Source organism: Cryptomeria japonica, chromosome 7 (assembly GCF_030272615.1).
Source record: "Cryptomeria japonica chromosome 7, Sugi_1.0, whole genome shotgun sequence".
Taxonomy (NCBI): Eukaryota; Viridiplantae; Streptophyta; class Pinopsida; order Cupressales; family Cupressaceae; genus Cryptomeria; species Cryptomeria japonica.
In genome coordinates, this window is record NC_081411.1 from 437,695,693 (window position 1) to 437,767,781 (window position 72,089).

At 36.4% G+C, this 72,089-nt stretch overlaps 1 protein-coding gene across 1 annotated transcript; it reads left to right on the forward strand.

Moving 5' to 3' along the window:
* Positions 1–16,920: 16,920 nt before the first annotated feature.
* On the forward strand, positions 16,921–56,872 carry LOC131030397 (mitochondrial pyruvate carrier 4). Its single transcript, XM_057961207.1, has 5 exons — positions 16,921–17,250; positions 46,187–46,285; positions 46,442–46,494; positions 50,743–50,816; positions 56,255–56,872. Exons 1-5 carry the CDS (start codon positions 17,196–17,198, stop codon positions 56,298–56,300), a joined length of 327 nt encoding a protein of 108 aa, XP_057817190.1. The 5' UTR covers positions 16,921–17,195; the 3' UTR covers positions 56,301–56,872.
* Positions 56,873–72,089: the final 15,217 nt, after the last annotated feature.

Below are 72,089 nucleotides of genomic sequence, written 5' to 3' on the forward strand. Positions count from 1 at the left end.
CGTGTATAGTTGGGCCAGGGGATGCAAGAGATGCTCGACCTCTTCCACCGAAATAGGATTGTTCAAGTGTCGTAGGAAGGTCCTATCTTGTTGTAGCTGCTCCATCTGATTTAACACTTGCTTAATTCTTAACACAAAACCATCTGCAGGAAAAGGAGAAGGAAGAACCAAGGAAATGAACCTTTCTATGTGTTGCTTGATGTCTGGAACTGAAATCTGTAAAGGCTCAAGCGTTGTTGATACATGCATAAGTACCCTGTGCTGGTTGATGAAGACATTGGTCCTTCTAATTAATTGCTTGTGATCCACAATCCCTTTCTCTATCAACTCTTCATCTTGAGCCGCATACAACATCTGAATTAAGTCCTGGGCTATGGGGAGCTTGGGACCAATAACAAGCATAAAGATGTTAATGAGGGAACCCGCCTCAGCACAGAGAGATTGGGCTTCTCTAATAAATCTTAGCACAAGTTGTAGTAAAGGGCTATACTGCTTAATCTTTTCCCAATGGGAAACATACAACTCCATCAAAATTGGAGAAAAATATTGAGAGGCCTCCACGGGGGGAGGAATAATTGATAATCGAGGGACTTCCTTGTCCTTTGTTGTTATCTCATGTTGCAACTCCCTGCACTTGTCTTGTTCAAGGACCACTTGACTCTCCAAAGCGAGGATCCTAGTGCTTCCATCTTGCACAGTTTGTTGGAGTCGTGGCATGTGATCTCATTCTTGCTGCAACAAACTTTCCATATCCAGGAATTTCTTTTCGACTTGCTCCAAACTACCCCCTTTTTCATGCAACTTTGTTTCAAACTTTGCTTTCTCCTTCGAAAGCATGACCTGTGCATCACTCAGTTGCCAAGCGTACTCTTCCTTTAGGTGGATCTCCTCACCCAGTTGTGCATACATTTGGGTAGCATCTCTAGAAGCTGCCTTTAGCTGCTGAATTTCATGGTCCTTCTCCTGCAATTCTTTCAAGGCCACATTTATTGTTGCCTCTTGGCCTTTCAACTGAGAACTCACATTGTTCAAGGTGGATTGCAACTTTCCTTTCTCAGAGTTAGCCTATGTCAACAATCCCTACAAGCAGTTGATTTAAATATTTCTAGCTTTGTCTTCTTTTCTCTATTGGTCCAAAGATTCTCAGAGATTCGCATTCTCCACTTGCATTTTCTCTAGACGACGGCTCTTTTTGATGATATCTGAAGACACGGCCTTCAAATTTTCTTCCATCATTTCAACCTTGTCATATGTCATAGCATTCAAGAGGTTGACCCTGACAACGTGCAAAATGTAATCGTTGGGTCTCATTTGGGCCTTCGACTTGTCGACCTTAGGGAACATGGTCGCAAAGAAAAGACTATCCTTATCCTCGCTGAACTATGTCTGCACGTGCGGACGAGCTGGCCTGGTACCATCTTTCTCCTTTCTCTTACCGGTCTTGCCAATACGTACAGTCTTGGAATAGGTAACCTGTTGTTGATAAGCATCTAGGTTGGCAATAGCTTGGCCTACTAACATTGCACCATGAGGGATTGCAAAAGGGAATTGGAAAATAGGGCCACCGAAAGAGGTCTGAATGGGGCATGCAAGCGTGGCTAGAAAAAATAATGGGACAAAAGGAGAGGATCCTAAAGAAAATGGATTAGCGGATGTTGCTCCAACATTTGGGGGAGGAGTGGACTCTCCAAAACCAAGCCTACGCGAGACAGTGGCTACCTCAGGCATCTTGGAGGAAAATGCTACATGAATAAAATCAGGGGCAGGGAACAAAATGGAGACATGCGGAAACACTTATTGAGGGTCAATTGGTGCACCGATGGGCGCTAATGTGAGAGCGGTGGGATTTTGGGCAAGCATAGATGTGAGATGAGGAGCAACAGAAGAAACAGGTTGAGCAAAGAGAAAAGGCAAAGAAGGGCATACCTGAACCGTGGAAGTCATCGGTCATTGAGGAACTGGGGGAACCTCTGGGGCTCGATAAGATGAACCTTTCTTTGCATAACCCAGATATTGCTTCTTACTAGAAGGGGTTTCAGGTGCCTTCTTCTTAGCTTGTCTCTTAGCAGCTTGGGAACAGGGTCTTTGAACTGAACCGGTGATTTGAAGAAGAATATCAGGCTTGGACTCTTGCTCTTATATACTTATAACTTCTATCCCCTGCTGTTGGGCCACCTTAGGGGATGAGTCACAACATGGGGAGTCATCGTCTATCTCTTCATTAGACTTATTTTACTAATGCCATTCAATCTTCAAACTCTTGTCCAAAGGAGCGTTCCCGATGTTAGCCCTAGGTCGATTCACTTCTTGTCAGTAGATCCATAAATCCTCCCTCTTTTTTCTAGGCCACGAATCCAACGTCATTGCCTCTAGCATACTCTGGGGAATGGGTTTCACTGGATTGTACTTTTGCATGACAAAATAAAAGTTCAACCATGAGGGTCATTTTAAAATAGGAAAATCATTGAGACCCACATAGAGATTTGGGTCATCCACTTGGGGGTTAGTGCACCCTTCCCACGAGCTTCGTGGTTCATGCTTCACTGCATTATTCCTCCTAGAAAGGCACCCATCTAGGTCATAACTCCACACATCATCAATCACTACTAAGTCAAGTTACACCAACTTAGATGTCGGGACATTTTTTGCAATGCTTCTCTGAACGAGAGTGATGGAGCCAGTAGCTTTGTGGTCCTCTATGATGGAGGTATCATGCTTCCCTACCCCTATGGCTCTGTCAATTTTCACCAACTACCGTGAAATTTCAAGGGTGAGAGTCCTTTCTATGACATAGGTAGGTAGGCGGAAGGGCTCTTCTAAGAAGACATGCACTTGGATAAAGGAAAAATCACTACCTAAGAACCAGTCACAAGGAGGGCACTCATTGTAAATCCAATTCATTTGAATTTGAGAAAAACGGGCAAGAGGCTCCTCGGGGATTAAATCGAGGTCTCTAAGGATTGGAGTTAAGAAACAGTCAGAAAATTGATAGGCGTCATAAGAAGCCAACAAAATGGGTGTTTAGGCCAATACATCTTGTTCCCTGACTCATCATAGGTAGCCAATCTCATGAATTGGCTAAAGAAAACAACATTTTGATGTAGGAAAAGGTGAACAAGGATTGAGACGAACCTGAACTGCCGAAACTGTTGGAATTCAACTAGCTGCTTTGCTATTTCTTTGGCTATAAAAATAGAGAAGTCAAAGTGAAAAGGTCCCTTCTTCTTCCAACATTTGAATAGGAAGCCCATCATGGCAGCAGTGATCTCTCGGTCATTGTCACGACCGCATAACCATGCAAGAGTCAAGGAAATATCCTTGAGGTCATCGTGCCTCAAGTCACTGTAAGACAAAGGGAGTCTTGGGAGTCCAACTGATGGACTTTGATTCAGCACACCGTGATAGAAAGAGACAACATCTCTTCTGGTACTCCAATATTCCTCCATGGCAGTTTCGGCAAACACCTCTGTCCCATCAAAAATGGGACAACACATCATGTCCCTCACAACCTCTGGTGCTATCACCACTTTTGGGAAAGAGCCCTTAATTGAACAAGAGATGGGGTCAAAGTTGTTAGCGCATGCAGCCATGAACTCTGGACAGTGCTGGACCATGGGGACCACAAACTGAGGGGCGCCACTGCTCCAATAATTAACTGTTGTGGATTGCAGCTCTGTTCTGTGATGAATCATACTATTGCTGGCGACCTCTCTAAGGTTCTTGGGCTTCTTATGGAGCTCGGGCTCAATAACACTCTCCAGAGAATCTATCACCGTAGCTGGGTTGTGGGTGGTCATCTTAGATTTAGCTTTAGTTCTCAAATATTTTGGCTTTGGTGGAATGGCTTGAGAAGAATATGAAAGCTTGTCAAAAACATCCACCCATAATCTTCCCTGAACAGAACCCGAGGGAGTTGCTTCTGTCTCCATCCTTTGCAAGAGAACTTTTCTCTCTGACACTTCTAAAGTTTTTGGCACTTTAGGTTGCAAACGAGCAATAAGATGGACATATGGCGACCTTCTTTTTTTAATGTGTTGCATGCCTAGATCCTCGCGAAAGAAGGCGTTTAATGAGGAGCAGCCATTTGCAGTATGCCAGTTCATTTTCCAATGATAATCAATTCTAAGGAGGATGAGAACCACCATCTACGATTCCCAAGAGAATACTTATTCAGTCTGTTGTTAATTGGAGCCACTTGAGACGATTTGCTTGTCTGGATGAATCTCCCCATTATGGAGAATATTAGCAGCCAACGGGGCTCACACAAGTTAAAACAGACCTACGGGGATTATGGTTTAAATGTGATGTACCTACTCATATGCATGGCATCTGAGGACATCACCTCTCTTCTCGAGGTATAGGGAAGGATGTTAGCCACCTTCAAACTAGACTTCGTCTACTTGCACGAATTGATGAGGGAAGACAAATGCGTAAAAAATCGGGAGCACTAGCCTTTTAATAAAATCAACACCTAGAGCTAAGAATTCACTATAAATATGTCTTTTCAGACATTCTTTTGCACAATATCCAACTTCAATAATGAAGTTTCTTGAGGAAATGGATACCCCCATTAGGCTCATCAGTAGTAAGGCTCAGGTCGCTTTCCTAGGAAATATTTCTGATCGGAGGCTACAAAGGATGACACGACAGAAAAATCCCTTGATCGTCGATGCCATCAAATGGGTGCTCAATGAGGATTTTATCGATGACGTGGACAAATACCATGTAAACACGAATATTTGCTCACGTTTCGTAGCTTCGTTGCTAGATTCTGGGATGACTGGGTACCTGACCTCGGAGCTTACTAAAGGGCTCTTCTCCCGGGATTATTTGGGGGGCTTGGAAGATGCCGTGGTGTACCACGTTCCTTTCAAAGGCTTACCTCTGGCCTCAAATTTGTGGCATTTCATCACTTCTGGTGACGAAGTGACCTAGCACCCGCTTATCGACAGTTTGAAAACCATGTCGCTTTCATCTCATCACTTCCGGGCGGAGCTTGCTGCAAAGTTCCTCCTTCAGGTCCATCTGATAGTGCCTGTTCCGGCTGGCACTGAATGGTACACTGATTTTAGGGACTACATATTTCTACGGGTCTTGATGTCACATGTCCAACCCAACCTAGTTCTCATGTCAACTACTCAGGAGCCTGGCGATGATTCCGGTCATGAGTGGTCGGAGGGGGAAGATGTTGAAGATGGCGTTGATGACTCCGATTTCCAGATGGATGATGATGAAGATGAAGAAGATCCTTGAGCTATCACCATGTTGTCTTTAGAAATCTTTTTGTCTCCCTCTTTTTCTTAAAAATTAGGTCGTAGGCCTTCTGTGTATATTGTAACAAATACTCATAATATAATGATTTCTCTTTGCTTGGTCATCATGGTGTATCTTGTGATTTCATTTTACTTTGAGAATGCATGAGAAAATATAAATAAATAAATAAGGCACACGAAAAAACATTATTTACATTATGTACATATAGGAAAAACTATTAGTGGAAAGGTTTGAGGTGGAACCCATTGACCCAGATTCCTAGAGAAACTCCCTGCATATCTTCAAGATCAAAAGCATTGAAACCTTTGCAATTTATAATGCGGAAGGGCCCCTCCAAAAAACCATCAAATTTGGCATGCTGATCGGGCTTGGATACCCTCTCATTGTATTTCAAAACAAGGTCACCTTGTTTGAACCCTGGGTCAAAACTTTTCTTCTTATCAAACCACCTTTTGACGGTTTGTTGGCGGTTCTGAAGGGACAAAAATGTTGCTTCCCTTGCTTCCTCTAGTTCCATAATTTCCGCCAATCTCACTTCCATGGGACCATTTTTTGCCACCTCGATAGATTTGAGTAATTGTAAGGTGGGGATCTCCAAAGACATGGGGAATAATGTATCCTTGTCGTAGACTAGCTTATAAGGAGAATTATTTAGGACCTGTTTTGGTGTTATCCGGTCTGCCCATAATGCGCTCCTCAAGTGGTGATGCTACTCCCTTTTATGCTTAGATTCCATCCTTTTAATGAGCCTTAGGAGATTATTTTTAGTGGACTCAGCTAGGCCATTTCCCTGTTGATAATAGTTTGAGGAGGTCTTCAGGTAGATTCCTCTATTAAGAGAAAACTGGGTGACTCGTGAGTCTATGAATGCTCACACATTATCCAATATTATGGTCTTTGGCGGACCATATCGACACACTAAGTCTTCCAAAAATGTTAATATCTCGGCCTCTAATGAATTCCTTAAGGGAACAACCTCAGACCATCTGGTGAAGTAGTCAGTCACAGTCAAGATCCAATTGTGTCCAGTTGAGCTTGGGGGGTTGATCATCCCTATGAAATTGAGGCCCCACTGAGCGAAGGGCTCTTCCACCATTATGGGCATGAGTGGCATGACCGCCTTTCTAGTCCTACCACCATAGTACTGGCATTCTTTGCACTCACTTACTAGAGTGTGCACATTTTTAAACATGGAGGGCTAAAAATACCTAGCGCGAGTGATCTTAATGATGGTAGTTTGCGGTGATTAGTGGCCTCCCGATAGACCATGATGGAATTCATGTAGAATCTTACTGGCTTGGTCCTGGTCCACACCATGGAGGAAAACTCTGTCAAAATTTCTTTTAAATAACACTCCTTTGACCAGACGGAAACCACTATTCTGTGTCCTGTAGAATCTCCTCTTTTTAGGAGGGAGACCTTCCAGAAAAATCCTAATACTCATAAAATGTTTTCGAGCCTCCATCCAACATGCCTTTGTCGAATTGGAGGTAACCATTACAACTTCCCCTATATCAACCTCAGCTTCTTGGGCTTCAAGCTCTTGGGCTATGTACTCACACAAACCTTTGCCACAAATTACCTCTGTGTCTGACGTTAATGTCATATTCCAGGATTTTAGTAATCTAGTTCACCCTTTTCTCTGTAATGTCGCCTTCCATTATATATTCCTTGACTGAAGGGTGGGAAACATATATAGTAGTCTTATTACATGCGATAAAATGCTTGAACTTTTTAAGCCCCTTGACAATGGCTAAATATTGCTTTTCAACAAAATTGTACATAGCCTCATATTCCTTCAGAGTTTTGGAATGGGAAGCTATGGGGTTTTCACTTCTTTTATCTGCATCCTTTTGGGTATGAACCACAACAATGTTGTAATTACTAGAGAAAACATACATTATAAAGTCCTTAGACATGTCCAGGTTGGAGAGCACGAGAGCTGAAGAAATGGAATCTTTGATATTCTCGAAAGCCTCTTTAGCTTAAGGAGTCCATTTAAAATGTGTGTCTTTCTTAAGCATTAGAGTGATGGGCCTTACCATTCCAGCAAAGTCTGAGATAAAGTGGCTAACGAAGTTAACCTTTCCTAGGAAGGACTGAATGCCCTTTTTGTTGACATGAAGAGAAAGCTCCTTTATTGCCTTCACTAGATCAGGATCGATGGAGACTCCTTCCTTTGACACTATGTGCACTAGTAACTTTCCTTGCGGGACTCCAAAGATGCATTTCTTTGGGTTTAACGAGATGCCAAATTCTAAGCACTTCTAGAATACCAGTTAAACATGGTCGAAGTGATCTTCTTTGTGTTTTGAAAACACGATCAATTCATCCAAATATATGAGGATGATTTTGTTAATGAGCTCCCTGAAAGCCAGATCCATATCTCTCTGAAAAGTTGCACCAAAGTTTGACAACCCAAAAGGCATTTTCTGGTAAGAAAATGTTCCCCATTTGGTCATAAAGGTTGTCTTATGTTGATATTCTGGCTTTACCAACACTTGGTTATAATTTGAGAAACCATCCAACATCGAGAACATCTCTGACCCTACCACCGTACTCAACAACTGTTCCATTGGTGGCAATGGATAATGGTCCTTTAGAGATTCTTGATTCAGATCCTGGAAGTCTACACAAAGCCGGATATCTCCATTTTTCTTCCTAACTAGCACCAAATTAGATACCCATGTACTGTGCTTGATAGCATAGACGATTTTTTATTCTATCAACTTCTTCAATTCCTGAGCCATAAGGGACTCGATCTTGGGATTGATAGGTCTCTGCTTCTACCAGACCAGCTTGGCCCATCATCGAGCTCAATAGTTTGTTGAATGATGCTAGAATTATAACCTTTCAAGTCTTCATATGACCATGCTAGCATGCCCACATATTCATCACAATATTGGGCCAATCTCTCTTTGTCTTTTGAGGGAACCTCTTTCTCGACTTTGAGTATTCTCCCATTCCCTAATTACATTTCGGCGTAATCACCCTTATTAGTCACAAGTTTTCATTTGTCATTCTTAGCATCATCGTGGTCGAACAAATTTTCTAGGGTGATCAATCCATTTGGGAGCTTGTTGGATTTCAGCTGAATGATCTGATCTCCATAAGCTTCCTTTACTTTAGGCTGTAATTGGTCAGCAAACTCTCCTGAGTTTTGAATAAACAAAGCGATTTGCTCGTCACTCTCAAAAACTTGCCAGTGGGTATCATTGTCAAGAATAGTTGGTCGCACGATCACACCAATCACCTAGGAATTGACGAGCAAGTCAACAACAGGGTTGAATTTTGATCCAATAGTGGCCATTCGATCAATGGATGCATTTATCTTTCGAGGAATCCTCTGAATGTTGAAAGCATCAAAGCTTTTGATTAGATCCCATGTCCTATGGCGATAAGATCTCATACAGACATGTTTGACATTGGAGATTCCCTGGACCTGGTGTACTATCAGCTCGGAGTCGCCCAAAACTTTCAACTACTTTATACCCAACCTTTCTACCAAGCTTAGGCCTTGTATCAACCCTTCATATTCTGCTTCATTGTTGGAGCAAGCAAACTGCAAGCGAAAATACTTCAAAATCTGTTCACCCGAAGGTGAAGTAAGGCAGATCCCCACACCTGAACTTACTTTGCATCTTGCACCATCAAAGTGTAAGGTTCAGAGTGCAGAGCACAAATCTTCTTGAGTCAAGGGGTCTTTAACTAGTTTTGGGATAACCTGACCTTCATAAAAAAATGTAGTAAGTACCAAGACCTGTGTAATGATAGTTGGAGTATGGATCAAAATCTATGAATTCATTGAGAAAAACCTCCTCTTCTGGTGGGATATCTCCAGTTACCTCTTCATCTTCAAGAAACTCTACCATCTTTCTCTCTTTATTGGAGATGGAAGTATGAGTGGGCTCGAAGTTGAGCATGGCTTGATCTGCTACATGTTTGGTGTGAAGGGGTTCTGAAAGGATTTTGAGTTTGGCACCACACCAAGTACGAAGGATAAGGTGAGACCAGTCTAAGGATAGGTAACCTCCTATTTTGGCAGTGAAGTCTCAAGAAAGGCAGAGGCCAAAAATGGGGGGAATGTCAATAATTACTATCTCGTGAGTCACAGTGACACTAGGATACGCGAACAACATTAGCGAAAGGCTCTTGATAAGACCCATTTTCTAAACCTTATTCCCGTCTAGTTGCATAACACCTTGATTTAAAAGGTTCATATTTGATATTCCAAACCTTAGCAATTTGCTTAGGCATGACGGTAGTGTTGGCACCAGAATCTATCATAGAGTTGTGTAAAAGCTTATCCCCTACTATGAAAGTCAAATAGAAAGGATTGGGTTTAGGCTTACCATCTACTTGGGATTTAGGAGGTATGGCTTCATTCGTCAACACCATCGATGAGAACGATCTATCTGTGGGAGGTTGAAATCTTTCTTCGCTGACCTGCGAAGAAGTGGTAGCATTTCCATTGGAGGGTTTACCCACCTCCGACAAAGCTTCTTTCAAACGATTCTTCTACTCTGGGATACTAAGGAGATCCCATAAAGAGAGGTTGGTTAGGGCTTTCCTTAACTACTCCACCACGTCTAATACTGATGACACTGACGTCTTCGTCTCTCTTAGTTTATAGGGGATAAATTCCTTCCTTGGATATGTAATAGTGATTGCGGGTTGTCCAGGAACTTTATCCGTAGAGAATCTCCCTTGCAAGCCTACATTCTCTCCCATGAAGCGCCTCTTCGACCAGAGGTTCTAATTTGATTGCACCTGAGGAGCCCTCGAGCTTGATGAGGCTACACCATTGGTAAGCATGACATCTTCATCCTCCATCCAAGACAATAGTGAATGGTCCAGAGCGATCTCTGTTTCCTGCTCCATTGACATGCCTTGCATCTGTGCAATGAAAGACACATTGTCCATGCCAGGGGGTGTGTAAGCCGAATCATCTAAAGCCATGCCTTGGCTACGTTGATCTACAACCTTTTGTTGTAAATTGCCTCTTGGGCAATTCCTTGGGGCGTGGGCGTTGTTACATGGAAAACACCAAGAATTGGCATCATTCGCTAGATCATTTTGTCCCACTGTCAACTCTTTACCAATGTTAGGGTAGACAGCTGCAAAAGATTGGGTATCAGAACTATCTGGCCATTCGACTGACTTGAGGAAGTTCAGTTATTTGCATATTGGTTTTGCTGATAAGTAGGCCTATTCCCTTGGAAATTTTGTTGGAAAGGGGGTCTAACTGGTGGGATTTGGGCCCTTTTCAGATTGACAATCTCGTTCGAGAAAGATCTCAATAAATTTTTTATATCACTGACCTCTGCAGCCAAGGATGAGGGAGGAGGCATACTTGCTTGTTGGGGACTGAGATACGCGTACATGGATTGGGAAGCAGATGAGCTAGGCGCGACTGGTTCTGAGACTTGATTCAATAGCTCAGGAAAGACTAACATGAGCAGTCGCAGTGCGAGCTTCCTAGCATCAATCAGATTATTTTTTGCTTCAACTACCAAATCAAACGGTTGCAGGAGGGTATTGCCTCCTAGAGATTGAATCATCACTGATATGTCAGAGTTGAAGGCTTTTAGATAGAAAACAAATGCCATGTTAGTAGGGGGATGAGCGGACAACAGTATTCTTTACCAAGTCCTTTGAAACCTCAAATTGAATTCTGTCACTACTTCTTGAGGGGCTCTCTTTATAGTAATCAATTGATGCATCAAGGATGACCTATCAACCTTGTTGGAGAATCTCTGAAAAAAGCGGTCTCCCAGCTGATCCCAATCGGCTATAGAACTTGGACCAAGGGATTTGTACTAGTCTAGAGCTCTCCCTTTGAATGATGCCACGAGCAATCTCAAAGCTATATTTTGCTCAGTGATATTATGGACAATGCAGACATTGGCTAAATCTTGTAGGTGCTCCCTAGGGGTCTTGGGACATTCTCCGGTGAATTTGGGGACGACTTTGAGCATGACAGAGGGAATCGGTCTCCATACTACAGGCAAAGCTGGAGGAATGAGAGGGCTTCCGTTATTCCATGTCACAAATTTCTTGGAGGAATCTGAGCCATTATTATTATAGGAACAGCTGCAGGGAAGATAGGTGGGATATGGGAAGCAGAGGCTGCAAGCTGATGGATGTTTACCAGGGGTGAAATAATCAAATTGGGATTCAAAGCTGTCTGACTCCTGGTAACGGGTCTATGGCTCATAAACTAGCTTAAACTTATTCAAAATTTGGGTCCCACCGAGCATGCTAGAAAAAGAACTATTGACTCTTAATTTTACCTTAAACTTGAACAACCTTATGGGAAATTCAATGATGGGGGACCCTTTGCGCGAAACTCACTGAATGACCTCCAGGTTTGAGAAGCCGACTCTTCATATAATTAGGGGAGAAAAGGGGAAAGAGAAAACTTTAAAGCAAATGATCTACACTACTTAGGCGATACACCAGAGCATTTCAGAACAATATTAACAACATATAAAACCCAGAGACATGCGGTTTTAAAGCTCATTCAACAACTTACATACCCAGAACCATTTGAAAGAATAATTCAACAAAAACGCATTCAACATAAAATGATTTTTAACCATTCATCCAACAGATAACAAGTCTCAAAACATAGTTTAATCTGTAGAGTTTCACATTAAGTGTCATAGAAGTTATTAAACTTGAAAACAACACAAAAGTCAATATATTAAGCTTCAAATAAAACCATCACAAAGGCCATAGGCACAATCTGACATGTCTATCATTCACCAAAATTAACATAAAGGCCTCTTAATGAGACAAAGTCTAGAAAAATTCTCTAAAAGTCTAAACCCTCTTAACAAGGAAAACATAAGCATAAATAGAGCTCCCGACTCTTAACTAACAACTCGCAGCACAACAACATCCTAGCAACCACTTCTGACAAGAAAACCTGGCGTGGCACACTGCGAGATCATACCCAACAAAACCACCTTCAAAGTTGTTATCTCCATCGTATCCTGGCGATCCCCACACCTACCCAAAAAGAAAACCACGATGCGAACCACATCCTAGTTCACGAACTACCATGGAAGACACACGACAACTCGGGGGACATCCGAAGATGAGTGCAGAAAGATAACCAAATCGGGTAGTGCGGAGACACCAAGTGTCTTTTCCTTCGCATGATGGATGGTGGGGCCGAGAAGAGTACAATGCCATAAGGACCCGCGCCACGCGACAACTCCACGTTCTCTCAATTCCGAATGAGAAAAGCGAGTGCCTAGAGGCAACACCGAGATGACACCTGGCTCGCGCGCTTTCGCACAGGAAGCATAGCTAGAAAATCAAAAGGAACGGGTGCCACTTGATCAAAATGTCACCTACGGACGCTCCCAAAATAATGTTAACAATATCATTCAATTATTTAATTTCCTTCTAATCTAGAATTACATACACAATGAATATCGATTTACAACAATCTCATCCAATACATCTCTTTCTGAAATCAACCTACTACAAGTCCTAATACACATGTCCACAAGATACTAATTACATAGTCTTCTTTACTATTACATCTTTCTCGAGATACAAAACTCATGATATTAATTCCTATTACATAGATATGCTCCAAGATCCATCCACATGATGAGATAATATAAATCCATGTCCACGTACACAAGCATCCAATGAAGAACATCCCAATGGAAGAAGGCATCAAACCACCCCACCATGTGGAACCAATTAGGAACCACCCCCCTGTGCTAGGAGATGACATGAGGTTCCAACTCACACTCAAGACCTAGGATGACACCTATCTACCAAGGCACACAACATGACATCCATAAGACAACGATCAAGAACAATCCAATCACAAGCTTAATCATAAATCAATAGACTCCCAGAGGCATAATCAATAACAAAGGCATACAGATAATGGACACATGTAGGGAAGAGTGTCATCACATGCTATCCTCACAAAGAAGGGGCCATGCCACACCTTGATGGACATGTGAAACCATCTCCACCTTGGAACCAATCAAGGGAGATCAGTTTACCACTCCAATGGTCTTCCTAAGCTCACCCCGAGTCAAAACTCAAGGGCTATGAGGTGGGGCACAAAAACCAATTTCATTATCTTGTTTAAGTGAATTCCTATTTACCCAAATCAACTAATCAAATTATTATGGTTATCATTGGCAATTAAACATAAACTCTTCATGTGGTCCCATGAAAGGTCTAGACCCTAAGCATCCTCTCTAGGAACCTCTTAGAGCCTATTGCTCATGACCCTGGTCTTACACATGCAAGAGCCCACTCCCCTTAATCATGGACCAATACCTTAGGGTGAAACATAACATCACAACACCATCATGAAGGTTATCAAAAGACATAAATATAGTCACAACATCATTGAAACAAAATGATACATAATATGAATCATACACCCATAAGCAAGCAAGAGCCTTCACCAAAATAATATAACAATGAACCAAGACATAAATACGAGTTCAAAGGCTAATAAAAAATAAGTTCCAATCCTTAATAGTTAGGCAAACTCATCCCACTAGAGATTTCATAATCATTCCTCAATAGCAAGGCAATCTTCCTCTCGCTGGAGCAACTCAACATATGAACAATACCCTCAACGGTAAGGCACAAATCCTCTTATCGAAGCACAAAAATAACATGTAATGATCAAGATGACATCATAAACGCCTCTAAGGAACTCAATACAATCACAAAATGCCTCTATTAAATTCCCAAAATCAGTCAAAGCAATCACAGTGACCAAAACTGACAAAACTTACACCTCAGAGTAGTTCAACACAACAAAAACCTGGTTTAGCATCCTTGGGAGCCAGATTAGCATTCCCATGGCATCCTATAGCATTCTGGGTTCATACTTTAGTGTTCTAGAGCCAAACAATAGCGTTTTGGGGTCCAAAATGCAAAAATCAATGAAAATGGACAAAATAGGTAGCGAAACTTGTTTGGAATTGCATAAGGACTCTCAATTGACCAATATATGCTCCCAGAAGGTGTGAGAGGATGAAATAACATTAAGGAAACACAAAAGTGAAATATTATGGACATACAAAAAGAATCCAACATCAATACCTTGCCACAACCGTGCTCAAAAGTATACAAAACTTCACCAAACTTGCACAGGAACTTAGGGAGATGCAATAAGATTAAGTGAGGTACAAAACAACACTTCAAAGGTTCTCAAATGCCCAAACATAACTCAAGACATTCACAAGATATGTTATAACAGAAGAAGGCAACTTCCAAGACTTCTTGTATGCAACTCACAACCATACACAAACTCCATTCTTGCAAATAAACCCACCAACAATTTGCCCATTGAAAGCCCTCTTACTAGTCATAGAAGAAACCTAGCATTAAGAGACCTTAGTAGAGGTTGCATCGTGATATATATGTAATTAGCATTTAAATGTTTTGATATTATCCACTAGAGTGTATTATTTATTTCCATTATTATTAAAAATAAAATCGCTCTTAAAATAAAAGTTATAGTGAATAATTTTTTTATTTAAATTTTTGAAAAATGTTAAAAAAATTAATAACTTATTAAATATAAGATAAAGTAAATAATTTTTAAATAAAATAATTTTTAATTAAATATTATTTTATGTGTTCACATGTGTGCAATGAAAAAATAACTCATCAAGTATATAATAAAATAAATAATGTGTATGTATTTTCTTATTTATCCATGTATTTATTTACGAGTCTATGTGTATATGCATAGCCTAAATAATTATTAGAAATGATACTATATAGAAATAACTCTTGAAATAAAACTTAAAATAATAATTTTTTTTCATTTAAAATTTTAATATCTGTGCATGATTTTATGATTTTTTGCATTATTATTGAAAATTAAAATAATTATTTTAATAAAAGATAAAGTAATTTAGACACACATTAAAAATGAAACATGTATGTTTGCATGTGCATAATACATGATAGTATTTATAATTAGATTAGTACATATATCTTAAATATATCTATATAGAAGACACCAAGAAATATTAGTTTTGAGGTACCTATATGAAATTTGTTATACATAGTAGCAATAAATTTTACCCATGTTATCTCCTATTTAGTTTTATGTTTCATTCGAGGGAATAACTTAATATATTTACATATTGATAAATGACACAATCTTATACAAAGTTGAGCTCTTTTCTCATGTTATTACTCTTCCATTTACATGCATTCCCACAACATTTGCAAATGCCTCATCGACATTTTCCCTCTTCCCATGTACTCTCCATTTATTATGCCTATCTATGCACTTATCCCCAAACATTTCATTCTCGTCTTAATTTCACCACCTTTTTATATTGACGGTTGAGGAATAGTTTTTTCTAGTTCAACCATAATTTTTTGAATGTAACTTATAATTACAACTTCTTATTTGCATTGAAAGTAGATGAAATTTGAACTAGTTTATTTTTAAAATTTGATAGGTTGATCCCTCACACACAAAATTGACCTTAGAACCACATATTTTACCCTTGACATTCAAATTTCAAATTCAAAATTCAGACTACTTCTACCCATTCCTTTCCCACCTAGGGTCAACTCAACAATTATTTTACATGATTTATTGTTGTGTATCTGTACTTAAAAAGGCATTCAATTGCGTTCATTTGATCATCCAATCATTTCATTGAATATCATTTGATTTACAAGGAAAAACACATTAGTTTGATACACAGAGACAAACTTAGATCTGCACATTCATCTTATAAGTATTTGCACAAATGAGACCTATTGTCTTCAAGCCTTTTATATAGTTTTTGAAGAGATGACCCAAGAGAGCACGTTGTGTAGTAACATATCAACAACCAGCCTCAAAAGGTATTTCTAAATACAACCACTCTTTAGAGTAGGGTCAAAAGTAGAACAAATAGAGGCAAATTGAGCAAGCTAGAAAGCAAAAACACACATTGAAAATGAACAAAATTGCATGACAATGGACGAATCCGTGAACATCAAAATAACTTAGAGGTGTAGACTCAACCTAAATAGAGCATATGTCTTGTGTAGAATCTAAGGTGATACATTAAGAAAGCGATCTTGATCCCATGACATTATAAATTTTAGAATCTTCATAAGAATAATCCATTCTTTGATTATAAAATCAAACACCTCTCTCCTTTACTTAAATTCCCATAATTAACATTTAGTGTTTTAATTGTCTAACATCTATACCCACAACCCTCATTTATTAATTTAAATTTATTTATTCTTATATGTTGTTTATTTTCATTTCTACATATGATAAATAGATATCTTGAAAGTATCATTTTTATGAAAGATTCTATATCATGTCCTAATTTGTTTTGCTACTCAATACAAAAAATATGAAGCAAATGAAACTACTAAACTATACAACATTAACAAAGAAAAACAAAGTTTAAATATCCCACTCTACAAACATAAATAACAACTTATTTTGGATTTATTAATTAAATTAAAAATTAAAACACAATTATTTTGTATTTTATTTATGATTATTAATTAATAAATAAAACATAATTGTACTCTGTTTTTTTATTTAATTAATAAATGCACACAATTCCAAATAGAGAGGCCCACATTAATAAATATCTATATGGAAGAAATACACGCACCTGCCTATTCTCTACGAAGTAGAGAAAGAAACGTGGCACTTAACAAACATTGTGCACGCGATCTGCAAGTCGCGTGACAAAATATTCCACGGTTAGCTAACTGATCTAATATTCCACATTTCAGCCTTAATTTATTCAAATGCGCCGGTCAGCGTTTGCATTTATTTTCTAAAGTATCAAAGTGGAAGTCGCCGAATCAATCCCAATTAGGTGGAGGGGCGGGTTCAATCGAAGCAAATAAGTAACAGAGTGCAGAGGTCAAACTGCATAGCCATGGCAGCTACAAAATTGCAAGCCCTGTGGAATCACCCAGCTGGCCCCAAGACAAGTACTTTCTTATGTCTTATATCTCTTTCCATCATTATTTAATTTGTCAGTCATTATTGCTTTCATTTCCAGTGTCTCTGATCTTTGTGTTAAAGCAAACAAATTATTTTTGCCTTCTTATGACCCTGTAATGATTTAAGAACGCTGCAGCAAGGTTCTGCTTAAGGGTTAGATTCTGTAGATTTGTGCATAGAATTCTTAATTAAATAAGAGCTCTTTCACACAGTCTTATGAGTCGGAATCAAGGAGAAGTGCACAATCTGTTTCATTGTCTCGGATCTGTATACCCTAACTTCAAGACAAAGTTCACTTAGGTTAATTCTAAGAACAACTGACAACATTCAAAATGTAGATATTTTAATAGATAGGGTAATAATTCACAGATTCAATATTTTCCCAATGATTTACTGTTGTTGGGTAAAAGTGCTGGAAACTAAGTTGTTTCAGTTCTAGTTCAGTTTTGGGTACTTAGAATGGGTCACATTATCAGGATGTGTGGCTTTTTGGCTGTCTTTATCATGGGGCGATGGCCTAGCAGTTCCCATGTTGGATTTGAACGTGGGTCTTCATCATGGCATTTGCTCTGCCTTAGCGCTCTCAAGATTGGCTAATTGGCTGTCAAGCAAATAATGTTTTTAATGCTCACCGAGCAGTGCAAAATGCTTCCCTATTGAATTTTGCTGATCTTGCATAATTGCGTACAGACTCTGTATTCCCCAGAGAATTTGCATTAATGCTTTCATATATATCAAACTAAATGAAATGCATTGGATCGCAAGGTACTTTAAGAGAGCGTTCAAAAGTACAGATTTTAGTTACAATTACGCTTTATTATCATGGTAAAATTCCTTCGTCAGAATTGTATGTGAAACAGCTGGCTTCTGATTAGTCATATTTTAGTTGGAAGTGTGGACAGAATCTGATAAGAAGTTAAATCTTTTCAATCTTATTAGTGTTACTGATAAGTTTTGAGAGAAATGGGTTTAGGCATGGTAACCATATGCTTAGGTTGAGCCAATGCCAATGTTCTAGCCCTACAACATTTCAGTCGAACTTGGAAATACGAAGTCAAATAGTAGCGTGGGGAAAAACACAGTGAAGGTTTTTTTTTTATAGATGGTAACTTTGGGAGTTAGGAAGAGTGTTCGCAACTAGAAAGTTTAACGGTGAGAGCCATTCCAGATATCATGTAAATATTACTTAAAACCTATGTGATTTATAGGTTGTTTCTTATTAGTTTTTACCAGTCATTTATATTATATATACCAAACATTTCAAATTAGAAAAACACAAGTATTTTGCTTCATTTATTAAGGTAGCCAACAATCCACTGTTAATGGTTATCAACAGTCATGATTTATTTGAAGCACCAATAAATGATGTTCTTTGTTTCGACCTTGACAATTATTGAGATATAAATCCCAGAGTGGAATATCAGGAGAAAAATAAGACAAATGGGAGAATCATAATGACAAGAACAAATAAATCTAGGAACTAAAATTTTGTAGCTAGGAGCGTTGTTTCCTTCATTAGGCCTTTAGTCAGCATAAGAGTTAGCCCTTCTGGGGACCTGTCTGAACATATCATTCCAGTCAAAGCATTGATTCTGTCTTTTAAAAGCCGAAGTTGGACAGAGTGGAGACTTTGTAGGTTCTTCAAGGCTTGGATGGCAAGTTTGGAATCTCAATAGACAGTGAGTGATTTTAAATTTGCTTTGACTGCCATTCAAAGCCCAATTGCACATGCCATGAGCTAGGCAACGTTGTTGGTGGTCTTACCAGTATTTGCACAATAGTCAAGAAGCTTAACATATCGATTCACTATTATTACCCCAACAGCAGCAGCAGCAGATCTGGGGATAGATTTGGAAGCACCAATAAAGAAAAAAGTTACATGAAGAGCAAGTAGTTGTTAGGTGCCTTAGGGGGGTCTTTCTTTTGGGTTAAGTTGGTCAAGTGCCAAGTGTTGAGAAGATGGATTTCAGCAGCTGAAAGACAGCTCAAAAGATGAATTTATTTGAAGTGAACTTTGATGTTAAAAGAGATTTCTAATTTGACTTTGAGGAGAATTGAGTGGTTGCTAACAACTTTATCATCGAAAATTCTCTGATTTTCGTTCAACCAGATGAACTGAACACAAAAGAAGGGGATGACATTCCAAATGTATTTGATAAGAGGATTATGATGAATACCACCAATATAAAGTTTGTTCGAATTAACTAGACATTTTTGTTCATTGGTGTGCAGGGTGACTCCCATTTCTTGAACAAGAGAAATCCAAAGTTAAATGGCATTTGGGCATAAAAAAAAATAGGTGAGTCAAAGTTTTATCATTTTGAAAACATTTATGACACATGTGGGGATGAACAATTCCTCTTTTGAGCAAGTCATCACTAGTTAGAATTCTGTGCTGGCAGAGAAGCCAGCAAAACATGAAAACTTTGGGATTAAGGGGTTGATTCCAAATAAAGAGAAGGATTTTATTGCTTGGATGAGTGGATCTCTGGAAAGTAGTACTAGGACAAACCAAGCAGTGACCAACCAATTTTGAGCCCCACAGGATTAGTTTGTCTTCCTTGATGGTTCAAGAGGCCACAAGCCAGAGAAGAGCTGTCTGATTTGCTGCCAAGATTCTTGCTCAATTTGACTCAGACCATGATCATCAGCCCCTGAAATGTGGCCATTCTCCTGCTTTACCAGCTGAGCAAGCCTTGTGATCTGCATAGATTGCAAGGACTGGAGGAGACTTTCAGGCAAATAGTGATCAAGAGGTTAGTTGTCAAGGATGGAGTCCTCCCAACAATGGATCCATTGTCTGTTACTGAGAATCTATGTATCCTTTCACAAACGATGTTCAAAGACATGCTGATCAGGTTCCAGATTCTGGAAGCACCTGTGATAGGTGAGAGGTTCTTGAGAAGCTCAAGCCCATGAAGACTATTATCAGCAGCCGAAAGACAACTCAAAAAATGAATTTATTTGAATTTTGATGTTAAAAGAGATTTCTAATTTGACTTTGAGGAGAATTGAGTGGTTGCTAACAACTTTATCATTGAAAATTCTGTGATTTTAGTTCAAACAGATGAACCGAACACAAAAAAGGAGGATGACATTCCAAATGTATTTGATAAGAGGATTATGATGAATACCACCAATATAAAGTTTGTTCCAATTAACTAGACATTTTTGTTCATTGGTGTGCAGGGTGACTCTCATTTCTTGAACAAGAGAAATCCAAAGTTAAATGGCATTTGGGCATCAGAAAAATAGGTGAGTCAAAGTTTTATCATTTTGAAAACATCTATGACACGTGGAGATGAACAATTCCTCTTTTGAGCAAGTCGTCACTAGTTAGAATTCTGTGCTGGCAGAGAAGCCAGCAAAACATGAAGACTTTGGGATTAAGGGGTTGATTCCAAATAAAGAGAAGGATTTTATTGCTTGGATGAGTGGATCTCTGGAAAGTAGTACTAGGACAAACCGAGCAGTGACCAACCACTTTGAGCCCCACAGGATTAGTTTGTCTTCCTTGATGGTTCAAGAGGCCACAAGCCAGAGAAGAGCTGTCTGATTTGCTGCCAAGATTCTTGCTCAATTTGACTTAGATCATGATCATCAGCCCCCGAAATGTGGCTGTTCTCCTGCTTTACCAGCTGAGCAAGCTGTGTTATCTGCATAGATTGCAAGGACTGGAGGAGACTTTCAGGCAAATAGTGATCAAGAGGTTTGTTGTCAAGGATGGAGTCCTCCCAACAACGGATCTATTGTTTGTTACTCAGAATATATGTATCCTTTCACAAATGATGTTTGAAGACATGCTGATCAGGTTCCAGATTCTGGAAGCACCTGTGATAGGTGAGAGGTTCTTGAGAAGCTCAAGCCCATGAAGACTATTATCATGTTTGTGAACAATAATGCATTTTCAAAGAACAGATGGATGAGTGACAAGGGTCCAAACCAATGTGGGTCCAACAACTTTGCTCAAGTGAATGGCTGATCTGTTGCCCAGATCACCTTGACTTTTAGCCTTGATTACATTCTTCCAACTCATCAAGTAAAATTTCTTTTTGGAATATTATTTCCCACAATTTTGCACTTTTTTTAATCAATTTCTTGAAGAACATAAGAGGGAGCATGGCAAATGATGAGCTGATAGATTGTAGGGCTGGAGAAGACCAATTTAGTGAGGGCAACTTGGCTAGCCAAGGAAAGCTAGCTGTTGTTGTAGCTTTGAGTTCTCATCAAGCTTTTCCAAAAGATTATTCTAGCAGTACACACTGCACATTGTTGATGTGATTTTTGATACACCAACACACCCTCAGTCTGTGAAACATATGGGGTGGAACAGCAAAGGTTCCCTTGCTTGAAAGGTGGCCAACCTCAAGAGTCTTTGTGAAATGAATTAAAAAGTGGCCAAACTCAAGAGTCTTTGTTAAATGAATTAGAGGGTTCCCTAGAATCCCTTAGCTGGAGAGCACTTTGGCTGGTCTGTTCACAAGGGGTTCCGTGGAGTAATTAGGAATTGTTAATGAAAACAGGCATTTACTTAATGAATTCTATCATTAATTGGCCATGGAAACAATTTTGATTATTTCAACTAATATCCCAACGTTTGTTTGTTTTGGATTGATTAAAATTGTTTACGCATATTGAAATCAGAATTTAATTAGGTGAAATAGACAAGTTTCTTCACAAAAAAATGTTTTTTGTTAATATTTTTTAAATTCTGATTTGCAGAACAGCAATAAAATAATTTGAATATTGTTAAAATTTGCATTGAAATTCAGAAAAATACAAACAAATCTGCATAATTTTTGAGTTAATTCTGCATTAAATTTGTTTGTTCAATCCATTTTTTAAGTTTCAACCCAAACTTTACCTCCAAAGCTTTTCAAAAGCAATATCAACATCTTCAAAACAATTTGCAATGATAAATGTTTGAAATCAACATCTTTGAAACAGTTTATATTTTGTGTGGATTTGTTATTAAATTTGAATTTGTTTTATTCTATTTTAATTCTGATTTCTATAACAATGATAAGCATGTTTGAAATTGTGGGGAATATTGTTTCCAAAATGTTGAGAAATCAGCTTAATATTGTTGAACCCAAGGCAGGACTGGGAGTGGGGGTGAATTAGTCCAAAACAAAAATTAAATGCAGCACATAAACAATTAATCAACAACACTCAACCAACACATGAACATTAAGATTTATACGTGGAAAACCCAAACAGGGAAAAAACCACGGTGAGCACCTGCCCACAAAATATATCCACTATATATATATCAGATTACAAAGAAAAGAGTTAACTGCTCCGAACTTGCACACCAAGGCAAATTGCTCATGGCGCAAGATACAAAGAGGACTTGCAAAGCTTGAAGCTAATTGCACTCAGGGCAAGATACAAAAAAGGACATGAAAAGAAGGATCACTTGTTCATGAAGCTGTCCTTGAACTCTGGCATCAAGCAACCAACATCAACACACACAACTTTGATCTCAATTGACAACACTCTGTCTCAAATCTCTATCACAGTCTTAGCACAACTTGCATATCATTCAAACACAACTCTTCTTTTGCTCTTCACCAAACCTCATTGACTACCCTTGCATCTATATTCATCACACTTTTCTTCCCTTGCCTCTACACAACTCAAACATACATATCCTTATATGCAAGATAGATCATCAAAGCTTAAACCAAGTCGGCTTGAATCAAAATACATTTTCCGAACCAAAAATACACACACTGATCCACTCCAGGAGAAAGATGGGACCCAAACACAACTTCCAAAGATCAATTCACCAATCCACAATCACTGGAACATAACCAACAGTATATCCACACGCTACACATCCATATAAGCAATTAACGGTCAACAACATGCTCTCCAATGCAAATAACTCAAATCTGAATCTCCACACACTATGGTGAGACCCATAACATATCAAACATGCTACCACAATTCATATCCGGACCAAAGGATAGGTCTAAAATAGAATCTCACAACCAACAACGATCAAGGCCACAACACCCGGAGAACACAAAGATGTTTCCGGACCACAAAATCATCATATCCATAATACCGAAACTATATCCAATGGGGATAACAACAACACTCAACATTATAAACAAATTCCAGACCCAAACACTTCCGGAACAACCAATAGAACAACTGCACCATTAACACAACAAGATATCTCTGCACCATAGACATTCTAGACCAATTCGGAACAACAAGTTTGACGTCAATGACAACCACAACAACACATCAACGCATACTTCCAACAAATATCCTGCCATGCATAACTAAAATTAATCATTGAAACAAATATTAGATGTTGTGAAAAGAAATTTCAAAAGGATAAGGGGGAAGAGAAGGGATAGAGAATAAAAAATGAAAATTCAAACCTACATTCAGTCCTCTTGCACCCCATTCCATGAATGGACGAACTTGATGTAAATTGAACTCTGCTGGACTAGTTGCTCACAATCCTAATGTGAGAAGGTGCAATCTTCAGAGGATGGTAACTTGTGAGAAAGTTGGTGAATTAAAACTAGCACACATGTGTTTAGTCAACCACACAATGTGTTGTTTGGAACTAGGTAAGATGGGTTCGGATTGCCTTAAGGCAACATCCGAACCCATATAGGACTGGGTCCTATCCTAAACGGGTAACGTGCCCCCAAGTTAAGTTCGGCCCCATACCTCCACGCCACACTAAAAGCACCACGCCTCAATAAATAAATTGGCGCCAAAAAGGATGAAGGCCGACTTGGGATATATGGGTTAAAGACTCATATAAATAAAGTTAAATTGCAAATACAATTAATCACTTCATCTCTCATGCAATCAGCGAACTATCTCTGCAACTAAAGGTGCGAAATATAGAAGAGGATTGTGCGAACTTGTCCAAGAGGATATAAGGCATTTTGGTGCAGACTTGGTGTATTTAGAAGGGCAGATCTGATATACAAAAGGGGATCAGATCTGGAGAATCAAGCTAAGTATTGTATTTGTAATTTTGTACAATTAAGATTGAATACATAATCTGACCTGTGGGTCTTTAGTGCTGGGTTTTTCCCAGGGTAGTTTGTGTTTGTCTCTTGCTCTCTTGTTTCATTCTTGGATTTACTTGATTATGGTTTACTAAATGCTAACAAATAATTAAATCTTACAAATCTGATTGCTGAACTAGGGCACAAATTTAACACAATGCACCTTACCAGCTGCAAGGTGCAAGTGGTATGCATGCGTTGTTGAGATTTCATAAACATTCTTTGAACTAAGCAAGTAGGAAAAATGTAGATTTAGAGGCTGGGAAACCACATCGAATGGAACAAAATTGAAGGAGCAAATAGATAGTTTCCATTTATGTTCAACAGTTCCAAAGCCCAATGGGTTTTCTCATGAGTTTGTGATGCACAATTGCACAAGTATTTATAAGAAACTTGAATGAGAATACAAAAAGTTTTCCCTTTAAATCCATCACAAAATAACAAACTGTGGATTCATCAATTGTCTCTTCAAATTCTGTCCTTTCCCTCCAAAGCTTTTCGAAAGCAATATCAACATATTCAAAACTATTTGCAATTTTCAAATAGCTCTGCATTTTCACTTCTCCGTTTTGCACAAATTGCATTTTTAGGTTGCTGTACTTTGCAAGTTTCTTTTATTTCAATTTTCATTAGGATCATAATCCCTCCATTTCTTCTCCCAGATTTGTTCCTATTTTCAGGTTGCTGTATTTTGCAAGTTTCTTTTATTTCAATCTTCATCAGGATCACGATCCCTGCATTTCTTCTCCTAGATTTGTTCCTATATCCCTTTGTTCTGTTCTACTTATAAATGCCATCTGAGGACGAAATGCTACAACCAGATCTCTTTCATCCCCAAACTTAACAAGAATACCCCTCTTCTTACCGTAAATTGTCTAAGATGCAGCATGCTTGATTTCCTCCAGGGAATGGCCCTTAGTTGCCACCACATCATTCATGACATAGATAACAAGGAGGCAAACAGAAGCAAATCCTTAGTACACTTCAATTTTTTTAACCATTTTCATGACCCAATCCCGACTCAGTGATACCTGATTGGCAATTGTCTCACGACAGTGGGACTTCACAATTTCCTAATTGTAGATCATCCACATCATGCTCGTGATCACTCTTGAACAGGTCCAAATTATTATGTGTCAAAGATGTCTGTAACAAGGAGCACAATTTAAGTATCTCCCCACAATTAAGCATTTAAACTGATAGACTGATTATCGACAGACAATCAAGGCGATTAAGTGTGAAGAGGTGCGATGAGAACAAATAAAACATGACTCTCCCCCATCGGTCGTGACCTCACGACCTTGCAGGAAAAGACACTCCTCCATGAATCCGATAGAGGGATATAAAGGGGCTTCTTTGGCATTGAAGGAGGGGCATTGGGAAGGAAAAAGATCATCAGTTTACAAGCATCAATAACCCAGCACGGAGGATACAAGTACTGCGATTTGAAAGAAAAAGACAATCGATCAGCAGACGGAGATAATAATTTAAGCAAACCACTGGATTCTGAAATACCTTCTCCTATATTGTGGTATAAGGAGATATTAATGCATGTCTTTATGTCTGATTTGTGTATATATTTATACTTATTGTATGCAGATGTAAATGCTTATTGTATGCAGATGTGAATGCTTATTGTATGCATATATGAATATCTAGATCTAACATTAATATTTATTTAGGAATGTGAATTCCTATGTGCAATAATCGATCTTGTGGAAGGAAGGAAGGGAGTGCAAGGAGGGGGAACGGTGAAAGGTTCCTCACTAGGTATGGTGCCTTGTAAAGATGGTTGAGGACCATTGGTTAAGGACCACGAGGCCACCTCATGATGATGGTCAAGTACCATCGGTTAAGGACCACATGAGCTCAAGGAGGATAAGGTCCTAACCTTGGACCTAGGATTGAGGGTCAAAAGACACCATATTGCAACTCCCCTACTACCTCCACATTGATTCTTTTGTTGAAGGGATACTCAATCATAAGAAGAGAGGATTACAAGTAGGGGAACAGTGTTGGGGTTATCTTCTAGGTACGCCACCTCATGGTATATGACCGGGGAGTCCCATGAGGCCAAAGGGGTACAAAGGGTACTGCCTTTGGGCTTAGAAAGGATGAACTTCCAGGGCACCCTATTGTGAGTGCTCCTGATATCATGGTAAATGAATTAAGAATGTTCAATCATAAGAAATAGGATAGGGGTGGTAAGATTGAGGGGAACGGTTATAGGACACCTCACTAGATATTCCACTTCATATGGATGGCATGGACCACATGAGGCCAAGGGGGATAAGGTCTGCCCTTGGGCCTAGGGTAGAGTATCTCTAGGGCACCCTATCAAGTCATCCTATCTTAGCTCTTCTATGGTTGAGCCTTTTCAAAAAGATTTAAGCAATCTTGTGATTAGATCTATACTTTTAATACATATACTTGCTGCTTTCTAATTAAGGAGATCTACTTTATGAATTATGATAATGAAATGATCCCTAACTTGTTTGCAGGGCCTCAATCAAAGTGAAAGGTATCTCTAACCCTACTTGTTTCAACTAAGAATTATGATCTAGGGCAAATTTTGGGTATTCATAATTTGGGGACATTACAACCATGCTCAGGAAAAATAAACCTTTAATGAAGTTTGAAGTCCAATGCATTCCAATAGACAAAGCAACATCTTTTGCATGATGCAACGTTACCATATTGGGTTTCCAGCCAATGGTAATCAAGTGAGAACATACCAATTCAAATTAAAAGAGTTCCAACAACCAACCAGCCAATAATCATTGCCTGTACATTTTGATTTGTGAATGATGAGGTACAGCCTGCTTGGCATTTTATTTCTTTGAGTTATTTTGTCAAACAGTTAACATGCTTGGTTGTAACCTTTCCAAATTCTTCATGATAAATTCCTTGCAATCTTTAAACTCTTCATAAACCCCCTGTTGTGTGTTAGCCACATCATTTTTTCTACGTCTGAAAATTCAATTTTTAATTGAGTTTTAATATATGTTGCTGTTTTGCTAAAATATGGCATTCCAATTCCATGAACAGGCCATAGTTAAAATGCTGTGCTCCTAAGAATTCTTGTGCCTTGCCTTTGCATCTATATACAATTTCTACCAAAGTAATTGCAATTACAGCATCTGTCAAAAATTCTTATTCATTTGTGCATAGATACATATCCATACCCTCTTCCATTGCCCCTTTTGGCATAGACATTTCACAACTTTTCATATTCTAGAGGAGACATTTCATTTTGGGGCTGCAAGAAGTTGGATTCTTGTGAAAGAAATTGAAATAAAAAATTTGAGTCAAAATTAAATGTCAAATTATGATCAAGATTTGATTTCAAACTGAAAATGAACGCATTAATCAAAATCAAATTTTAATCTTGATTTTAAATTTAAATATCATTTACACCTTCTAAATCAAATTATAATATCTAAAATAATTGGAATACAAAATGATTAAAATAGTTGTTTGAATTTGAAACTGTAATGTCCCCTTGTTGAAATAGGATTTATCAATAAATAATAATAATAAATTAAAATATAAAAGAATAAAAATAAAAATTAATATAATTAAAATTTAGTTAAGTTTAATGAATGGTCAAAAGGCATGAAATGAAAAATTGTGACCACCTCAAACATGAGATATAAAAGGGAGGGAAGAGAACTTCATTTGGAAGAAAAGGGGGAAAAAAGGAAGAAAGAAGGGAGCAAAGGAATTAAAGAAGCATTAATGGGAAGAAGATAAGGAAGTGACTCTTTCAAAGGGGCAGCAATGATGAAAGGTTGTGACTCTTTTGAAGGGTGGTAATTGTGAAAGGTTGTGACCATTAAGAAGAGGTGTGACTCTCCCTGACATTGGAGGATATAAAGTGGAGAAGTTTCCATTTGAGAAGGAAGGATCCATGGAATAGAACAAATTATCTGAAGCATTAGAAGCAGATTTAGGAGCAGACCTAAATCAGAATTATAAGAAAATCTGGAAGAATGATATGAACATTTATCAAAGAGATCAGAACTCAAATACAAATCTGCAAACAATAATAAAGCAGACATTGAAGGAAAAGAATAGGAAACATTGAATCAATAACTAGAGAATCAGACCTGATGGAATAGAAAGGATTCTCTCTCTCTCTCTCTCTCTCTCTCTCTCTCTCTCTCTCTCTCTCTCTCACATACACTCATATATATATCTGAGTATAGGCAGCAGATCGGATTGATATAAACAGAAGACCTGTGCATTTAAAGAGGGAAACAACATCGAATCAAATCTGTCCAAATTACCACAGCAGACTGAAAATACATAACCTGCAATAATTCTACATGTATATTGGGCAAGATTTAGTGTCCTCCCAAAAGGGGGTTATTACAGAAACATAATTTAAAGTCATATCCTGAATCTTATTTTATGCTCAAAATGCAGAACTTGTGATGTCACTAAAGCATATTTGCAAGCACTAGAGAAATTGCACGAACAAATGCGACCAAATTAAATGGTGATATGATAAAACCAAATATGACTAGCAAATGAGCAAAAATGCAACTTGTGACAATAAATGCAGGAATAATACAGCGACAAATACAATAAAGTGACAATCACACAATGCTACAGGAGAGATGCTTGGAAAACCAAAAGACTGAACAAAACTCCATCAAAAAGGGTTGTCAATTTGCAAAAGTAGGGGTGTGTTGCAGACTTGAATAATACACCTGTTTTTAGTTTTAGTTTGAAGTTGACAGGAACCCTAAGGTATCTAAAGGGTCCTTCCCCTCCATGAGAGAATCGAAGAATTTGGGAAAAAATTGTAATCTTAGATGGAGAGGAGCATAAACTGTAGAATTTACTCTCCCTTTTGTTGAGCACAACACTAGAGGCATTTAGAAAGGAGTCAAGAATAACTATAATCTTCATGGGCATTAGATTTAGTGGCTTCTCCAAGGACGATGATTTCATTAACAAATTGAGCTTGAGTGGTTTCCTTGATTTGGCCAGCAACCAATTTAAAAATGTCATGTCCCCGTCAAGAAGGGAAATTGCAGCCATTTAACTAGGGTCGCAGCCATAAACTCAGGAGAACAGAAAAAGATATATTAGGAGAGCAGACCAAAATATATTATTGGAGCAGACTAAGGTATATTTACAGCAGAACTAAACATATTATTACAGCAGACATCTGGACATATTAGCATCATTGGCTCCAAGGAATCCAGCAATCAGTGAAAAGAAATAATATCCAAATCAGAAAGGACGTGTGTTTGCAGGAGATACACAAACAAGATCAGACTATAACCGGTCCAATTCAGACCCGTTATATCATACATCTAATAATCTTAACAATTAAAGACACTACAGATCGAATCAAGACAAGAGATTGTCTATTGCTGTCCAAGATACCAGAGATCGCATCAAGGCAAGTGATTATCAATGTCCAAGGAAGAGGTTAACTCAATCAACCATTAGTTAAGCAACTAACAATATTAGTTAATAGAGAAGTGGCACGATTTGGCAATTGGATGCAATGATGTTGAGACATGACTTCTCACATCATGCCCCATTGTGGTCTACTTAAGGGAGATTATGAATCCTTCCCAAGACATGGAAGTTTGTTTATAATCTTTTTACAGAAGTGCAGTGCTCAAGGAGCCTCTTGACAATTGAGTAAGAGGAAGTATCTACCTACCCCATTACAAGGTGTAAGGCACATGAATTAAAGAGCAGACCTAGCAGAGACAGCATCCAGATTGCATAATTACAAGGAGATATAAGAGGAAGGGCAATCAGAAATCTGGATTCTGATTCTTATATCAGAAACAAAGTTAGATAATCACATGTTATAAAAGAGCCAATTCAGGCACAGCGATCATATATTTGGAAGTTTAAAAAACATATAATGTATCGATCATTAAGGTAGTGAAACACTGCAATTGCAGTAAATTTTGCATAAATACATATATCATCATACCACATGTTCATTGTACTTTATATTTGATTTCTCTTGGAACAATACTTTGAAGTTTACAACAGATTTGAAGGTTATATTATTGCCTAACATTGATATAAGACCCACTCATTGAATCTTGTCTGAAGTCATTATACCTTTCCAATCAAGTCCATAAGAAGCATAAGCGTAAATGTCTCATTTAACTGTAAAGATAGGGGAAATCTTATAAGGTACATTACAAAAAATGATAAAACTTAATCAATATTTAAGTTATTCTTAATTATTGTTTGTTCTCATGCTTGGATCTAAAAGAATATAAGTAATGTTGCCTATTTATGTTATATTTCATAAATTCTTGTTATAATTTGTGGGAACTAGTCTGCCAGAACAATATCCAATTGAATTTGTTCACCATCGTTTGATACTACTTAAGGTAGACCCACCTAGATTAGCAGAGCCTGAAGTGCACAGGGAATTGAATTCCCTGTTCTTTGGGCACTATCCTGATGTTCTTAACTGTAAGGCATGGCTAATCTTAAGAGAATATCAAGGGATCAGTTGGAAGCACTGATACAGTATCGAAATTTTATTTGTTCACCATTACAGGAATCCCTTGAGAGCTGATGCCTTCTGGTTTTACCTTGCAGATACAACGTTTTATATTAATAGGTTTTTAGCAGCTAATAGGTCTCTACATGCTAATCCAAATAATAGTTATTTAATAATCAAAGAAGGGCTAAATCAACCTTCTTGACTTGTAATATTTTTAGAAGCCCTCTATGTTGTTATGAGAAATGAAATGCAAAATATACATAAAAATCTGTGCAAGACCCTGAGGGTCGAATTCTGAAAAAAATAAAGTAATAAATAATATGAAATAAACAAAAAATAAATTTATCTAAATTATAAAAGAAAGGAGAGAATAGTGATTGGCTTGGCCAGAGGCCGGCCCAAAGGGGCTGTGGCCTTGCTGGGTGCGGCACCACAATAGGGGGCCACAAACCCCTTGGAGGCTGCGACCCATTGGGATCAGCGCCTCAAGGTTTTTCCATGGTCTGCTAAAACAAAAATAAAAATGAAACTAACACTCCTTTCTTTGGCTCCCCACCACTTGATGTATGGTAGGTTTGATAATTCTTGTTCCAACAAGCAACCATTAAACCAAAAAAAGCCAGGGTAAACTCTATTTAAATAATGAAAAGAAATAAAAGAATAATAATAATATAGCAGTAGCCATGGAATGTTAAGTTCGTAGTATGTTTTCCTTCTCTACTTTAGTATTCGTCATGAACACCACATCCTCACCCCTCTTGCTGTCGCCTCCATTCTTGCCCTCTTGTGTAGCCAGAAACAAAAAGGGAGTGCAGATTAGGTATCCTTAGGGTTTCACCCCCAGTCATTTTGGCTACTAGTTGAAATTTGGGAATAAAAAATTGGCTAATAGTTCAAGCTATAAGGTGTTCCGAATCGCCACATTTTTACAAAATTCTATTTTAGTCTTAATTTAAATCGTTAGTGTGTTTATTTTATTTAATTTTTTAACTAAAATTTTTTCCTTTTTATTTGATACATGATTAGATCAGATTCGCCTAAATTTTATAAGTTACTGTAGAAATCTAAAGTAATTACTTTAGGGTCATGTCTCCAATCTTTAGTTGCCACCATTGATTTAAAATCTAGAAGGCTTTGGTAGGTCCAAAAGCAATTTCGGGCCCCATGAGCATGTCAAATTGTGGGTACATTTTATCTCGCAGAATATGAGTGCTGTTTGATTACATTTTAAATCAATGGTAGCAATTCAATTATATAGTCTACCCCTTAAACCCATCAATGATTTCCACACTTGGGCCCTCTTCCATAAGAATTTCTTTCTTAATGGAAATATTCAGGATGGTGATTAATGCATTTTCTTACTGTTTGCCAAGATTCACCAAGATCTTCTATAAGATTTTAGTGATATAAAAAGAATTGCCAATAAAATTAATATTTTTTTTTAAAAAAGAAGAAAGATTCTCCAAGAGAAATTAATATTTTATTCAAGAAAAATGAAAGATTTGCTAGGATTTTATATCTTTTTTTGGGGGTGGTTTCTTAAAGTTATCCCAATGAATCACCCCTTATTGGGTACTATTATTAAAAATTTAGGTTTAAACTGTTTTATCATTATTTTATTTGAATTGCACATTTAATAATGATACCTCCTAAATCCGAATATGTATATAGATTTTTAACTTCTTCTCAACAACTAAATTTATATATTTTTTAGTTAACTTCTTAGGGGAATCATTTTAATTTGGCTAGTTGGGAACTTGTGTTGACAATCAATTATACAACTCATAAATATCCATTTTTATTAATAAACTTGGACAAATGAAATTGGATATAGATAACTTATTTTAGTATTTCTAGTAAACAATGGATGGTGGATTTCCTCACCAAAATTTGATAATACAATCGTTAATGATTTCTATTTGGAGTCAATATATGTTGGTTTGCACAACACATGCGCGTGCACACGCACATACACACACACCTGCCCGCACACACATTCATGCACACACAAGCACACGATTTTAAACATGGTCTATACAAAATGAATATTATGAATATTCACACACACACACACGATTTTAAACATGGTCTACACGAAATGAATATTATGAATATTCACACACAATTTTAAACATGGTCTATACGAAATAAATATTATTTTGTAAGGGATAAGTAAACATTTGTCTATTGAGTCCTTGTATATATTCTGTAAATAATCAAACTTTGATTGGAAGTGATATATAGTTTTTAGTATAAATTGTTAATTTAGTTAGTAATCTAATGCATAGTGATTGGCATTAGAAAAATATTGAACGATGGTTAATTGCCACAAATTATTTTCCAATGCGTTTGATGTTTCATTTAAATTTTAGTATAATGATTGAAAGTAGCTTAATAGGCACTAGAATATTAATTTTCTTAAGTGAGTTAAGTTAAGCTAGTCCTCAGAATTATAAAAATATAAGTTTGTATAACAAATAATACAATAATAAAATGTCTTAAAAAAAACAATCGATAAATACAACTCTTAATCCCTTCAAGTCTATCCAAGAAAAGAAAAATTATTAAAAATAAATATAATAGGATAAAAATTAAATATTATGCTAAAGGTATACTGATTGGGCTGAGAGAACAAAACTAATAAATCAAATGCTGATTTATCTTCTTAGGAAAAATAGTTGTTTCTTGTAAGTATAAATTGAAAAATAGATAATTATTAGTTGAGAACTTACCCTACCAAAGCCTTCTAGATTTTAGGTATGCATGTTCATCTTATGTGGTGTGCATAAAATCTGATCAAGTATTTAATTGATTAGGACAAAGTTACGCGCGTAACTATGAAATGTCATAGCCTTATCCTTCTTGGTCTCATAAATTTGGTATACGCTGAAATTACTTTTAGTCCATTTCTTGGCGAGCATAATAGATGTTAGGATATAGTTACTCAAAGCAGGTACCTCTAGCTCAACTACTATTAGGAAATGTATCTAGTAGTAGTCAGGGAGTATAACAAAGCTCATGTTCTAGCAACCTTTTATGCGTTCCTGTAAAATTACCTACCAAATTTTCACCCAATTTTGCACTTTATCAATGGGCAATTGAACAATCACTTTGCATGAATGTGTTTATGTTAGGTTTCTGTGACACTTTGCATGAATGTGTTTATGATAGGTTTCTATGATCAGATTTACAAGTTACCGTGTTTGCAATATTTTTATATGACCTCCACAATTTTTGGCATTCAAAAATAAAATAAACTTGTCACATTGTTTAATAACAGAGAATTTCATTCATAGCATTGTAAGTAACAAATAAAATCCAATATTCCTCTCTAGGGATGACAGACTCAAGTCTGAATTGTGAATTGGCTCCTCCTTCAGAAGGATGGATTAAGGTCAATTTTGATGGTGCGTCAAAAGGGAATCCGAGCGATTCTAGAGCTGGAGTGGTGTTTCAGGATTGGAAGGGCAATATAATTGCATGGGGTGCCAAACGGTTGGAAAAGGGTACAAACAATGAGGCAGAGGGACAAGCAACATACATGGTGGTTGATTGGGGTTTAAAATTCGGCTTCAAAAGATTACATTTGGAAGGGGATTCTTTAATCATTGTAAATGCATTAATAAAAGGGGAGATACAAGCTTGGCAGTTAAATAAATATCTGCAGAAAATCAGAAATGATTTAAATTGTTTTAGTGACTTTAAAGTCACTCATCTACGCAGAGCAGCGAATAAGATCATATGGAAGATCTTTGGAAGGGCAATATAATTGCATGGGGTGCCAAACGGTTGGAAAAGGGTACAAACAATGAGGCAGAGGGACAAGCAACATACATGGTGGTTGATTGGGGTTTAAAATTCGGCTTCAAAAGATTACATTTGGAAGGGGATTCTTTAATCATTGTAAATGCATTAATAAAAGGGGAGATACAAGCTTGGCAGTTAAATAAATATCTGCAGAAAATCAGAAATGATTTAAATTGTTTTAGTGACTTTAAAGTCACTCATCTACGCAGAGCAGCGAATAAGATCATATGGAAGATCTTTGCAACTTGTCCGTTGTTGACGTGGAGGATAGCAACATGCTTATGGCAAGTCCGAGATTGTTGGAAAGATGATATAATGGAAAGTTGATATGTTAATTGGCACGTTGCAGAGGTGGAATTAATGCCGAATCGTGCAAACTGTCAAAATTATAGCTAGCTCGGATTATGTTTCAAATTTAAATGTTACTTAAATGCAATTCAAATTTGGTGTATAACTTGTGCGATTAAATTACTATTGGGTTGGGCCCAAAATCACACCATGTAATTTGTGATTAAGTTAAATGTAAGGGAGACTCATAATGTAACTTATAATTGAGTCCAGCTCCAAATGAAATGGGTGATATGCAATTATTTATATAACTTGTAATCAAATTATTGGGCTGGGCCCAATTGGAAAATGTAACTTGATTTGGGCGCCAAACTTGTCAAAAGGAAAATAATATGAAGAAGTCGGCCTAATGAGGCTAGGCCGACCTATGTAAGAGGATTGAGTCTTGTATATAACAAGACTCAATCATGGCAATCATATATATACATTCAATCAATCATTCCTAGCAATAAAATATTCTGCCCTAGCGAATATCCTCTCTGCTCTTCTTCAGCAATTTGGTCTTCACAAAATCAAGGAATTGCTTCATAACAGCTTGGCGAATTTGTATGCCAGACCAGGCTGTCGATCTCCTTCACATATGTGCTAAATATTGTGCATGTCAAGCCCCATTCCAGTTTGGATCTGTGCATCTTCAGGTAGCAGACTTATTGGCAGATTTGTTGGGTGATATCAAGCTGTGACAATCATCTACCTTACAGCCAAAACCTTGCCTGTACATCTTCAGATTAGGGTCTGCACATAAAGGAATTCATATTGACAAAGCACTGCCCTAGATTGGGAGTCTTATCAGATAAGTGATCTGATCCTTATTGTAATTGTAATTTGCTCATACTAAAGGGTTTTGATCTAGATCTTTGATGCTGGGTTTTTCCTCCAAGAGGGAGGTTTTCCCAGGGTATATTGTGTTTTGTGTCTCTTGTGTGTTTACATTTAAGTTAATTTCTGAGTTTACTTAAATCTGAACACTAAAACTAACATGGACAGAGTGGAGAATAATGATCAGACATTGTACTCTTGGCAAGGCATTGATGTAGCAGGCTTGTGACGACGGAGGAGGACATCGATTTTGGAATTTGATGTGAAGTGTTTTAATTGCTTTTATTGATATTTGGTGGCTCGATCGCTCATTGTTTCAAACTCGATCATATTCAGGAGTGTTTTTGCAGAGAGCAGAGACATAGGTTACAAAGGTGGCGACACTGTAGCAGGTGGAAGATGGAAGCCAATTTTACTTTTAAGACAGAGAAGAAGTTAGTACCGTTCGTGGGCAAGGTCTTGAATAGGCGATTGCAAGGCCTATTTCTCTACAAGGAAGATAGGTTGAGGGATGCAGTTAAACTTATGCTAGGGGAAGATATTGTGTTTATAAGCCACAGATACAGGACCAACATGGAAATCTACTCATTGATTGCTTCTTGGGGATTGGAGTTTGAGATTTCAGTGAACAAGGTGAAGCAGACGTTGTAAAAGTTAATAGCAGAGGAATATTTGGGAGGTATGGAGTCAATCGTTGAATGGGCAATTCTAGGTGTGGGAATAGACATTTCGGAAGGGATGGTGGAACCTGTGGGTACCCTCCGTTTTGTTTGTTGGCAGGAGGATGGGCTGAAGGCAAGGTGCAGAGATATGGTATGGCGAGGTTGGGAGGCGTTTAGGACTTTTGCTGATTTGATGTGCATTGAGGAGATCCTGAATGTGGCTTACGAAGTGGCTCGAGTGGAGTTGGATCAAGAACTGAGACCACGAGCGTGCACGAAGGAAGCTGTTAACATTCTGGCCAGGTTCAAAGAAGAATCTAAGGATAGTTAGTTGTGTGGCTTAGTATAGCTGGTGCTAGATTTAGGATGTTTTTTGTAAAAATGGACAGCGATACTTTTTCTGTCTGCTGTTTATGTGACTATGGCTGGGTTGATTGTTTATGTTCTATACTGTTTATCTGAACTCGTACTTTCTGTAGTGACTGTTTATGCCAATTTTTTTGGGATCTTTTTGCAAAATGTACTCTTTTTTGATATATCATATTAATAAAAGATCATATTACCGACCAAAAAAAACAAATAAAATCCAATAATATGCTGCAAATTACAGCAGAATATGGAGATATAGGAATGCAACTTCTGACCTTGTTTGCAGATAATAACAGATATATTTGCTGCTGACATTAATCCTCTAGTCTGCACCAGTGATAGAGTCTAAACTGTGACCAGCACCTTCCTTACTCTTCTAACAACCAGATGAAGGTGTTTTTAATGTCTTCAAAACCAGCAATTGTCTTCTATATCGATAACAACCAGCACATTAACCTTAAATGCCACTCAATGGTTGATCAATGAAGACTCTTAAGATTCTAGAACTGCACCTGGGATACAGTCCAAGCAATGGTGGCCAGTAGTCTTCCCCAAAATTGCATCTAATCTGCTCTCGACCCCAATGCCTCAACCTCTGGATGACTCTCTATTAGGGAGGGAAGCAAATTGCCATCAAAGGTTACTCCATGTAACTGGACCAGCAGTATAAACATCAGTCGCCCAAATATAAATCATTTGCCCAGCTGAAACTATCAATGGCATCCAAATATGATATGAAATTCGTCCCAAAGCTTCTAAAAGTTTCATTGACCCAAGAGGAAAATCAACGATCCATTTAGAAATCTTCATTTTTTCCTATGAATCCTTCAAATCTTTAAACTCAGAAGTTGTCTTGTTTATAGGACTTCACAAATTTCGGAAATCTCCAAACCTTGAATTTATGTGTGAAACTTGAGCGGCTCTACCTACAACCAGCTAGGGTAGATCTTCCACTACCGAAACCGTTTTTTTTAGGATTTTCGTCCTATGATTTTCTCTACAAGAAGCTTTGAAAATCCACAATAGAGAAAATAAAACCGAGCATATGCAAATGAGCTCTAAAATCTCCTTTTATATTTTCCCTAAGAACATTCCCAAAGGTCATTCAGAACTCTCACTTAAAAATATTTCATTAAGGCTCCATAATAAAGTGACTTTTAATATTTCTTTTAATTTTCACCTAAGTCACTTTATTAAAATAATTAAATAAAGCTATTTGTAAAATGTTTTTGATTAAGTAAAAACAGGTTTTAGGGGACCCGAAACCCTATTACAATTCGAAAGATAAGCATTAAAGAGACGAAACAAAACAGTTGCAAACACCAGCACAAAAACCAGCAGCAAAGAAAAGGACAGCAAGAAGCCAACAAGAAGTTGGCTCCAAACCCAGCATTACGAATTACTTGAAAACTTTAATAGATTCCTCAGCATTTTGAACCAAGAGCATCATCGCCTTGGCCTCTTCCCTCAGGTCGTTGTTTTCCTCTCTTAGCTGGCTATCTTTCGTATTGATCTCCATTCCAGTAGTGTCCTGCCTTGTTCTGCGCCTAGGAGTCTGGTGGGTGGTGCTGGAAGTTGGAATATCATCAATAACAACCAGCTTCTTTTCCTGATTTTTCCTTTCTAGATGATCCACCAAAGCGTTCATATTCTGTGATGAGACTTTGAGGACCTGGAGGCTATGGTTCATGAAATTTTTTAGAGCCTTCTCGGTGCGGTCGACCCTGGAGTTGATGTTGTCTCTATCCTCATCAGCCTGTTCTTTCAAGGTTCTTATGACATCCTCCAGGTGTTTCAAATCCCCTTTGATCAAATCCTTTTCCAGCCAATCCTCCATCTTGATTTCCACTTCAGCTTCACTGGTTTCAATCTCATCATTCTTTTTCCCAGCATCCTTAATCAACTTATTAATCTTGTTGTCCATGTTAGTTTATTGTAACTTAGTGAAGAAAATAAATAAGGATTCAAATCCTTATAGGGTTGGGCCCTTCTTCTTGATTTAACGTGGAGACTCAGTTGGCCCCTTCTTCTAGATGTAACGTGGAGACTCACCTAGGTCCTATTCACATGTAACGTGTAGGAATTGATGTCTATAGGGTTGGGTCCTATTCCCAAATGTAATGTGTGGACAAGCAATAGGGCTGGGTCGAAAAGGTAACGTGGCTCAAATTGCAAGTTATGTAGGCCCCAAATTGGGCGCCAAAGTGCAAAGTAGAATATGTAAAATAAAGAATTGGTTAAAGCCGACTTAGAAGACTTGAACATGAATCTTGTATATAAACAAGATTCATTCTACACAATAGACATATATAATATTCATTGCTAGCCTTATGTGAACAAGCCTTCAAAGAGCAACGAACTATATTCTTGTGTCAGCGATTCATTCCTAGGAACAACGAATTGTCTCAGTGGCAGCGAATCATATCCACAGTCCGCAAATTCACTCCTATTCTCTGTGAATGATCTGCATGACAGCAAACAACAAATCTCGATAGTGCAGATAAGTCTATCAAGCTATTCCTTGTGCCCTAGTTTGGAATCTTCAGTCTGTTGTTCTTATTTATATGTTGCTTCAAGTGCAGTAAGCAAAGTTGTATGCTGATATTGTCTAATATAAACTTGGATCTTGTTGTTGGGTTTTTCACCTCCAAGAGGGAGGTTTTCCTAGGGTAAACTTGTGTTGTGTGCCCTTTCTATTTGTGTGCTTTGATTATTGTGACTGCATGATTATTTCTTGCTCATTATTGTTAATCTGATCACGAAATTCAACATGGTATTAGAGCCCTAGGTCTGTATAGAGATTGTAATCAGATTTGAGCTTCCTTCTAACTTCTTGTTCAAAAGTTTAGTCCCCATGGCTTCTTATATCAGGTCTGAAGATAGGTTGGAAGGTCACACAAATTTCTCTTCTTGGAAGGTCAGGATAATGATGGCATTGAATGATCTTGCTGAATATGTTAGCAAGAATGCTAAGGAACCTGAGGGTGCAAGTGAGAAATAAGATTGGAAGAAGGACTTCCAAGCTCAAAGGATAATAATAGACTCCGTCAAAAATCATTTAGTGCCATCCATCTCCATGAAGAAGTCCGTCAGGGAGATGTTCTCTACATTGGAAAAGATGTACGAAGTCAACAATACCAGCTACATCCTTGCCTTAAGGAATCAACTCTCCTACTTAAAATTAGAGAAAGAAGAACCTGTTGCTGCTTACTTCATGAGAATCTCTGAGCTAAGAGATCAGCTTGCCAACGTTGGGAAGAGCATTGAAGACAGTGACCTATCTATGATTGCCCTAAATGGTCTTCCTCCCTCCTGGGAACCATTTGTTCAAGGAATTTGTGCCAGAGTTGAGCTTCCTAAGTTTGATCAATTAATGGGAGATTGCATTCAAGAAGAGTCTCGGTTGACTGCGAAAGGAAAAATTAAGAACCCTTATGATGAGCAACATGTCCTCTTGGCTAAGAAGGAAGGCAGCCATTGGAAGAAAAATGATTTCGAGAGAAATAGAGATTTCAGCTTTCCTACCCCTCCTTCAAAGAAAAGACCAAGAGACTAATCTCACATCCGATGCTTCCGATGCAACAAGCGTGGCCACTTTGCAAGGGATTGTCAAATTCAGGATGAGCAAGAAGACGCAAACATAAATGAAGTATCAAATCCTCACAATCGTGAAGATTTCCTCTTTTGATCTATTGGTTTGTTGATCCATTTTTAAGTTAAATTCTGTTTTAGGTTTAAGCTTGGTTCCAACTTTAAGTCAGAAATTTGTTGTGGATTTATCTTCTAGATATAGTTTTAGAGGGAGTCCCGTGACATCTTCAAAATACTCTTTATTTCAGTAGAATCTTTTTGCTGGTTTCTAATCATTGTGATCTATTGCTTTAATGATGGAATTGATAAATGTGTTACTTGATTATTGCAAATGTTTTCCTTTATTATATTCTATGTTGAAACTAACAAGTGTTTTGGTTATATTCTATGATACACTGGGTGCATCATCGACCCTCTGCGGAGTGCAAGGTGGCGGTTATTTCTCACCCTCTGCGGAGTGCAAGGTGAGTTCACCCTCTGCGGTGTGCAAGGTGACATGTTGTTCTTCTCAGTGAAGAAGCTTATGTATCCTCTGCGGTTGTGCATGATTTATGTTGTATGGTTATACAAATCTTTGAGTATTAATTATTGCAGGTGTGCATATGGAAAGGTCTCTGTCATCCTCTGCGGATGTGCATGATGAAAGATCATGGTGTTACATGCAGTGTAAAGTTATGAAGCGTTGGTTTCATCCTTTGCAGGCATTGCAAGAGAAGATCATGTAAAGGTTTATTGTAATATAATTGCGTGATCAAATCACGAATTGTATATTGATTGTACTATTAGGGCTGGGCCCTAATCTTAAACATTGTAATTATTCATGCCATGGGATTGTCCATGTGAATATGGTTATGTATTTATTTTCCTCCCTAGTTAAGAGGGAGTGTTAGTTTATTGTAACTTAGTGAAGAAAATAAATAAGGATTCAAATCCTTATAGGGTTGGGCCCTTCTTCTAGATGTAACGTGGAGACTCAGTTGGCCCCTTCTTCTAGATGTAACGTGGAGACTCACCTGGGTCCTATTCACATGTAACGTGTAGGAATTGATGTCTATAGGGTTGGGTCCTATTCCCAAATGTAATGTGTGGACAAGCAATAGGGCTGGGTCGAAAAGGTAACGTGGCTCAAATTGCAAGTTATGTGGGCCCCAAATTGGGTGCCAAAGTGCAAAGTAGAATATGTAAAATAAAGAATTGGTTAAAGCCAACTTAGAAGACTTAAACATGAATCTTGTATATAAACAAGATTCATTCTACACAATAGACATATATAATATTCATTGCTAGCCTTATGTGAACAAGCCTTCAAAGAGCAGCGAACTATCTTCTTGTGTCAGCGATTCATTCCTAGGAATAGCGAATTGTCTCAGTGGCAACGAATCATATCCACAGTCAGCAAATTCACTCCTATGCTCTGTGAATTATCTGCATGACAGCAAACAACAAATCTCGATAGTGTAGATAAGTCTATCAAGCTATTCCTTGTGCCCTAGTTTGGAATCTTCAGTCTGTTGTTCTTATTTAAATGTTGCTTCAAGTGCAGTAAGCAAAGTTGTATGCTGATATTGTCTAATATAAACTTGGATCTTGTTGCTGGGTTTTTCAACTCCAAGAGGGAGGTTTTCCCAGGGTAAACTTGTGTTGTGTGCCCTTTCTATTTGTGTGCTTTGATTCTTGTGACTGCATTATTATTTCCTGCTCATTATTGTTAATCTGATCACGAAATTCAACAGTCCAAATCCCTCTGTTTACTTTGCATGCTGGTAATGTTGTCGACAACCCATTTCTGGAAGTTGAAGGTCTCCAGAGCACAATTAGCACAATTACGGGTAGTATTCAGGATGGTGTTCGCAGAATCCCTACCCTGTTCCGTGCCCACAGAGTTAGGGTTGTCATCCTCCTTAGAATTCAGAGCCACATTCCTACTATCCGATCCCATAGGGTTAGAGTGAGGGTTTTCAGATTTACCCCCTTCATCCTCTTCACCAATGTTCTCATCCTTTTCATACTCCATATCATTTTCAGGTTCCTTACCCTTTTCCTCCTCCACATCACAGTGCACCTCCATATCCGCATTATCTGTGTCAGCTTTCCTTTTTTTGTTGGTAGAAGCGCTAGGCTGTTCCTCATCCGAATCCGAATCTTTGCTGCTCTCAGAAATATGGGCATTCATGATCAGAGGGCCATCTTTGGTCGCCCTAGTCTTGTCCTTCAGATGTTCATAGATGAGCAATATAAGCCCCTGATGGGCTATAGGGTAGGAGTTTGGCTTTTTAGCATTGTCAGCAAGACTCTCATTCAGAGAGCACGCTAAATAAAAAGGTAGGGAAATTTTGGCCCCATGACAGAAGTGATTCAAAATAGCAAAGTGGTAGTTATAAATTTTTGTAAATCTACCGTCAACAGTTAAATACTCCATTAAAGCCCTTAAAACTTTTTGCCAAAAGGGCTTTACCTGCTGAGGAATTTAATAGGAAATGTTGTCTTTCTTCACAAGCTGACCCTTCTCCTCCTCCGATTTCGGGAAAATTTTGAACGCTTCAGTTGCATACTTCCGATCCCTGTAAAATTTGGTGCCCTCCATCCGCAGACCCGTGACCTCAGCGACCAGGTTCTCATCAATTTGCCTTATCTCCCCGAATAGGGTAACTTTGTTGTTACTCCAGCCTCTGGCAAAACTGTGAGAAACAGAATTTCTGCTTCCGTGAAGCTTTTCCATATAGTCAGTAAAGCCATATCTGTGAAGTCTTCTCCAGACTTTTCTTTCGCTCTTCCAATTTTCGCATCCTGGGGGCTCGTTCTTGTTTAAATTACCACCCATTTTGATCTCCAGGTAGAAGTACCAGCAGCTATAGTTCACAGTCCGCAGATGAAACCCCAAATGCTTGTGAATTCTGGAGTTACTGAACAAAGACTCTTTTGAAGTTTTGAAACTTTTGTTTATGGCCGCACAAACCCAACAATTATGATTATAATCTTTCTCATGCATATGATCATGGAAATGATGCCAAAAAGCACTCATTAACTGGCAGTTCATCCGCCCCCAAAATCTGTCTTTGGAATTCGTTCCCCCCAAAATAATCATGATATTAACTAGACCCATGGATACGATCAAAATATAATTGCTCTTTAACCTCCCTTGTACATTGAGTTTCCCCAATATAATTAACATCATTCTCCAAATTGACCCCTTCATTAGCTAAGAGGTCTGCTACCTTATTTCCTTCTCTTAGAGTATGAGTTATGATAACCACTAACATAGCTATTTAACAAATAATTTGCACTTTTAACTAAGTTAGTAATGTTCCAAGAAACAGAGCTTGTACCTTTGAGGGCTTGGATGATGTTTAAGGAGTCCCCTTCGAGCCAGATTTTTTTGAAGTTGAATCCCTGAGCAAGCTGGAGGTAATAATACTTTATTGGACAACTTTAAATAAATAATTTAATTTATTCCCTTATATACAAACATTAGCCTATGAGAATAAAATAGGCTAAATGATCACCTCTGACTACTCGGAAGGGTACATTACATTTCCATCACGTGTTTTGGTTGCACCTAACACCCTTTTTCATGGCATGGTGCTTCCCTAATCTTATTTTAAAAAAAAGGTTCCTTTTTTGTGGTTGCCTTGAGTCTTGTCTTAGGGCACGACATAAGGACCTTCTTTTTCACTTTTACATAGATGGGAAAAATCAATTTTGGAGAAGAACAGAGGAGAAGAAGCTTTCAGATAGCTAGGGTTCTAATTCTAGTGAAGGGAAAAGTACTATTTTATGTTTTGATATGTGGATTCATCCCAAGTGTGTAATGAATTTGTTGTGATCTTTGAAGGACAAGTTTAAAGCATATCAACTTTGATGGAATGTCTCTAGTGACATTGCGTTCCATTTTTTGGACATATATGTGATCGGTTGGCCAGCCAAATGACTATAAAAACCTTGCAAAGCTTTTGCATGGTGTCTTTTACAAATAATAAAAGAAATGTTCAGTTTTCTCTATGGATTACTAAGTAGGTTCATCTAATATTTTGCAAATTCATTTTTTTTTGAATGTATGTGTAGAGACTAGTTTGCTTGTGTTTTCCAAGAGATATGGTCTTATTTCAATCATTACATGTTTTGAATGAATCCATGACTCTGTTGCTCTAATGGAATTGATACCTGTTTGTTATTGATTCCATTTCTCATCACCCCAACACAAAAAATTCAATTATAATCACTCTCTTTCAATTGTGTTGTTAATTTGTCATATTTCCATGTATGAGTGCATAGCAACAATAGGGGTTACCAGTATTTTACACACTCTACATGATAGGCCTTTTTTGTTATATAAAGGTGCATAATCTTGCATATCTAAACCAACATAGGTATATTGTGACATTGGTGTAGAGATACACTGTGTAGTGGGTATGGTTTGTAACAAGGTAATTGTCTAATCCTTATAATGTCATACAATTCAGCACTTTAGGGAAATACCCCTGGTTCTGCAGAACCAAAAGTGAAGGTCTTACCGACCTCAATAATTAGTCCTAAGTTGCCTAAATTTAACATAGGTTTTGTGATACTCTTGCCACTTTTGACACCCCTAGCACTTGGGAGACTATCCATCCTTAAAGATTGGGGGGTCACAACTTAGATCACCAATAGCCTCTGCATGACATCCAATTCATAAGTTCAATCAAGAAAAATATACATTGTTATACGATCTTATGATGAAACTTGGGATAGAAAACCTAAAGCACAGGTAGAAATGAAATTGGCATCCATATATAAAAAATACAAGAATGTTTTCTTACATGACTTACACCTGAGGTGCTCTACGTTGCATATCCTACTCACAAGTTCAATTAGGAAACATAGCCATTGTTACACAACAGTCATTAATGAAATCATGGGGTAAAAACCTAAAGCATAAGTAAAAATCAAGTTCACATACTTTTATAACAAATACAAGGATGTTTTCTTACACGAATTACATCAGAGATTCTCCTACATCACAAAGCCAACTCATAAGTTCGGTTAGGAAACATATCCATTGTTACACAATTTTCATTGATGAAACCATGCAATAAAAACCTAAAACACAAGTAGAAATCAAATTCATATCCCTGTATAACAAAAACAAGAACTTTTTCTTACATGACTTATCCCCAGTATGTGTCAAATGCTATGAGCAATCAAAGAACATATCTTGGAGATAGACAATTTCTATTGATCTTTCAAGTGATTGTAATAGTCTTTTATATGATACTTAGCATCGTTTTCTTTTTGAGAGGATAAACATCTGATAAACCTTTAACAACCTAGAGGCATCGGGTGCATGAATAGTCAACCCCCTTAAGCTGAGAGCCAAGGACTGGAGTATCCATTGTGCAAAATTCTTCCAAGGCATGATCCTGGCCTTGTGTCAGGCTGTGTAATCAGCGAGATTTGATCCTTGTTGGGCTTTTTGTGAGCCATTCAACTTCATCAACAGGCCAAGGGCCACTTTAGTTAGCATCATTTTGAATAAACAATAATTCATATCATCCTTGTGTTGAAAATATTGAAGGTTAATGACATTCAATAGAGTAAAAATGGTTCTTATGTTAAATTGTTATTTTTGAGAGTAGAAACTGCGGTTGTATCCTACACAGTTATTCAGTACATATAAGGTTTAAGTTGTTCTTAAGTTGCCTTCATGAAGATTTTTTTATCAATTGACAAAGATTTCCTCATTTCTAAGGTCTTGTATCTGCTATGAAATGCACTCTTATAACATAATTTTAATTGGATTTTGCAGTTCATTTCTGGGCCCCCACTTTCAAATGGGGCATTAGCCTGGCCAATATTGCTGATTTTGCGAAACCACCAGAAAAGCTTTCTTATCCTCAACAAATAGGTAGGTTTATATAGTCAGTTTTGTGCTCACATTTTGCAGATTGGTTTCTTAATTTGATAGACTCTGTTTGCTACTAGCTGTTTTGCAATCTTTACCAGGTCTCATGAACAACTTATTTTTAAATCTTACATCATTCATTTGGTGGCTATTGAACAGCTGTGACATGCACTGGGGTTATCTGGTCACGCTACAGTTTGGTTATTACACCGGTACTGCCCGCACAATTTTTTAGGCCCTATTGTTATATGCTTTGAAAATTGCTGTTGCTTTTTTTATAATATGAGGGAGTTTTAGGTTTATTTGTTCTTATAGTTTATAATCTCCATTTCTGTGGTACATCATGAGTCCTCTGCAGAAAAATAAGTACCATTTATCATAAATTGAAATTAAATTGTATCATTATTTATATAGATATCCTTGTCCAAATACAGATTTTTGATACTCTTTAGTCTTTTCTTTAGAGAGTGGAGAATTTGATAGCATTGATGCCCTTAAGTATTATTTTCTGCAAATCACATTTAAGGATTTCCTGTGCAAGTTTAAAGTATTGATGGGGAAGGTGTTGTGGCCATTCTCGTGTAAATAGCTGTGCATTTGAAGGGATTTATTTTTGTTTCTGCTTGCTTTTCTAAAGGAATGGAATTCACATTGCTGTAGTTTTACATAAGAGTTTATAATCAATGACTCTCTGTTTTTGCTTTGCAGATTAAATTTGCAATTGGTAATTGCCAAATAATCTGTTTATAATCTTTTTAATGACTCTCCAATGCTATCATACTCTGAAAAACTTCATTTACAATGAATATAAATTAAATTTTTTTAAATTAATAAAGAAAAAAATTAAAAATATTAAAATATTAAAAGTATATGATTTTTATTTTTAAATTTATACAAATTATATCATAAATAAATAAATCATTTTTAACTCATTAAATAGTAAATTATAATTATAGAATAAATAAATGTAATTTTTTTTTTTTTGATTGGTGACTGCTTTTGACTGGAGCTTGAACCAGTAGGGCCACAGAGGGGGACCCCATCCCCGAGTACATTATACTGAGGTATCAACACCTCCTAACATTACTCCTTATCACTTCGTTCTCCCCTTATCTCTCCATTTTTCTCTCCTTATCACTCCGCTTTCTCCTTATCGCTCCGCTTTCTCCTTATCACTCCGCTCTCTTCGCACTTGCTGCTGCCTGTCTGCATGCGTGGACAACCAGCCAATACCTGCGTCTGTATTCGGAGGGGTATTAACACCCCCCAATCAACACTGCCAGCTCGGCCACCAGAGATGTCACGGGGACATCCACCACAACAAACAAGGTTCGAGAGTTTCGAACTTGGGACCTCCGTATTAACACGGAGTTGCAACATCCGTTGCACTGCGGGGTCATCTCCAAAAATGTAATTTTAAAAATATATTATATAAATAAAATATTAAAAACGTAGCAGCTTAGATAGAACACTAACAGTAAATGTTTTAAAGTGGAGAGCAGCAACGTGCATGAATTTGTTGAGTAACGTTGCTCTTGCTTTATCCACATTAGAGCCGCACCAGTCAAAGCGGATCCTAAAATGCTCTATTCCTTTGAGCAACATAGCCAATGAATTAACATCTAGCAATGGTTAGCAATGGACCAATGCACTACCCAACAACTCTGGTCACACAGGAAATTACAATATCTGAAACAAAATATCTCAATATGTTCTCCCAAGATTCTTCCATGTGATGACTTCTCTCTGAGGTATTCTATCAAACAGTTCACATGCCTTGTCTAAACTTCCACATTTTGCATACTTTCCTACTAGAGCATTTCCAAATGTTTGGCAAAAATCCTGTTTACATTATGCTACAATGCTGTTCCAAAGCTCCCATTTTGGCATGTACGGGGAAGATGTTGATGAAAGTTGTGGAATTTGGCTTTACACTTGCTGGCTGCATTTGTTTGAAAGTTTCTAAAGCATTTTCAAAAAACATACAATGCACAACTCCAATGATCAACATTTATTAGTGTCTGAAATTACAACATCCTTGGATGATGCTCTCAACTTCTTCTAACTGTTTCCACCTATGCCTTCCCACTCACCATTTTAGGGCAAACAAACAAGATTTAATCATTCCCTCACATTGGCAGCGAAGCCAAGAGTTTGAAAACCTTCAAAATCCTTGATAAAAGTAGATTTCAGCAATTTAGAGGTTTGGCTAATCATTGAAACGTTGATGGAGTGAATACTTTGGCCTTTTGGCCAGTTCTAAAACCCTAAAAAATGTTGAGAAGAGCATTTCAAAATTTTGGAGATTTTCTAGAACCTTCTAACACGTCAAAAAAGTGTATTTTGGCATTTTGGTGAGTTAGAGAACTCACTAACTGATTGAAAAAGAGAATTTTCGGATTGTTAGAGGTTCAACGAACCATGAAACCATTGGAAATGACATTTATGACTTAAAATTTGTTAAAACCTCGTCTCAAATCTCTGGAAAAATTGCAATAGGCCATTTTCATTAAAATATGAGGAACTAAATTATTCTCATTTTAATGATTTAGTAAATCACACTGTTTTAATTTTTTTAAATGGAGCAATCAGCAACCTTTGATCATGAGCTATGAATCAACTTGAACTTTTCTTAGAAACACAATCGTTGCAAACCAATTCATAAAAACTTGTTTGATTGTTTGGAACTATAACATTATACTTTGTTAAAACCTACATTACCTCGAACAAAAACCTGATGAAGTGCAATGTTGTTCTTGCACAAATTATGAGATGGACAAGTTGTGACGGTTCGGTGTGAAAAAGAATGGAATTTGTCAATTAATTGCTTGTGACTATGAAAAATCACTGACTACAATTTGGCAAGTGATTTGACACCTAATGATCGGGGATATTTGTGACCAAGACCAAACAATTCAAACATTTAATGTTTCAACTTAAACAAGTTGACCCCATAGAGGAATTAGATGCATAATGATAGATGCCAGTTAAATAGTGGTGAAAAGTTTAGAACTTGTAGAGGTAAAAAAATAAGGCCAATAAGCCATAGGTCCGAATCTTCTGCCAGATGGAGAATTTGACCACATGAACCAGCTCACATTCATTCCATTTTATTCTGTATACGAGTTCATCCCTAGTTTATGTAAGGGAAACCCTTGTGGGAATGGCCATGATGAAAGGGCTCCCTTGGGGTTTCTATTATTTAACCAGCCTTTAACCAGTCCTTGCCCATTAGCAAGTAGACAAGGGATAGGGGTTTAGAGCAGTAGGTAGACAAAGTAAGGTATGTAGCACCCGAGGAATTGTTCATCAGGGATAGGCTCACCCTGAGATATGTGTTTTGGTCAAATGTTAGATACATCACATCTATTGCATACCCACTTTTCACTATCATTAAATATGTGGAGTTTTATAGTCCTAAACTTGGAGAGATCTATGAGTGCATTGATAACTTGATTGGCTGGATGAAAGCCACCATTTGTGAGAGAGGACCTACCCTAGAGAGTTATTCTATGAGCATATTCAACTCATTATACAGTGAGGTGGGAGAAGCTGAACGTCCTTTACACATGGCTGCAAACACAATGAATCCATAATACACAATGAATCCAAAATGGTGTGGGGAAAGGTCAAATATAGTTGTTCCCATTGATGATGATGAGGTAAAGAAGGGCCTAATGAAGGCCTAAAAGATGCATGATCTAGATAGAGCATCATAGACAAGAATAGAGGATCAAATGTGTTGTTCTTGATGGCTATAAGAGTTTAACATGGAAAGATAGGTCCCCTTTGGCATTGGAAAGGCCATATTGGTGATGGTGACTGTGTGCCTTTGACATTGTTGTGTCCACTTGCCATTTGCCTCCTTTGCAGGTTTCTAGTTACTCTACTACTAAAGGAAATTGGTTGACACATAACTTCATCCACCTTGCTAAGAGGAGTAGGCTTACCTCGAAAAGAGCAGAGAAGCTATTGTTGTACACATATGCCTTGCGTCTCATTGATTGTAAGACACCTTAGTACAGGGAGAGCCCAGTAGCACGGTGGGATGTTGATGCCGATGAGCTGGAAAAAAATAATGACTAGGATGTGCAATCAATTGGGATCAAGTAGCAAAGGGCCATTCAATTTGAGTCCAACATTTCTAGTGATGAGCAGTTTCCAACATATCCATTGGATAATGACTCAAATTTCTGAGCTTGTTGCTGATACTATACCTATGATCAACATTTATTATTATATTATTTGTGTTTATAAATATTAGTGGAGATGAATAAAATCTGAAACAGTTGAAGCTTTATTAAGAAATCAATTATTCAAATTTCGTTTGTCAACTCACTCAAATTTTCATGTAATAAACATTTGTAAATTATAATGGTTTGAAAAATATCCATAATAAATGAACAATTGCTTTCTTAGACATTGATTCTGACAGAAAACATGGCAATTTATGGTTGCAGAAAAATTGGAACTTGTTTAGTGTCAATGTAGCAATGGCAGGGACTGGCCTCTATCAGCTTCAACGGAAAATCTGGTTTGTTTTCTTTGTTTGTTCAATATACATCCACAGAAAATTCTGTCCGATAGATATAGAAATTGTAATGGTCTTCCTGGTGTATTTCTTTCCCTCCTTTTGAAAGGTGTAAAGATTTGCAGAAGTTAAACTTCATTTATAGTTATCACTAGTATAATGCACTTCCATGATACTCTGAATTCATCTATTGCAGAATATATTTTATGAAATTGTGTGTAAAATTTTAGTGGAGGGTACTGGGCTTAAAAGCTGCTTTTCTTTATATATACCTTGTCAGCAGATGAAAACTGATTAGATCTGTAGGGCTAAATAAGCACTATTATATGAAACTGTTTTGGAGATATTCTCTGGATCTATGCTTTCCATATCTTTGATCTCTCTATATTCTGCTGCCTCTTATCAAAGTTTAGAGACATCTTATCATCTATTATAATGTCCATTTGAAAGGACAGTGATGGTCAGGTCCAGATTGATGAATTGGTTATCCTAATATCTAGATTGTTTAGAATTCAAGAATAAAATCAGCAAAGCAAGGAAAACGATCAGTTGAGCTCAATTTTTTTCCTCTTCCAGTCATAGTTTTAGTAATGTTGACACACAATTCTTGGCAGCAAAATCTGAATATTTTTTATCTATTAATACCAGCTAGCCTTGGCCTATCATAAATATGAGACAACTTTGGGGTATGAAATCCATACTTCACCCATAAATTTTTTTGTTATAAATAAGTCTAGACAGATGTAACTCCTTGAAGATTGAAAGGCTGCAAAAATGATCATGTATGCTACAGAATTTGATGATCATGTATGCTACAGTTTTTCCCTTATGGTTTCATTTTGTATAGCATCAAGCTACACTCTCAAGTCATCTTCCAATCTTATGGCACAGTTGGGACTTGTATTTAATATCCATTAATGTCAAGAAGTTGCACATCCGTGTAACCTAAATATATAAAATATATCTATAACAGTGATAGTTCTGATTTATAACAAGATCTGCTTCAATATCTGCAGGTAGCAGCTGCTCAAATTATATATAGGTTGCCAAATTTTGATCATTGCTTGTGCTCAATACTCTCATGTCTTCCATGGTCAAAAATTTCTTAAGAAACTGTAGTACAATTGCTCTTAAATATGATAATCTATTTTATAATATCATAAATATGCTGATCTTCACATTGTATTTATATAACTACAATAGTACATGCTAAGGATTGCTTGAGATTGGAATGATCATGGATAAATCAGTGTAAAATCTGTTGTGGTATATCTGTTTTCCATTTACTCATTTTTGTTTTGTTGCATAGTTTCACTTGGGTGGCCCTTCAAACTTCCCTCTTTTAGAATTCAATATCTTTAGCAGACTTATATTTTAAGCACTGGCCTGAGGACTTATTAAAAATTTAATATGAAGGTGAACGACTCAAATTCAACCTGCACTTATTTTTACTTAATCAGTTTGTGTTTACCTGGTTTTTTCCTTGGTTTCTCGTTGTTTCCAAATAAATATTAAAATCTTTATGCGACAACATTGTTTTTTAAATGCTTTATGGGTTCTACATCTGGCGTTGCATCGGTCAGTTATATTCCACAAATGGGGCCAAGATCTGGCTGTCCGTGTATTGTTAGTGTTACCCATGGTTTCCAGTCACACTCCATAACTTTTTGTAGGACACTATCACATGGATTGCATCTTGTGGTTACTAAAATACGAGATTGCAAGGTTATTTACCTCAAACAGGTCCTGCTACTGTACTTGTTTGCATGGGGTTATCTGACACGATCATTGGAAAACACAGTCAACAAATTACCATATTTAAATTTTTTATGTGAGGTTCTGGAGATTCTGTTGCTCAGATATTTTTTTCCTTGTATCAAGCTTGACACACTTTTTTTTTTTCTAAAATGCAACTAACTCTGTGTTAATAGTATAATACTTCCCTTTCCTAACATGTTCTTAATTTCAAAATTTGACTGTTTATACTTCGGTTTTGTAGCCAGTTTCCCATCTCTCAATAGTCTGTTCTTTATGGATGAACATTGTTCTGTAATGCCCATGTGAATTTTATTTCAATGAATCCAGACTAAGTCTATAGTCTACCATATATTTCCAGGGGGATTTTATAAATCTATAGCCAAATTTATCTGTTTGCAAATATGATTTTTTTTCATTTTCTGAGTTTCCAGCAAGTTCATGCCTTTGATGTCCTCTGGATTTGATTTCCTTTGACTGGATTGAGTGTGAGCAATAAGGAGCTAGATATAGTACATAGAAGCATAAAATAAAATTAAGGCGTCAGCTAAGTTGCCGGTTCGGGTATATATATTTTGTTCAAAAATATAAATTATAAGAACAGTGATACTCATAATTGCCAAAAGAAAATAGAATATTTAAATACCTCATATTCATAATTTGCAAAAATGAAAATACTTATGTCTCAAAATGTTATTACACAATGAAAATTTGTAATATGCACCCCTGATTTTTTTGAAAGTTGTTTGCTGATTTGAATGATTGTAAGGAAAACATAATGCACTGTTTTGCTGATTGTCTTATTGGTTTCAGATTTCATTTGCCATTTAATAGCATTCATAGAACATGTTGCATTGTAAAGGATGTATAAACTGTAAACCAATATGTAGAGTAGCCGGATACACTTCTGCCTCTCCTTTGGCGTGCGTATCCCTGTATCCGCATCCGATACAGATATAGATACGACGTGGATAGACATTGGATACTGTACCCACACGTGGCCAGAAAACCTTGATTTTCCAACCATGCCGTATACTGTGTGATTTGATGTTTGATGTAGATCTTCCTAAACTTAATTTAGAAAAACTTCAATCATGCAATTTTTATTTTATTTTTTTGGGTATAAACAAAACCTACACCATGAGGAAGACAAACGAAATGTTTTTCTATTTTAGTGACCCATTTTTTTGGTTATCTTCCAATGCAACTCTACAATTTTTTGCATATTGTACATTGTTAAATCAACTTATAATTATGTATGTAGCAATTATGTGTCTATATTCCTTTTAAAGTAATGAAAATCTTCTCTATTAACTTAGAAAATTGTGTTAAATATATGTGTATGTATTTTTTTATAAGGGTTTATCCAGACATATACATATTGGGGGTCTTAAAAAATGGCCGTATCTGTATCTGTATGTGTCTATGCAACTTTGCCAATATGCATTAAGTAATAAGCTCACCATGAACCCTTCATTAAGCACAATATGTACGAACTGAAAATAAATTGCAATACAAAGAGCAGACCTGGAACAATGTCAATGACAAAATTTTCAGTTCTCAAATATCTGAAATACTCTTTGGAACAATGTCAATGATGAAGATTTTCGGTTCACTTAAATTAAATAAAGTCACTTTTGGAACTCGTAAGTGTGAATATTAAAATAATTTCCACCACCTTATAGAAACTTGCCAAGGCACCGGAAATGGAGAATTGAACATGCAACCAACTGAAGCTAACAGATGATAATTGATGTATACATGAACACATACTATGAATAGCAGTGTTCTGTAAGAACCAAAGAGAACAAACCTAGAAAAACCCAAAAAGGTCAGTGACATGCAACCACTTACCATAAATAGTAGTGTTCTCCAAGGACCAAAGAGAACAAACCCAAAAAGGTTGGTGCGATGCCAATGACTTACTATAAATAGCATTTTTCTTCGAGGACGAAAGAGAAGAAGCCCAAAAAAATTTGTTGCCATGCAAGCGCTTATTAGAAATAGCAGTACTCTCCGAGGACCAAAGAGAACAAACCCAAAAAAAACCTAGAAAGATTGGTGCCATGCAAACACTTATTGTAAATAGCAATTGTTGTCGAAAGCCACTAAAACTAAGAACTGAGCTCACCAAGAACATTGGAACTCTCCCAGTGAACTGGAAACCTACGGAAAACCCTAAAAACTGGTCAATGCTCACAGAATAGGATGACGTAAAAATGGGGACATTAAAAATTTCAAATTCAAATTGACATTTAATATTCATATTCTTCTTTATTAGAAGCTTCAAGGTCAACATCAGTATTTGGTTCAATTTCATTTGAACCACAATTAATTAGATTGCCACTCCCACTGGTTGTGTCAAGTGTAGAAGCTAGTTCAATTTCATTTTGCAAACATTTAACAAAATGCTAAATCATTAACAATACAAGGGATGTGATTTCACAAAACATAAACAAACAGCTGCTACATATGCATAATGTAAATCAATTGAAATCAATCTCATTAATGCTGATATAAAGTTTACTAACCCTGTGTTCACAGGTACAGCTCACAAATACAACTGAAACGATATTTGATTAATTACTTGCTTGTTGGCATATTCCGACATAAAATGCGGTTACAAAGTTATGATACAGTTGGGACTGGATGGATAAAGGAAATGGCATACCTAAAATGATAAAGAGTAAAACTAAGGTTTTAATGTATCAAACTATGCCTGGGTATGGCCCTGGGTACTGTTTGGGCACTTGGGTTCACTGTGAAGGACCCACAGTGAACCCGGGTGCCTAGGCAGTACCCTGTGTGTACCTGGACCATATTTGTACTAGGATCGTACTGGTACGTGTACCCTGGATTTAACAGCAGTTTCCAGTAACATAGAATGTAAGTAATTGTGATTAAATGGCAGCTGGCAGTTGGGGCATGCCCAGTCAAACTGGCATGTCTTTGACACCATCAAGCCCTGTCAAACTCCCATTTTTAAAAATTGAAACTGTCTACTACAGATGCATAACCTGCTAAAAGTTTAAAATATAACATTTCCTTTTAGAAGGCTTTTAAAGATCATGCAACCATTTATATCACATCATTCACAGATAATTTTTTTTTGTAACACTGTTTTGCTATGTATGCAGACCATGCTTTCAAGGACATATAATATGGGCAGAGCATTTTAGATTCTTTCCTGGTGTTTAGTTCTATTTTGAACTTTTATAGGAATGTGCCTGTGGCAGCAACTTAAAACTCACCTGAAACTTAGAAGATGCTAAATCACATATCCTTAGCATTTCTCATAATCCTGAATGTACAATTGTAATTGATTTGTTATTGCTTTAGTTCCAATATTTTGCAAATAACGAGCAGATCTTCTACTTTTATTTAAAGCTTTGATGAACCATGGCAGATGTACCTTTGCTAAATCACATATCCATAGCATGTCTCATAATCCTGAATGTACAATTGTAATTGATCTGGTATTGTTTGAGTTCCAATATTTTGCAAGTAATGAGCAGATCCTCTACTTTTCTTTAAAGCTTTGATGAACCATGGCAGATGTACCTTTATTTTGGTGCATCATTAATTGTTGTATAATGATTTATTTATTTTGGTTTGATGTCTTGATCAAATATTATATTGAGAGTTATCTAGGAGAACTCACTTGTTTTATTGTCTTGAATGGACAGGCATGATTACGGTTCTGAGACTAAAGAAGTTTCTGAAAAATTATAAAAAAGGACATTAATCCAGTTGCCGTAAACAAGCTTTTGCATCTGACTGCAATATAACTGGCCATGCTTCTAGAGACGCTGGACACTTATTCCGAATGCAAATCATTTTTTTTTTCCCATCCCCACCATAAATGAAACAAGGCAGATTTGAATTGTGCTTTTATTCTCAGATTCATTTCTTGTACTTCCTTGGCCATGCTTGTGGGATAATGTTGATGTTTCATGTTTGTATCATGTTGTTATGGTGATTTTTGCTTAAGGATGTTAATGGGGTTGACTACACAGAAATCATGGACTAATTGAATCAAAATGTTCTAATATGTGTTAATTATGAAGGTTGATTTCCTCTTCCTTACAGGGGACGAATGGGTTGCATGGCATGTAGATGCACGTGGCATTCACACACCATTTCTGTCTGTAGGGCTGTGGTGCTAATCAGATCTAGATAACCTAAGTGCATCATATTGGGATCCAATTTGGTGATTTTTGAAAAAGGATTGATGATACCTAGATCATTGTCTTCTGAAGAAATTCTGTTTTATAAATAGAATTGTGTGCAGGAGTTCTGGTTCATGATATGCATATGGTTTTAAGATATTCTAGTGCCTGTGTGTAAGTTTTCTTCTTTCTGTGTTTCGAAATATGGCCTGGAGGATTTGCAATTTGTTTTTTTCTGTGCATGGCATTCTTAAATCTATCTAATATGCAACGCACACAAAAAATTAAAAAAATGATTAAGGGGATTTAGATTCATCCAATCTTTAGAAAATTAGGAATTTATCTGGAGTTGCTTGAATAACATAAACCCCAATGTTTGTCAATTTAAAAATTTAGAAAGTCTTTTTTCTTCAAGCAATTAGTTGCAAAGGGATGTTTTGTAAGTGTAGATCTGGCACTATGAAAAGTTTTAAGGTTGGTTTTATGGGCAGTAATTGCTAATTGTTTTTCAGGATGCACGAAGGTCGGATCATTTCAGAAGGAATTACACAATTTAAAAAAAATAACAAACCTTAAGTAGATTTTGCATTGAATTTGGAGCTTTATGGCAAGGCAACATTAAGTGATTGTCATTTTTATGTTACAAATATTATCTCAGATCAGCATGGGAAGTTGTTACTTATATCTGTGTGGCTTTTGACAAATCTTTTGCATCCAAGGCTTGAGCTGTGGTGCAACCTGACACAAAGGAAAGTAGAAGAAAAAGTAAAATCGACTTCTCCAACAAACTTCCTTATATCAAGGAAACATTAAATTATTTGACGAGTAACGCTGTGCCTTTTGTAGGGAGGCTTCTTCAAACGTAATTATTTTTTAATGGAATCAATACTTACCGAGATGGGGTAGGACATGTATTTAAGGGCATAAAATAAATATACCAGTAAAACGGTTAGTGATTATTGCATGAGCATGCCTATTCTTTTTTTAGACATTAACGATTGATTACACATCTAAATGTCTAAGTTAAATCAATATCCTAAGGGCTTAGAAACTATTGATTAAGCATGAGTTATAAATTAATAGATAAGATTGAAAATTGTGACTATTTTCAAACTAAAGAAGTATACAGGTTTAAGAGAATTCTATTATAGGACTTAATTTCACAAACTCTCAATGAGTTTATTATATCAATATAGGTTACATTCCCAATGTCTCCATGAATATAATGTTGCCATTCAATATAATCAAATGCAATATTGCTAGACTTTTATTATATAAGAGTTCTACAACTTGTCAAATAATAGTTGTGAAGTGGAAGGTACTACTACCATACAAAGTGGTTTGAAAAGAGCAAATAAGAAGTCCATAATCTATATAACAATGTATTATTTTCTTAATTTGCTACTTATTTAGGTTTATTTACAATCATAAACAAATAGATGTTTCAATACGTGTTACATGTTTATAACACCATATAACATTTTGCTATCATAGTATACACACAATAATTTTTTATATGCAAAAGTGCAATGTGTGTAAAGAATCAAAATGTATTCTTTCATTTTTTGGAATATTTGGCTAGAAAAGAGTCATCGGATTTTTCAAGAGGTAAAGCTGAGTGTCTAATATTTATGGAGGAAAATTATGCTTACAATTCAGGAAATAGTTTCAGCTAAGTGTGACCTTTCAGTTGTTGTGGACATTGTAGATGTTCTTGTTTTTAGTTGTTTTGATCTTCAGGGTTAGGGAGATACTTGTAAGTTATTTTGGAAGGAACAGAGGTAAATAGTTGGCTATAAAGATTAAATAGGGATGGTTGATGGCTTCCACCTCCTCAAGGGGTTTTGAAAATTAATACTGATGGATCCTCTATGGGGAATCTTGGTCATGCTGGGTTTGATATATTGGTAGGGATAATGTTGGGAATGTGCAGTTTTTCTTTTCCATCTATAAAGAATCTCATACGAACAATTAGATGGAAGCTCTAGCCATTTTGTATGCTTTGGAACAGGGGTGTGCTTTGGGTTGGCGGAGGATTATTTGTGAATCTGATTCTCAAGTGGTGGTGAATTTGTTGAAGGCTCAACGAGTGGATAATGTGAATTGACATTTGGCCACAGTTATCAGACAGATCTTCAGACTGAGTAGATCTTTAGATTATATTGTATTATCTCATATTCCTCGTGAGTGGAATTTAGTGGCAAATTGTTTGGCCAAATGGGCCTCTGATCATATGCAAGATTGGAATATTTGGAATAAGGACCAGTTACCTACGAATTATTCAAATTTGTTGGACCAACTTGTTTTGGCTGATAGGGTTATGTAACTTCTTGTTCTTTGTTGGTCGTTTGGCCTTGTTTCTGTAGTTTGTTCGTTTTGTTTAATAAATTTTTACTTTGTTTTTTGTTTTAAATTTTGTAGAACTTAAAAATAGCAAAAATTGTGCAGTAGAAATATAAAAAAATTCAAATAATATGTAGCCATTAAAAAATTCCCAAGACATAACCCAAGACCTTAGGAGGCACCTCAACAAAGTTTTGAGCACTAGAAAAGAATACATCAACATTGGGATGGTCAAATCCAATAACAAAGCAATACCATGTTTAATGGTAGATCAAAGATCGATCAATGTTAGCCATTAGTAGGGTTTATCCATGCCAATGTTTGTCACACTTATAAGATCATCAATACCACTATTATAGTGTGCCAATTAGATTGGCCTAAACCACTAATAAGATCTAACTCCAACAACATGATTTACAAGACCAATACAAAACCCTTACAAGGTATCTCAAACAACACTAATATCTTGTTCTCATTAGGTTTCTAGAGTATATTTGTACCCAAAATAATAAATAAAATAAAATAATACCAAATTGTAATAATTCATGGAGCACCCTACTTCCTAGGTAGAATTGGAATGAATTCTTGCAAATGAGCCAAATGAGCCGTATATGATTTCAACGAGGAATCTCTTCGCACATATTCGTAGATGGATGACTTAATGAATAAACAACACATGAACCTATCCTCTACTCAACTATGACTTAATGTGATTTAGCATGTATATAGTGAGGAGATCATTATTTGGCCACACATATTATAAAGGAAACCTGACCTCATAGGTTCCTAAGACAAGCTATAGTATGTACTGTCTACCAGACTATCATGATACTCACACACATTCGCCTCAACGCCACCCGCATTAGTTGAGGCACTTGACTCATGGTAACCAAGCCATTGATACTACTAAGATTGATCTAGGTTGGAAATGATAGATTGATTGAAGGGAGCCTTTGGATATCTGCGCACTTAGGTTGGATGAATGGTTAGGAGTGGACTAGTGGAGATTGTTAAAGAGTAGTAGCTAAACCTAGGGAGAAATATTGCTCACGATGGAACTAACCGACACGAGCCACTCTATGATTCACAAAACCATAAATAACTCTCAAATGGAAAATAACATCAAAATATTGTCTCGGTGAAAAGTTAAATGAACATATAAGTTTGCATCTTGTGTACTTATTCATTCATTTTGACTAAGAAGGGTATTTCTTCATATTTTACATTATATAATTAGAAAAACTTGAAAAATAAAATTCTAGGGATTGATCTCACACTTAATGTTGTAGGGCATGGAAATGATTGGATTAATTTCGTGGGATGCAAAATTGATTCTCATGTGTAGGTTTGATCCTTGGTGTTTTTTTTTGAAATCATATTACAATGTCACTGATGTGTTTGTTTGGTCCTTGGGCACACTCATATAGATTGCAAATTATAACCAAACCCTATATCAACTTTGAGTTGCATTGAAAAAATCATTGTCAAATCATTAAATGTAGGAATATAACTTTAAGGAAGCAGAAAGAACCATTCGATCACACAATCTATTAGGGTCCATGGAAATAACATAATAACTCATCCTTATACAAGAAATCCACACATGCAATAGCAAAATATGACAAATGTGTATTAGGGCCACCTTCCCCATCATAGATTAAATATAGGTGTTACGAAGCCTTGAGAGGACCTCCATAATATCAAAATAACATAATTCACAAAATACACATAACAAGTATAATCATGGATGAGAGACATGAAATTTACATTTTGACATAAGATTTAGTACATAAGCCAATAATCGGGTAGGTACTCAAGGAAACACATTCCTTTACGATAGATCACAAGGTGAAATACAATAAATACTATAATGAACAAATCATAAAGACCACCTTGACAAAAACTCCTGACATTTCTCTCCCTTGAGCATACCATAGATGAGAATATTGTCAGAGAGTGTATCCACCCTACCACTAAGTATTTATACTTCCCCAAAATTTTTCATGACGAGCCAAAATGAGGAAGACTGACAATCCAAATTTGACAAGAGTAATGGAATTTGTGCAATATGGTATATCTACACCTAATGGCACTAATAATATCATGTACACACAAGATGCATATTGCATACATACGAAGATAGAAGCATCACTCCTTACTACTATTTGATTTCGTATAATTGAGTTCCATCCCAACCATGAGTATTCCATTAATATAACACCATTACATCTCATACATAGAGAAAATATAAGAAGACATCCAAGCATCCCATCCATCATGTACTTGATAAATTTAAATAGCTCCCACAACTCATATCAGAAAAATGTACTTTGCATATATACTTGTAAGGAATAATTAAGTCACACACTGCAACATGACTATATCAAAATCATTAGACCATCAAATCAACCTTACATGTTCTCAATTGAATATCTAACTTCTCCACAAGTATAATCCAGAATAATCATCAAGTATATCATTTTCATCTCAACTATTCTAAGTATCATGAACTAGAAAGAACAAAAACCTCAAAAACTCATAAGCATATACAAGCTTACAAAGTCACACTTATGCATAAAAAAGAATCAAACTAATTGAAAACATATCATCATCATCCACTTAGTGTTCACAAATGAATATTTATGAATGAAAAAGCAATTCCTTCACTAATGTTCTAAAAAAAGAGTGCACAATAACTTCTGTAAAAATTTTATGCACTCAAAAGGTTGTCCAACATCTTACCAATATCTTGAACTGAGATAAATTTATTGTCAAACTAAAATTGATAAAATGAAGATAAATTCTAATCATTTATACCTCCCAATGTCCTCAAATCTATCATAATCAACAATTCCATACCAGGAATACACATTTTTTAGGATTATAATAATTTCCTCTATCTCAAAGCGTACCTTTACATTAGATGACTGCCCCTCTTGCTTCCTCCTTTTTTGTTCTATTCAATTCCAGATATGTGCGCGCTCCTTCCCTGCAGATCGATCTCTGATATTCTCATTATAATATCACCCAAACTGTATTATTATTTGTTCTTGCTTTCCAATTTAAGGCAATTTGGCCCCCTTAGCTGCTGTGCGTGGCCTCATATTTGATTTCCCAAACGTAAATTATTTAGCTTTTCTTTTTGGGTTGGCATATCAAAGCAAAAATTACCCTTTTATTCCTGCTCTGCATGGGATACTATGCTATTTCTGCCAAAAACATCCATAGTCGGCTCGATTTGGGTAATTTTATCGTGTTATTCACTGCAATTTCCATCTTCCTGCCTTGCGTGGAGTACTGAAGTCTTCAGTTATGTTTAGGATTTTCTATTTCCATATAGTTCGATACTGAAGATAAAGAATGATAATAAACACATCATTTATCTTTCATAATCATAACTACAACGCAATCCAAAAGGCTAACAAAGTTATTCTTATAAAGGTGTACTTGCATCAAATAAAGGTGTAATGGTTATGCCGATAGTAATATATGTCAAAAGTATTAGAGAATATTTGTACAGTGCAAGATATGAATTGCTACGTTCTTGGAGTTACATACAATGAATACATTTGTCTTTGGGTGTCAAATTTTTTTTTTTGATCCCAATGTCATTATTTCGATGCTTCTGTAGATGAATTGTTCCTGGAAGATGAGGATATATTATAATGAGGAAAAATAGATAGTTTACGTTGGAATGGAAACTTCGAAAAAATGAAAACGATGTGTAAGAATGCAGAGAATGAAACAGATTCAGGTTGGAACCGTGTTCCTTTTTCCCTTAGAGAAATAGCTTCTTCTTTCTTCCTTATAATTGTATATTTGCCAACTTTTGATGAGTGAGTTGTTACTCTGGGGGCCAAACATTATCAAGGTATTTGTAGAAGGAACGTTTCAAACCAGATGAATTGTCTACTTTGTAAAGCTCGCCTTAGCGCATTTTCTCAGAACGTGTCATAATATGCTTCAAAACTCTTTATGTGGTATGGAGCATGCACATAGTCCCATGCACCATTTCAATTTTGTGGTTTTGAATGTGTTGGGCTTCTTCACATGTTCGTTTTAGTTCTTCAATAGTTTCGTGACAATTTGCCATGAAATTGTTTGCCAGATCGTCAATGCTACTTTTGTAGAATCCAGCCACTCAATAGATGTCAAATCTGATGTTGGTATAGTAACATCATATGGTCCTAAGGGGTTAGCAGCTCCTCAGATAGATCACTTGAAATCTAAAATAATCTTGAAACCTACCTTCGTTTGATCCAACCATGACTTGTTAGGATGCAATAGATATGTATTATATAAAAATAACAACTCACGAATAAATCATAAGTTAATATAATAATAATGCATAACAAAACAATAATAAGAATCATAAACCAATGATGATTAAGAAAAAAATAAGAATTCTAAGACCTTAAATAAGAAATGAAACCTTTCATAGAATGTAAAATCAAACAACTCAAGAATATAATATAAGTTAGTATAATAATAATGTGTTTAAAAAAATAAAAAATAATATATTGTAATATTTTATTAGTTTGTATTTATAATGATTTAGAAGTAAACCCTTTAAAAAATAAAAATTCCACATACCCTAAATAAGAAATGCAACCTTTCATTAAACACAAAATCAAACCCTGGGATCATGAGCTCAATAAACTTCATTATGTAATATCTTTACTTTTATATCTTTTCTTTAATATTCATTCAACAAAAAATATATTCTTAACATAACCTATTTCACATGGAGTCGTTTCGTAAGAACTTCTAGTAATGTGCACCATTATCATTTTTTAAGGTTAAAAGCTTTTTAATTTTTAATATTATAGCTTATTAATTAAATTTTAAAAATGAACTTAATAACGGTTTTTTATTTAAAATTGATGGTTGATTTTATTTCTTCAATAAATTTTGAATGATACTGAACAATTTACTTTATTTAATATATTTTTAATTATAAAATTAAAACAAGTAAAAATAAAATGAATTAAAAAAAAGCTAAAAATGACTAATTAGTATTTCAACAAAACCCTTATGACAACATTTTTAGATAGTAATTTTGAATCATTTTATTCAATCATGATTTTTTTTTACAACCCTAACATTTCAAGCTCTTCATTTAGAACTTTTATCTAACAAATAGATAAATCCATGTCTATCCCAAAAAGAAATTTCATTCATGCATAACTTAGAGACAATGATCTATACTTTGCAAACTAATACCATGATTTTATCCTATAAATGCATGAATTGCTATAGTTTTCACTCTAATATATTATCCTATGTTATTTTGAGGATAATACAAAGTTAACAGGAATACGAGGCAAGAGAATGTGAAGCCATTTTACTTTGCCCTAATTTTATACATTAATTTAAAAATTTGCCAAAACGATAGTAAATGCACAATTAAAAATGAGTTGGCAGATACACTGAGGACAAAGTTTCTAATTATTGCATGCATTCTCTTTATTATGGCTTTCTTATTATTATGGTCCGTAGAGTTTTTAATTATTGCACACATTCTCTTTATTAAGAATTTCTTATTATTACAACCCACATAGGAAACGCCTCCCTGTCATGATATCAAGTTTAGAATTCTAGACAAGCATGAGACACTCACGATGACACTTTTTTGCAAGCGTGAGATACTCACGACAAATTTTCTCAGCAAGCATGCCACTTCCAATGGGCATTGCCTGCGTAAAAAAACCTCTCGCCTAATTATTCCTAAATCAAGATATGCAATGCTTAAGAAGGAATTACAATAGCTGAACTCGACTTTTAATAAAAAATATTAATAAATAAAAATGATAATAAACATATGATCAATACATGGTATGAGTCGACACAAATTTGATCATAAACATCTTATATCACTATTCCCATGCATGGACCCACATGGATAAACCATGTGCCAAAAAGTGTTATAAAAGTAATCTACAACATGAGCATCATAGTTCCTTGAGGTAAAATAAGACATAATGAATCTATAGGTTGCATATCCTCCCCTTAAAAATTAACTAGTATTGGTTATCTTCTCCCATTGTTGTTTGAATACCTATTGCTCTCTAGTTTTCTCACCCCCTCAATAATTTGGGTGAAAATGAATAGAGATAGAGAGACAACCAAATCAAATTCTTGATAGGAGGTGGAAAATAACCATGTTGTGTGGGAAATATTCAAAGGTGGTGTTGAGTTGTATTTTTATATTATCAAAGGTTTTGACCCCTCAATCTCTATGAAATTTATACAATCTCAGAATTAGAGAAAAGTTAACATTTGTGGTGTTCATTTTCAGGTGCTAGAGGACCTCATTATGGTGGTTACTAATCTTTCCATAAAAGGCGTGAATATCAAACAACTAAATCTTAATATAGATAAGGAGTGCATAAATATTGTTATCAAGGATGAGGAGTCATTGGTAAAGTTTTAGAATTATTGCTAGAGGGAAGACTTACCTAGCTTGTGGGAGATGTAAGTTAGTATCTCATAAGATATTTCACCTTAGAGGGTTGATTTTAATGTGTTTACACTAATCATTTTCCCCTATGAATCACCTTCATCACAACTTGTGTATAAGTTTCTTCTTTTATCTACTGTTCTATCTTAATAATTCCATAAAAGAAGTCTTATCCAACAAATCCAATATGGCCTTGTGTTAGGGTTATTTTTTTCCTATATCATTATTGTCTCAATATCTTAGCTACTATAATCAATAGACCCTTGTAAGCGTCCAAAATACCCACCCAAAACTAAAAATACAATAAAAAATTCCCCTAATTATTCTATAGATGCAAAGAAAGATAAGAGGTTGATGATTAAAGGTCCCATGTTATTACACTTGGGAATGAATCATTTCCTAAAAAGGAAAAAATAAAATTGATTCAAGTGAAAAAGATTAAGGAAGCTATCTACACAAGCCCTAAAAGGAATTGAAGGTCTCCTAATTATCCACCCTCAAACATAATTTGAAGTACAATTTTATGTAGGAGAATGTGAATTCCATGGCTTGTAGTAAGGGGAGTACAACCTTTGTGTGCCTAGGGACTCTAATAATGATAACCCTAAATAGAAGATGTGTGTTGTTAATTCTAAGGATAGTAATTTTTAAGAAATATAATTTATGAGCTTGTATTTTGTTGTCATTACTATTAATACTAAAAATCTATGAGATGTTTGTTATTATGGCAAAACCAAAATTGAATACCTTGGACAAATGAAGAAGATAAAAAGTGAATAAAAGACTAATGATAGGAAAAATTGGGATAAAAACCAAGAAAATGATGTTCATTATTAATAAAATTAAATTGGAATACTCAAGGAAAAGGAAAAACCAGCTACGAGAAAGGAAATCATGAAAACAAATAAGAAATATCGTGTCACCTACACCACATGACACATTAATAATTTGAAAATGGACCTCTTTCAATGGAGAATGCTTTGAATGAAAAGAAAATTCAATGAATTAAAAAGTTTGTGATTAAAATCATAAAGTTGACCAAGGAGAGTCTAAACTTCACTACCAAGAGCTACACGATTCTACTATAGGAGAATTAAATATAAACCAAAAAGGGAAAGGTTGTTAATAAGGTCCCTAAAAAAGAATTAGAATTAGAGAGTTGAGATTCATAGGATATTTGAAGAAAGGGAGGTTGATTCAAGCCCTTGGGTTTAGTTGGGCTACCTACTAGTTGGGAATTAGTATTTATTTTTCTCTTTCTATATTTTATCAGTCTTTTTCTACTAGTGTAGTAGTTTTAGTTGGTTTTTTGTGCTTTCTATTATGAAATAATCTTCGAATGAGATTTGTAAGGGTAGAGGCCCTTGTTTTTTATTAGTAAAACAACATTAACTAGGGTGCTGACCCTTAACATAGTAAAAAACTATCAACAAAAAAAAGCAACATCAAGAGAGATGATGTTGGCAACAAGAACAACAACCCAAAGGCAGTAGAAACAAACATAGTCATACAGGCAAGGAATCCTATTCAACCAGAGAACAAAGAAGACCCCAATCAAAGGGAGGGAAAGATGCCCAAATCCCAACGAGGGGGGGGGGGGGGGGTTGGGGGAGGGGAGAAGACTTCCCCTTCCGCCTGCGAGAAACCATAGTCCAAGCAATGCTGTCATTAGGTCCATCAAAAGAGAGATCAATCAGAAGGGACCCTACAGGGTTACAATCATTGGTGTCAACAGAGTGCTGCAACATAATAGCAAGGGGCTGCTAAAGAGCAGCAATAGGCTGTGACGAAACAACAACAGAAGCAGATTCAACAACAAAAGAGCGTGGTTGTAGAACATGAGAAGCAGGAGTAGGGACCTTAAGAAATGAGGCCACAAAAGGAGAAACAAGAGCATCAGTAGCTACGAGGGGCATGACATCGACATCATCCTCATGAGAGGAGCCAACAGACGCAGAGTCAAGAGCATTGAATGTTAAGTGATCAACAATAGAATTCTTCCACTGGGTAGAGACAACTTTGTGGCGTGAAATAGAGCAATTCGAAGTAAGATGACCCATAGAGAAGCATCTCCTATGGAGGAAGGGGAGGCCTTCAAAATCCAGCCATTGTGACCAAGGCCTATCCCCAACCATAAGAACCACATCTCCCGAGAGAGGAGAGGAGATGTCAATGTCCACAAGAATGCGAACAAAGGTAGTATGGTCCATTGAGGACGTAGCCTCATTGACCTTCAAGAAACGACCAATAGAGTTACCGATAGCCTCATAACAAGAATGCTCCCAAAAATGAAGAGGGAGGTTGATGAGGCGGACCCAAAATGGACACACATTAAGTGGTTTAGTGAGAAGGTTAAATGAAGTTGTCCAAGGCTTAACAGAGAGGGAGTGCACTCCCCAAGCCCACAACATGCCCGAAACCAAATCTCGATCAGTGGAAGAAGTAAAGGAAGCCACAAAAGAGACTTTATCATAGGGGAAAAGCTCAATATTGTGAGCCACCAAAGACCGCCAAGAGTCACTTATCCAATGATGAACATCCAGTTGAGAAGGCCAGAGCCCAGAGAATCTACACACAAGAGCACAACGTTGGTAGAACACAATATTGTTCGCAATATCTTGTCCACAAACCACCATAGGGGAGGATTTGACATAGGGAAGAGGACGAACCCCTTTGAGGGTTGGGAAAAAGATTTGACCACACGAGAAAAGCTATGCTTGCCAGCAGGTTTGGGCATATAACCAACAACATCAGCAATAGTCGGCTGAGAAGTATCACCAGAAGCCAGAGAGCCGACGACAACATGACCCTCAACTAGAGAACCAAGGGGCACGTGTGTTGCATCGGGCAAATCCCCATGGGGAACATGGGGAGACGCATCAACAACCATTCGAGGAGCATTAGACCAAACAACAACAACAACATTGAACATACCGTGGGTCACAAGAGAAGAAGCCCCCCCACGAGGAGGAAGGGGGGAAAGTCAGAGGACGAGGGAACGCCGTTGACATCCGCATTAGATAACATTGTAGAAGCAAAAACCACCATCCAACCAGAGGCACTGACAATAGAATTCAAATGGAGATAGGCAAGAGAGACGTTAGAGAGGAACGGGAGATCCATGTTACCCGTTGATGACAAAGTCATATACTACAAATGTTAGCTTCTTGAGTAGAGGCCCTTGTTTACCCCCTTCATCTAAAAAATAATTTACAAAAAATTAAAAATTAAATATTTTTTATTTATTTAATCCTCCACCACCCATCCCACAACTACCCAACCAAGTTAATGTCCACTATTTATCCTTTAGCCAATATGCATCATTGATCCTTCACTATTGATCTCTCCATAGTTGATCTCTTCATTATCTATATTTTTAACTAAAAGTAAAATGGGTGCCCCAAATTGAGTTGTAAACTTCCGCCTAACCCTAGCTTTTGAAAGAATCCTTCTATAAATTTCGCCTTCCCAATAATGGAAGCTTGATTACATACCATTATATTTTGACTTTGGGTAGCCACATACCAACATCACAAAAATATTTAATCACAACTACGTTTGTAGTATTTATCAAGAATTGTCTAGTAAAATATTTTTATTTTATTTTATCATTATTTTATTTTTTAGCTTAATATTGACGTGTTGGTTATGAATGAAATAGGATATAATATTTATGGTTTTTGTTCTTCATTTTGTTTTCATTAATTAGTATTCACTTTCTTGGCACACTCATGGGACATGCCCCTCATCTAACATTGCATTTTGAGAGTTTTTTTTTTTGTCATGATTGTGTAGGTTTATATATTTTTAAATAAATATGTGATATTTTATAAGGATCCTCCCTGGACAAATTAGATGTTGTGATCGTGTTTGAAGATGCTAAGAGATGAAGATCAATATATGATTTGATATATTGTGGGTAAATTCTTTTGGAAATTTTGAAAGTCCTAATGTTTAGTGTTTTTATAGGATCCATACACACTTATAGATTTGTATATTATAGATTGTACATCATACCATCTTTAATACACTAATATTGTTAAAAAAATTATCTATTATTTTTTGCATATTTCCTTTTCTTGCTTCACATAAACTTTATTCATTGGTTAAATTTTTTATTTTTGTTTATTGGATTATTGTAAATTTTAGATTACATAATATTGTTTCGCCATTGTGAAATGCCTAATAGTCACAACATTTTGTCCCTATAGTTATCAATATTATTAACACATATGATCTACCATTAGTTTATACCCCTTCACATAACTCCTAATTATATTGATTGGATCCTATCACGAAGTATTAAACTCACTCATACCTAGCACTTCGTCACCTCATATTGTCAACCCGCAAGTAGGCCTTTCTACACAACCTATGGCCACCCTCTAATTAGGTCCCATGCCATTCCACTCCTCACCCTACTATCATATGATCAATCAATGACTAGCGTAGAACCCTAATTATCAGTCTTGTCTATTCACACAAATTGGGTAATATGATCACCACTAAGACTAATTGGTAGCATATAACTAATTGTATTGTTCCTTAAGAACCAACACCATGTGTGATCAATCTAGCCTTAGCTTCCAAGTTTAGTCTATATGTTAGGGTTGAAGCCCCCTCTTTTGGTCCTAAAATAACCATTAAAAAAAATGATTTTTTTTTCTCATGCATAATTTTTTAAATATGGGTATCATTATTCAAACTCAACATTTATTTTTAAACTTTGAACACACATATATGTTGCATACAAAATCCAAATTTAACCTTTTTTGAAATTGCATAGGAAATCATGAAGACACTATGGTGAACTTCAATTTTAGATTCTAATAATTATTTTTTATTTGTGGGGATTAAAACTGTAGGAGCTAATAGTGAGTTCACACACCCTAGGATCACCTATAAAACAAGAATAAGCTTCCACAAGATAGCATGGAAAGAGAACAACTTGCTTGATTATGGATGAAAAATATTAAATGATCAATAATGGATCAATGATATATATCTTACAAAATATGCAAGGACTTTCTTATATTGGCAAGGTGAGAGATAGGATTATAAAATATTATGAGAGGTGTATTAATCCTATGACACAAGAAATGAAAAATAAATGATATGATATGATAATGCAGGATAAGACCACATCATAACTAAGGACTTCTAGAAAGATTCCTAGGCCCCTAAGTAAACTTAACAAGCAAACATGTGTGAATAGGACGTACGAGGTGAACTAATGAGGTAAACCACCCTAGATTCATACCAACATCAATTTGATTTCTAATACATTCTTCTTGCAATAAAGTGGTTGTCACAGATTATTATTTTTCATAAACTACTAATGTATTTGTTGTAAAATGTGTGTCCAAGAAATATATTTTGAAAGTAGTAAAATATTGATCTGTAGGAGGTTTCTTAATACATTATTTTATCCACTAGAGTAGCTGCATACTGATTTTATTTAAAAGGGAATTTAAATTTTTTTCTCTATTTATTTAAGAGATTTTATGCATGTATGCTCTTCCCTCACATCAAAAGGTGATCTTGGAGATTATAATTAATTTCTAGTTTTTTTTTTGATTGTGTTAATCCATGAGTCCAAGTTGCATATGCTCTTTCTTTACACCACAATGAAATCCTAGGAGTAAAACACACTTGGATTTCTTTCCTTTAGTAGGATTGCCTTGGATTTTACCACCAAGGGGCTGAATTTAATCCTCATGTTTAGGAAGGCTATATAAATTTGGGGGTGGAACAAAACATATGCCCATTGGAAGGAAAATTTATCATTCTATACTAAGCTTGTAATAACTTTATACTTGGCAAAGTGAAGGAAGAGAATGGGTTACCCTATAATACTAGGCTATTTGAAATATTTTCATAGATTTTGGTTTGACATACCTTTGGGTACATTGAAGACATTCATTTGTGATATTTTTAAAGCTTAGATAAGCCCTTTTGACCACATTTATTTTTGATGTATTGGTAACTAGTTAAACCCAAGAAATACGCACATCATAATTTCAAGTTGTTGAGATAAATCTCACTAGGGGTAATCTCTTACCTCTATGGTAAGGGGTGTATAATTGGTTCATGATATTTCATTCCCTAGCAATCCTTAAGACTTGGTATATTTTCAAGTCCATATAAATTGATAAACTTACTTGAATAAAATAGGTTGTTAATGTGCTTGATGTGTCTTGTTGTGCTATACCAATAAACATCCTTTGGATCCAAATTTAAATTAATGTTATTATTGTGTTTGATATTTCTTCTTGTAAATAATAATTAAATAATTTTTATGTTCAAAAGTCAAACATCTATAGTCACAAGTAATCAAGTGAAAGTATAACTTTGAAGAGTGAATTGCTAAGTTCTCTTGCAAAAAGTTGAAATCATTACAAATCCACATTAAAAAATAAAAATATTGTCAACCAACTTGTGTGAACTCCATATTTTCTCCACATATAAAAAAATTCAATCTCCCTCCTCTTTGACACCACAACTCAAACTTCAATTTGGGATCTTAACCCAATCATCACCTATCATTCC

Coding starts and splice junctions, on each gene's coding strand:
- LOC131030397 (XM_057961207.1), top strand. CDS start 17,196: ATGGCAGCTACAAAATTGCAAGCCCTGTGGAATCACCCAGCTGGCCCC. Junction 17,251..46,186: donor CCCAGCTGGCCCCAAGACAA/GTACTTTCTTAT, acceptor TGGATTTTGCAG/TTCATTTCTGGGCCCCCACT. Junction 50,817..56,254: donor CAGCTTCAACGGAAAATCTG/GTTTGTTTTCTT, acceptor TTGAATGGACAG/GCATGATTACGGTTCTGAGA.